The sequence below is a fragment of the Panthera pardus genome, unplaced genomic scaffold (assembly GCF_024362965.1).
Source record: "Panthera pardus isolate Hobbes unplaced genomic scaffold, ASM2436296v1 HiC_scaffold_7, whole genome shotgun sequence".
NCBI classification, from domain to species: Eukaryota; Metazoa; Chordata; class Mammalia; order Carnivora; family Felidae; genus Panthera; species Panthera pardus.
In genome coordinates this window covers 69421324-69492358 of record NW_026527002.1, presented here as the reverse complement: position 1 = coordinate 69492358, position 71035 = coordinate 69421324, and the positions used below count along the sequence as shown (strand labels likewise).

At 47.2% G+C, this 71035-nt stretch overlaps 1 protein-coding gene, 1 long non-coding RNA gene and 1 other non-coding gene across 4 annotated transcripts; 1 reads left to right on the top strand and 2 right to left on the bottom strand.

Moving 5' to 3' along the window:
- Window positions 1–34632: 34632 nt before the first annotated feature.
- MYC (MYC proto-oncogene, bHLH transcription factor) lies at window positions 34633–39658 on the bottom strand. 2 transcript variants are annotated; one of them, XM_019459856.2, is made up of 3 exons: window positions 39196–39658; window positions 36807–37575; window positions 34633–35715 (listed from the first exon to the last, which is right to left on the bottom strand). In XM_019459856.2, exons 2-3 carry the CDS (start codon window positions 37561–37563, stop codon window positions 35153–35155), a joined length of 1320 nt encoding a protein of 439 aa, XP_019315401.1. In that variant the 5' UTR covers window positions 37564–37575; window positions 39196–39658; the 3' UTR covers window positions 34633–35152. The 2 variants fall into 2 exon arrangements, with proteins under 2 accessions (XP_019315401.1, XP_019315402.1); XM_019459857.2 differs by having other exon boundaries at window positions 36807–37572.
- Window positions 39659–45051: 5393 nt separating this feature from the next.
- On the top strand, window positions 45052–60280 carry LOC109273137 (uncharacterized). Its single transcript, XR_002082838.2, has 3 exons — window positions 45052–45657; window positions 46461–46662; window positions 59993–60280. It is a non-coding gene; the product is annotated as an uncharacterized LOC109273137 (long non-coding RNA).
- On the bottom strand, window positions 57846–57952 carry LOC128775391 (U6 spliceosomal RNA). The gene has a single exon (XR_008420115.1). It is a non-coding gene; the product is annotated as a U6 spliceosomal RNA (small nuclear RNA).
- Window positions 60281–71035: the final 10755 nt, after the last annotated feature.

The window sequence follows — 71035 nt, the reverse complement described above, 5'->3', positions numbered from 1 at the left end:
CCCTAGGATGACGGTAGCCCTGCCTAAGGAGCCTGCCTGAGAAAACTCAAGGCTGCCAAGAGAACTGACTGTTTCATCCTGGAGATAGTGCCCCTGTCTCCCAGCCAGCCGCTGTGGGAGGAGAAGCGTAACTTCAGTAAGAGCCAGTTAGCAAATCCATAGGGGTTTCACATCACCAATGCCCTTCTCGCCTTTTGTCACTTTTCCTTTCGCTGACTCTGCATAAGCCCCTGCTCCCCCCCCCCCCCCACTTCCTACTCCCTGGTTCTCCCTTTACGATGCCCCTTCCCCCGTGTGCAAATTGGAATGGACTTTGACTCTCTCCCTATTGTCAGCAGTTACTGAACAAAGTCTATTTCACTGCCGTCACTCATGCCTGGCTTGTGCTCATCTTTGACAGTGATGGTCCAAGGCAGCCACTCAGGTCGTCATTCAGGACTCCAGGCTGACAGCACCTCTGCATCTTTAATATTAGCTTCTATGTCGTCCTGCGGTTCACCACTCCAATCATCCTGGAGAGGAAAAAAGCTTGGGGGAGTGAGCAAGGGCCAAACCTGGAGGTGGCTCGCTTTATACCCATCCATATTCCTTTTGCCAGAGCTCAGTGACAAACCGGGTGCCCAGAGACAAAGGAAATGGGCTTGGTGTGGAGTGGGTGGTCTCCAGCCTGCATTCCAATCAACTCTATCCTACCCTTACCTGATTCTCCTGTCTTTATAAGGAATTTTCTAACAGTTTCAGGGTCGGAGCCCCAGTGTCTTCATGGAGTTCGCTGCAAGTTCGCTGTTTGGTTTTGGTAAGCCCGAAGGAGAGAAACAAGTTATCGAGCGTGAATCGTGTGTCAGTGTACTAGTCAGCTTTTGCTGCAGCAACAAATATCCCCCATTTGTCACGGCTGACGATTGATTTTCTTGCCTAGGTTCAGTTCAGCCGTGGCTGTGCTCAACTTGGGTCAGTGAGCCCGCTCGTCCCTGGATCTGAGCTGACAGACGAGCCCAAATAAGGGTCAAGTTGTTTTCACGGCAAAGCACAAGAGTAAGGAAGACATTTCCAAACTTGGTACATATGTTTAAGATTCTGCTAGGATTTTACACACATCACACTCACTCACAGTCTGTTGGTCAAATTAACATGGCCACATCCCAAAGTCAACGGACACAAAAGTCCATCTTACATATAGAGAAAGAGAGGAAGCAGGGCAAGAATTGGGAGAAAGTGAATGATGGTCAGCAAACAATGCAATCTGTTAATCTATCACAGCCACATGCTGCACTGAAGATATAATAAATATTATTTCACAACCTTCCCAGTTTTGCATTTGAGAAAATAGACTTCAGAGAGGTTAATATTTGTCCCAGTTCTCAACAGATGATAAGTAACAGTCAGAATTCAACTTGCAGTCTGTTTCACTCTAAAACACATTCCTTTTCCTTGCCCCTCTTCTTTTTTTTTTTTATGTTTATTTACTTTTGAGAGAGAGAAAGACAGAGTGGGAGCAGAGGGAGGAGGAGACACAGAATTACAAGCAGGCTCCAGGCTCTGAGCTGTCAGCACAGAGCCTGATGTGGGGCTTGAACCCATGAACCGCCAGATCATGACCCAAGCAGAAGGTGGATACTTAACTGACAGGGCCACCCAGGCGCCCCTCCTTGTCCCTCTTCTAATTGAGTCAAATCACAAGAACACTTGCTCAGTTTCTTTGTGAGATTGTTTCTTTTCCCAGAAACCAGAGCAAAAATAGGTCTGAGGATCATTATATTCTGGTTTGTATTTCTCCTACCTTTCCCCATGTGTGTCTGAGGCTCTCCATTCCTTAACGGATGCACCAAGATGCCATCATGCACTTAAGAGAAACACCTCCTATGTGAAGCTGGGCCAGACATTCAAGGCCAGGCTTTGGTCCTCCGGGTTCTCTTGTGCCTCATACAGACCTCTAGTTCAGCAATGACCACATTATATCAGGTTTGTCTGTTGAGTTTTCTGTCGGTTTCCATTTATAACACTATAGCCCTTAGCCATATTTTGGAAATCGGTTTGGGGGGTGTTCGTGCATTCCTTTCAGCAAATAATGAAGGCTAAATATACCTGTGCCCATATGTAGTAACAGTTTCCCACGATTTCACGGGTCTGTGATTCTCAATGAACAATATGCGCCATGGGCTGTGGGCTACAGGGACCACGTCTTTGCACTTTGGTTTCCCTGACACCTCGCACAGAGCTTAGAACCCCAAATAGGTCCTCAATGCATGTTACCGTGTGGTTGAATAAATGGATGGGTGAAGTAAGGGAGGAACCATAGCAAAAGTTGCCTAGCGCTCATTATGTGCCCAACACTGTTCTAAGTGATATTTGCGGGTTACCACAATGAAGTCTCGCAACTTACAAGGTAAATACTATTATTCCCATCTTAGAGAAGAGGAAACCCAGGGACCAAAAGCATCAGTGGTTGGTTCAGATCACTCAGCTAGTTCCAGAGTCCCAAACTGTAACCACCCGGTTATAAGAAAAATGAAACAAAAACATTTTAGAACATTTTAGTTCGGTTTCTTTTCTTTCCTTTTTTTTTTTTTCTTTTTTTTAAACTTAGATTCAGCTGATATCTTTGGAGGGCCTTCTAGGTGCCAGGCCTTAGGCCAGGTGTTTCCAGCTCTAACTGGAGATTGGTGCTCACTTTCCTTTGGGGTTCTAGGCAGTCCCAGCTGGGTGGGAGATGTTGTGGGCTTTTGCCCCCCTGAGGTCCAAACAGAGCAATCCCTGGTCCAGAATCAGAAACACAGTTTTTCTTTTTTTTTTTTCCTTTAAAAAAACCAATTTTTTTTTTTTACATTTATTTATTTTTGACAGACAGAGAGACAGAGCACAGGTGGGGGAGGGGCAGAGGGAGAAGGAGACACAGAATCCGAAGGAGGCTCCAGGCTCCGAGCTGTCAGCACAGAGCCCTACGCGGGGCTCGAACCCACCAACCGTGAGATCGTGACCTGAGCCGAAGTCGGGCACTTAACCGACTGAGCTACCCAGGCGCCCCAGAAACACAGTTTCTCTTCAACAGAAACATTTCCTTATAAATGGTCAAGATTAATGGGGCTGTTTTTTTAACAAATTGATATTTACTTTAAATAGCATAGGCTGGTTGGACTGGTCCATCAAGGTATGGAGTCTTTGATATCTTGATCAGCTCAGTCAATCTAGAGCAAACAGAACCGTGTGTCCACCTGTCATCAAACACAAAGACACGATTGCTTTTTAAATTGTGATCACAGAATTTCCTGGCTACTGGGAAAATTACATATGATAAAGACAGCAGTTGTGGTTAGAAGTGCCAGGAAAGAGGGCACCTGGATCCCGCTGTTACTGTGTGATTGGAATGGATGCTTTCTTGCCTCCAGGTCTCAGTTCCTTATCAGCGAAATGGGAGAACTGCACAAGGTGATTGCTAGACATTTTTAAAGTTTTAATAGCCTGTGAGTCCGTGGAGTTTTTTTTAGCGCCAGGCCTCAGCAATGTGTCAAAAGCTGTAAAGAGAGAGGTGAGAGATCAACTTTTCTTTCTTTCTCAACACAGATGTGTATATCGAGCATAGTTCTCAGTTCTCTGGATGCGGCAGTGAAGAAAACAGATAGGCATGCCAGCCTTCGTAGAGTTTACATTCTACAGAGGGAGGCAGACACTAAAGAAGGTAAATGAGTATATCAGAACGTGATGAATACTACAGAGAAAAATAAAGCAAAATAAAGCAGAGCAGAGGATATAGGTTGGGTCGTGCCTCCCATTCACCGGTTGAAGTCCTAAGGATCCCGAGCACCTCAAAACGTGACCTTATTTAGAAATAGAATGATGGCAGATGTAATTAGTGAAGATGAATTCACACCAGAGTAGGATAAGCCCTAGCCCAACATGACCGGCATTCTTATAAAAGGGGGAGGTTTGACCACAGACACATACAGGCAGAGAAGGCCACGTGGATGCAAAGGTAGAGATCAGGGTGGTACATCTACAAGCCAAGGAACACCAAGGGTTACCGGCGACACCAGAAGCTAAGAAGAGAAAGTCCTGGAACGTGTTATCTTTCAGAGCCTTTTGGAGAGCATGGCCCTGCGGGCACCTTGAACTCAGACTTCCAGCCTCCAGAACTGTGGGACAATAAACTTCTGTTGTTTGAGCCACTCAGTTTGTAGTGCAGCCCCAGGAAACTCACACGGGGTCTGGCAGATTTAAATAGGATGATGCAGGAAGACCTCACAGAGCAGGTAACATTAATCAAAGTCAGCAAAGATGCTGGTGTGAGTGCCAGAGATGATGGAGAGAGAGCTGAGCAGGGGCTGAAATCGGGAGCTAATGGAGCATCACGTGTGCGGGGTCCGACCAATGGTAAGTGAGATACAATACAATATTCTGCAAGAAGAAAGCTGTTAAGTGGTTTTGAGGGAGGAGTACTATGCTATGATTTAGCTTTTAAAGCGTACCTCTGGCCGCTGTAGGAATGGCCGTCAGGGGCCAAAGGTGAAAACAGGTGCCAGCATCCTGGCGTGGACCAGGAAGGGTTTAGATGGAAGTGGTGAGAAGTACTCAGGGTATGGACAGAAAACACGCACACACACGCCCGCAGTGTGTCTTGGGAAACCATCCAGATAAGGACTCCTAGCTCTATGTCATTCTTCCCTCTTCCTGGTTCCTTTCCTAATTCCATTCAAATAAAGATGGTCTTGTGCTTTAGGTTCAACTACACAAAACTGATATTTAAAACAAAAAAAATTTTTAATGTTTATTTATCTTTGAGAGACAGAGAGAGACAGAGTGTGAGTGGGGGAGGGACAGAGAGAGAGAGAGAGAGAAAGACACAGAATCGGAACAGGCTCCAGGCTCTGAGCTGTCAGCATGGAGTCTGACGTGGGGCTCGAACTCACAAGCTGTGAGATGGTGACCTGAGCCGAAGTCGGACGCTTAACCTACTAAGCCACCCAGGCGCCCCTAAAACTGATATTTTTAAAGGTTAAAAATAGAAGCCATTTCAGGGGCTCCAGGGTCACTCAGTCAGGTGAGCGTCCAGCTCTTGATTTTAGCTCAGGTCGTGACCTTGCTATTCATGAGATTCATGATGGGGCAGAGTCTTCTTGTGATTCTCTCTCTGTCTCTCTCTCTCTCCCTGCTCCTCCCTTGCTCATGCTCTCTCTCTCTCTTAAATAAAATAAACATTAAAAAATATAGTGGCCATTTCCAGATGGCTCAACCCCAAACCTTCTCCAAAAGTTAGCCACAATTCCCAAGAAAAAGAGAATGTTAAATTGCCCCTGGTAGAATTCTTGACATCCCAGTGGAACGTGAGCTTGAAACGCAAGGTAAGTTTTCGAAAAATAAAGAAAGTTGTCTTCCTTGTACAGTGGATCATTACTGGACTAAAACTCACATCTGCATCATGGAGGGTCTTATCCAACATTGTTCAGCATCTACATGACTCGTGCACTTTGGCTTCCGGTCACCAACTGAAGAATTAGAGTCAATGAGTCTTGGCCACCACCGTGAAGACCAACGTCCCAGGATACAGGGCTCTTGGCAGTCATTACTGATTCAGATATTTTCACTTTTATGGGCTGTTTATTTGGGGTAGTACCTTGCTCTTTGTAACGGTTGCATGGTATTCTACATCATCTAGAACGTTACAACTTATCCATTGCTCAGGGATGAATAGGAAGGCTGTTTCCTTTTCTCCACATTATACACAATGTTGTAATGAACACCCTGGTGCACACGGGTGAGGGTTTCTTTAAGAGACATTTCAATTGGTTTCCTTTCTTTTTGCCTTTATACTTATTTTCCCCGTCATTTTAATTAAGAAAAATTTCTCAAATAAAGAAAAGTGAAAAAGAACAGTATAGCTTTATCACACAATGCCATCAATTATGAACACTTTGACACATTTGCCTACTTTTGATGGCTAATCCATTTCACAATAAGTTACAGATAGAACTCTTATTTCACCCCTAAATGTTTCTGGCTCATCTCCTCCAAACAAGGACATTTTCTTACTCACAATACCATATCCACACCTAAATAACAATTAACCAGTAATTGCGTATTCAGATTTTCCCAGTTGTCCCTAAAATATCTTTTACAGGTGTATATGTGTGTGCGTGTGTGTGTTTAACAGACCCAATCAAGGACAAGGTCATGAACCTCTTAATCTGTAACAGTCATCTTCACCTCCATTCTTTCGTGACTTCAACTTTTTGAAGAGAGCTGACCAGTTATTTCATAGAATGTCCTATATTCTAGATTTGCCTTTATTTGGGGGTGGGGTGGGTGGTGGGATGGGGATGGAGTGGGGGGCATTCTTTCTCTAGCAAAAGCTCTGCTAGTCTACGAAGACTAGTTCGAATGCCCTGAAGTTAGTCTTTGTAAATCTACTCAGCACCTATCGAAATGAAATTTAGCCGGGTAGATTCACAGTCAACTGGAACACCTGAATTCTAGGCAAGTAGATCTCTACTGGGGGCAATCGTCCCCCACCCACCCACCCACCCAGGAGACATTTGGCAATATCCAGAGGAAGAAGATGTTGCCGGCATTTGGTGAGTGGAGGCCAGGGAGGCTTCTAAATATACCACATTGAACAGGACAGCCTCTCACAATAAAAAATAGTTTGCTTCAGTGTCAACAGTGCTGAGATTAAGAAACCCTGCTCTAATCTATGACTCTAACATCAGCTCGCTCTATGGCCTCGAGCAAGTGCCGTCCTGTCTCTGGGCCCCTTTTGATGGTTCTTTCTAGCCCCAGCCAACCCAGTTAGAGGCAAGTTCCACTTTACTACTGGAATCTCTGCAGCTGAGACTGAATGGCTCAGAACATTCCAGGCGAAAGCGTCCTGTTTGACAGCAGGTCAGGTTCACATCCTCTCTTGTTGCTAACATCCTCTTTCACACACTGTAGACAAACTATTTTGGGGCAAAGCCATACAAGACAGTTTGGAAAGACCCAACCACAAGACAAAGGGGCTGTGGCTAAGCAATGCCACACAGTGTTGCTTATTTCTGTTGAGTCTTATGATTGACCAAACAAATGGGTTATGAACTTATAAAGGAGAAGAACAAGGGGGAAAGCAAAATATCGGGACAGACACACACTTCATTTATTCTTGTGAAGGGAGAAAAGGCGACCCAGATAAACTGACAATCACTCACCCTAAGGTCTGTTGAAGGTCCACCTGTAGGTCACAACTACCCTTGGCTTCATGTCAAGCAGCCACTGTGAACTGAGCGCCTATTACGAGCCAGGTACTCTACTGAGCATTGAAACGGATAGTGTTCATTTAATTTTTAAATCTTACAACTCTGTGGCAAAATTTACTTTCCAAAAATGGCTTCAGCAAGAACTGCCATCTCACCAGCTTTTCTTCCAGTGCAATTTGGCATTCAGGAGGCAATGAGAGGTTCCCTCTGCTGAACACAGCTGGGCTTTAACTGCAATGCAAGTGACCCCACTTGACTCGGGGGTGAGGTCACAAAAGTCAGTAGAGCTTCCATCTGGAGCTCTGGGGACACTCACTCTTAGAACTAAGCCACCATGGAACTGGAAGGTATTATGCTGACTGAAATAAGTCAGGCAGAGAAAGACAGATACCATATGTTTTCACCCCTATGTGGATCCTGAGAAACATAACAGAAGACCATGGGGGAGGGGAAGGGGGAAAAAAGTTACAGAGAGGGAAGGAGGCAAACCATAAGAGGCTCTTAAATACTGAGAATAAACTGAGGGTGGATAGGGGCTGGGGGAGAGGGGAAAGTGGGTGATGGGCATGGAGGAGGGCACCTGTTGGGATGAGCAATGGGTGTTGTATGGAAACCAATCTGACAATAAATTATATTTAATATTAAAAAAACAAATAAGATACTTCTTATAGTTTTATTGTAACAAATATTTACAGATCAAATGACCAAAAAAAGAACCGAGCCACCATATTTTGAAGGAAACCAAGAAATCTACGATGAAATCCATGTGGAGGAGAACCAAGAATCCCGAAGCACAGCCCCGGCTACGTTCCCAGCCAATACCAACCGGCCACCAGCCCTGTGAGTGTGCCATCTTGGAAGCAAATCCTCAAAACTACTTCTGCTAACACTGCACGGAGGAAAGATGAACTGTCCCTGCTCAGTGCTGCCCGACTGCAGATACATCAACCACATAAATGGCTGTTATGGTCTTAAGGACCTCAGCTTCGGGATGGTTTGTGGTGCAGCAACACGTGACTGATACCAACGCCAGTGGGTAGGTTTAGGTACCTTTACTTCACAATTGGGAATGCTGAATTCCGAAGAGTGGAAAAGCCAGAATTCAAACACAGGTCCGTCTGGTTCCAAAACTTGTGCCCTTAAACCACCACACACTCCTGCTCATGGAGAATGAGATGCCATCCATGCTGTCAAGGGGTATGAACCCCAGATGGGAAATGGGACCTAAACGTTGTGCATTAATACAAAATTCGAACTCAAATTGCCCGGACGGGTAATACCAATCTTGGTACGCTATCCTGCAGAAAAAACATCCAAGAGGACATGTCATGTGTGACGACAAAAATTTTGCGAGACCTTCCTTGAATGTCCCATAATTGGGAACGGTTGATAAGATATTATGCAGCCAATAAAATAGATAACCGTGAACATGAGGGGACAACTTGTAAAAACGATTGCAAACTCATATGAAATAACAAAAGCGAGCCACGAAATGAAATGTGCGCTAAGCTCGTGTCAACATAAAGAACAGAGAGGAAAATCAGATGTATTTCACTTCTCCTAAGTTCCTGGCACCATATGTATTGTTCTTTAATTTCGACTTTCTAAGAAGAGGAAGTATTATCCTTGTCTCACAGGTCAGGGAACTGAGGTTCGGAGAGACTGAGTAACTTGCACAAAATCAAATAGCTACTGCATGGCTCAGCCAGGGATCAGACCAAAGAGAGGAGGATGGGAAATTAGGAGGACATAAGCAGCAGGTGGAGGCGGGGTTGAAGGTAAAGGCAGAGAAGACGTGAGCAGGTAGAGGGCATCAGGGATGAGATTTGATGAGGTCAAACGATGATTTTCACCATTGGTTTCATTTACTTCTCTCGGCAGAAGCAGACTTACCTTTCAGATTATGGTTTCCTCATGTTCGTTAAAATCAGTAAGTAACTATTTCCCACCTGCTGGGCCAAGGCTGTGCTAAGCCCTTGGGTACAGGGATGAATATAACACTGGTGTGAACTGAAGGCACCGCTGGGTAATTGAGGCTGGTACAGGGCCCATTCTTTATTTCTGGGGACACTCCAGGACATCTACTGGCAGGGAGACTGGTGGTGAAAGACACCAGCGATTATGAGCAACGTTCTGACACCATTTGCAGAATGGATGGTTCACAGGCAAAGAAAGGGACAGTCAGTTCTTGGGGCCCTGCTCCTTGCTTTATCCTGCAGGTTACTTAGAATTCTTCAGAGAAAAGGCTCTCTGAAGAAACAGGGCTGAAAGGATGAGCGAACAAGTCAGCAAAAACATAGACATTACTGTCAGGATGCTCCCTGGGGAAGAGAAAGGGCAAAATGTAAGACTCCCTCTCATTTGGAGAGTACGCAACAGTTCTTGGAACTCTTTATGTATATAATTAGGATAGCTAGTCTCCAGAATGGCCCCCAGTGATCTTTGCCTTCTCGTATTCGTACCTTTGTGTGTCCCCCTCCCTTGCTGAATAGAGTTGGCCTCTGTAACTCAGAAGACATTCAGAAAGGATGCATGTGACTTCTGAGGCTAGGTGGGAAAAGACACTGTGACTTCTGCCTTGCTCCCTTTTGGAATATTCACTCTGGGAGAAGTCAGATGCCATGTCATGGGGAAGCTCGTGTGGAGAGGTCCATGTGACCGGGAACTAAGATCCATTCTTAATAGCCAGCAGTAGTGAAGCCGTACGATGATTGCAGCTGTGGCCTACAATGGCAACCTCTTGAAAAATCCTGAGCCCAAACCATTCAGATAAGTTCTCCCTGAAATCTTGACCCACATACGCTTTTGAGGTAATAAGTATTTATTGTTGTTTTAAGCCACTAAGCTTGTATTTGTTAGGCAGCGATAGCTGACGAATACAATAATCTTATAGCTATGTTGAGCTTTCTAAAAGCAAAGAATTCACAGCAAGTAGGTTGCTTTTTTTCTTTTCTAAAACAGGCAGTATTTTATGCTTTCATGTTGTTCTATTTCTATATAAGTTTATGCCTGAATGTTGTCAATAATTTGGAAAATTCAGAAAAGTATAGCAAAGGGAAAAACATTCCCTGTGATTAGAGACAACTAGTAACAACACACATGTTCTTACAATTTTTTATGTACACACAAACACATTTTTAAAAGTTTTTAATTTAATTAATTAAACAATTCTTAAGCAGAACACGCACAGGCAAAAATCGCAAACAATGCAAAAAAAAAAAAAATGAGAATCAACCACTAGGTTCAGGCTCTTAGTCTACCAGTCTTTGAATATATGATAGTATCAACTGTAAGATAAATTGCTAACTCAATACATAGAGATCTACTGTATCATTTTAGTTTTTAATATTTATTTATTTTGAGAGAGAAAGAGAGTGGTGGAGGGGTAGAGAGTGAGGGAGAGCGAGAGCCCCGAGCAGGCTCCACGCTGTGAGCGCAGAGCCCAACATGGGGCTTGAACCCACAGACCATGAGATCATGACCTGAGTTGAAATCAAGAGTAAGATGTCCCACTGACTGAGCCACCCAGGTGTCCCAAGACCTACTGTATCATTTTAAATGTCTATGCCCTTGGCAATCTATGGATATGTCATACTTACTTGACAAATTCCATAGGGGCACACATTAGATTCCTTCAAAATTTTCAACACATTGTAAACAACGTCTCAGGGAACATCTCTATACATATCTCATTTTGAGTATTTGTCTAGGTATTTCCTTTGGATAAGTTTCTGCAGGTGGAATTGCTGGGCTAAAGTATATGCATTTTAAAATTCCTTTCTCAACAGCACGTGAGTCATGTCGGATATTATTATCTTCATTATATAGACCAGGAAAGTGAGAATTGCAAAGGTTAAGTGACTTCTTCCAGGAAACACCACGGGTAAACTGCAGGTCAGACACTCCGACCCACAGTTCGGGGCTTGAGATCTCATCACTTCCTCTGCTCTGGGAAAGGTCTCAGGGCACGATGTAGGCTATCCGTAAGCAGAAGAGCCTCCAGAAAGAGTCAATGACTCTCCCATTCCCTCAAGCTGGACCCCTCTTGTCCTTCCTCCCCACTCTGAGATGTGGGCAGGGAGGGACCCGGTGTTTCTTCTCATCCCTTGAAATCAAGGAACAGAAGGGAGCTGAGTTATTAGAGTTTCAAGAATTGGAGGATAGTGTGGGATCAGCAGTTTCCGGGAAATAGTGGAAAGGACTAGAATTCTAATATTAGGAAGTAGTGAAAGATGTCTTCTGAAATCATACACCGTCCAAATTGTTATTCTTTTGGATTTTCCATTACTATGGATTATATCAGCCATGATGCCTACTGAGTCTCTGGGGTTAACAGGTAGAAACAAGTGGGGCACGGTCAGAGTGGCCGACATGAACAAATCAGGAGACTATAGACGCTGGCGAGGATGTGGAGAAACAGGAACCCTCTTGCACTGTTGGTGGGAATGCAAACTGGTGCAGCCGCTCTGGAAAACAGTGTGGAGGTTCCTCAAAAAAGTTAAAAATAGATTTACCCTATGACCCAGCAATAGCACTGCTAGGAATTGACCCAAGGGATACAGGAGTGCTGATGCAGAGGGGCACTTGTACCCCAATGTTTATAGCAGCACTTTCGACAATAGCCAAAGTATGGAAAGAGCGTAAATGTCCATCAACTGACAAATGGATAAAGAAGATGTCGTTTACATATACAATGGAATACTAGTTGGCAGTGAGAAAGAATGAAATCCTGCCATTTGCAGCAACGTGGATGGAACTGGAGGGTATTATGCTGAGTGAAATAAGTCAGAGAAAGACAGATAGTATATGTTTTCACTCCTATGTGGATCCTGAGAAACTTAGCAGAAGACCGTGGGGGAGGGGAAGGGGAAAAAAAAAACTTATGGAGAGGGAGGGAGGCAAACCATAAGAGGCTCTTGGATACTGAGAACAAACTGAGGGTTGATGGGGGGTCGGGGGAAGGGGAAAGTGGGTGATGGGCATGGAGGAGGGCACCTGTTGGGATGAGCACTGGGTGTTGTATGGAAATCAATTTGTCAATAAATTGTATGTTTAAAAAAAAAAGAAATAGGTGGGACGTTTAGTGCCAGTAAGGTAGGGAGTTGCATCTAAATGAACACCTCAGTGATGGGACTATATTAAAACATGCTTTTTTTTTTTTTTTAATCCTCAAGGAAAAGAAACTAACCTACTTCTCTCCCATTCCTTTTCTTTTTTTTTTTTTTTAATTTTTTTTTTCAACGTTTTTTATTTATTTTTGGACAGAGAGAGACAGAGCATGAACGGGGGAGGGGCAGAGAGAGAGGGAGACACAGAATCGGAAACAGGCTCCAGGCTCCGAGCCATCAGCCCAGAGCCTGACGCGGCGCTCGAACTCACGGACCGTGAGATCGTGACCTGGCTGAAGTCGGACGCTTAACCGACTGCGCCACCCAGGCGCCCCGTCTCCCATTCCTTTTCACCCCCTGTGAGAGACAGTGTGGTTTCATAGAAAGAACATAGGGTTTGGAGTCCCGGGTTATAATCCCGATGTGGTGTCAGAACTGGGGATGTCACTGAAACCCTGAGTTTAGTTTGCTCATCTGTAAAATGGGTGTATTAGTCGCTATCTCTCAGATTCTCGTGAGGAACTCACAACATCGTGTACATGAAGGAGCCTGACACGTGGTAGATAAGTGCCCTCGTCAAAGAGACTTTCATTTCCTCTTTCTTCCCATCCCTGAAGGAGATCTTTGTAACCAGGTGATATTCCATATTACCTGAGAAAAGGTCATTTCCAAGGGTTCTGGGATTGCCAGCCTTCTCTAGGCTTAAAAGAGACAGATAAATAATCATCCTTTTCACATTTGCATCCGGGCATATCTTGTGAGAGGGCCTGCATGTGCACACCCACCCACACACACACACACACACACACACACACACTCACCTGCACTCACACCTATTCACACCACACACACTGTGCTCACCGGCTAGAATTTCCCTCCATAACCTGCCCCGGTGCCAGTACCGATGCCCTTTAGACGGGTCCCAGCAAACAACTTAGGTAATCACGCCGTAACGTGGAGAGGCCTTCGTTAAAGTCATCCCCGAAGATAACCTGTAAATTACAAGTTTTACCAAAAACAGGATCAGAGAGCTCGTGCGGTGGGCCGATGACAAACTGCCGCGTTCGCCGGGCACAGGATCGCCGGGCACTGGACCAGACTCCGAGGGAACCTCGTTGCGAAGAAACAGTCCACCTTCCGCCCTCGGCCAGCAGGCTTCCATCCAGGCCTCCACACGCTGCCGCTTTGTTCGGGGCTGGCTGAGGGCTTTCGGGAGCTTTCTGCCGGCAACCTGCGCGGAGCTCCCCCGGCCTGCAGGATTTCTTAATATCCACACCGGCTTTGGGAGCACACGCTTAGGCTCTGTCCTGGTCTTCTGGGGAAGCCGCTTCAGCTGTAAACACGGTGCGGTGGCTGGACACCGGCTGCCTACCTTGTCACACGAGGCGGGGACTGAGAGAGAGACAAGCTCCATTTCGCAAGCACCGATGGCTCAGGATGACTGTCGTCTGTTGTGCGCTTCTTGATAAAGCGACCTGTGCATTCACACAGTGCCTTACACACAGAAGGCCCTGCATTTGGTTTAATGCTCTGCCATCGCTGTCTTGAAATTTGTGGTAATGTTTTTTTTTTTTAATGTTTATTTAGTTATGAGAGAGACAGAGAGAGAGAGCAGCGGAGGGACAGAGAGAGAGGGAGACACAGAATCTGGAGCAGGCTCCAGGCTGTCAGCACAGAGCCCCTCGCGGGCTCAAACTCGCGGACAGTGAGATCGTGACCTGAGCTGAAGTCGGACGCTTAACCGACTGAGCCACCCAGGCTCGTATCCAAAATATGGATAATATTTTTAAAACATTAATGGGTGTAACCCATCCCCTGCTCTCCAGCAGGACCACAGTAAAGAAATTTCTTCTTCCAGAAGCTTGTCTGAGGGAGCCCCACCAGTGTTCTCAGGACACACCGGGGTGCCTCCCAGGCCTGAATTTCCACCTTCTCTTTCCTGCTGTGATTCCATGAGCTCTTGAGCTAAGCCCTGGGAGCCATGATTTCCTCTTATCCAGCACTTTCTCGCCAGCTTCCTTCTGACCTAACATTCTCCTGATGCAGCTAAAATGCATTTCCTCAGCAGTAGATATTTCTGAGCTCACCAGGTCACCCAGGAACATGATTGAGCAAGTCCAAGAGCAAATAGCTGCTGAAGGAGTTTTGAGTTGAGGAAGGAAGGAACTAAAGTTTGGTAAGAGCACTTATTAAGGGCCAAGTACTTTTCCCAATATGATCCTCAACACTGAGTTTCAAGGGAGATATAATTAGGGTCCCCCACTCTCAACCTTTTAAAAAAGGATAAACTGAGGCCCAGTAAATCTTGCAAGGTCACACAGCTATTAAGTAGTCGAACTGAGATCACAACCCAGAGTTGTTTTTTTTTTTTTTCTGGATGCCAACGCATAAGATTCTTCTGTTGCTGACGTTCACAAATTACACTGCTTACATTTTCATTATTTCCCTCTTTCATGTCAATATGGATGATGGCCTTATGGCGATATATTACACCAAAGGAAAGAGTAAGTAAAGAAATCAGAGTAAGAAAAATAAGAATAAAAATAATGATAGGAAAAATAAAATGAAGCCAAGGATGGGGTTAGTACTTGAAAACAAGGGTTTTAAGTCTTACAGACTTGCTATAGATGGACGTTGATTGGGCTCTGAGCTTCCCAGCAGCCAAAGCAAGAAAAGAAATAGCACCAGTTAGGTTTTCTTAATGCCCCCAGAGCTGAAAATAAAACAAATATGTTAAAATTAAGATTATAATCTCTGTCTCCAAAAGAAGTGCTATCTTGGCACTGAGACAGGAAAGAAGTCTCCAGCATGGATTTTTTATAAAGGTAACTATGGCGAATCAATGCTCCTTATTGACATCTTTATTTTATGACATACGCTCGCCAGGCTAAATTTTGGTATATATACAAACACTGCTAATAATTCATGTGGGCAAAATGGTAGTGTGGTCTGTTGTTGAACTGAAGGTTGGGTTAAGTAACAACTGAAATCAAATTACATTTGTCAAATTGACCATGTGGATTGTATCCATCAAAGCAGACTAGGTAATGTTGTGGCACAAACAACTCTAAAATCCTAGAAGTTTACGACTTACTGATTGGGTGACTTTGGACATGCAATTCAACGTGGCCAAGCTTCCTCGTACATTAGAGGAGAAATGTAATAGAATGTACCCCACTTGGTGGTTATAATTTAATATTCCATCACAGATGTGAATATATCTGACCGGGCTGGAGCAAATGGTCTCTATGCTTCCATTTCTGGTTTTTTGTCTCTCTCTTCTCCTTCCCCCTCCCTTGACCTTGTGAAGGCCCTTTGATATATTGGGAGGGGATGACTCTCTCTCTCTCTCTCTCTCTCTCTCTCTGCCGAATAGTGTTGAAAAAGAAACCCAAAGCTGGAGGCATCACAATCCCAGACTTTAACCTGTATTACAAAGCTATAATCATCAAGACAGTATGATATTGGCACAAAAACAGACACACAGATCAATGAAATAGAATACAGAACCTAGAAATGGACTCACAGATATACGGCCAACGAATCTTCGACAAAACAGAAAAGAGTATCCAATGGAAACAAGACAGTCTCTGTAGCAAATGGTGCTGGGAGAACTGGACAGCAACATGCAGAAGAGTGAAACCAGACCACCTTCCTACACCATCCACAAAAATAAGCTCAAAATGGATGAACGACCTAAATGTGAGACAGGAAAGCATCCGAATCCTACAGGATTCTCTTCTTTTCATGCCAAGAAATTGACAAGCTATTAGATAAACCTGTTGGGTGCACTCACTATTCTATGGAGAATCTCGGGGTTGGGGAGGACTTAACACATCATCAGACCCATCTACCGATCTGATGTGTGGCCATCAGCCTTCTTTTTCATTGTGCTACTTGCCTGGTTCTCCCGCCCACCCGCCAGCAGAGTCTCCTAAATTGGGTACGGGTACTGCAAGCAAAAATAGGACCCTTGGTGCTTTTTTGAGTTCTGCTTCTTCATGCTTCGCTTCCTACTCAGGTCTTGGCAGGTTCTGCTTGTATCTTTCCCGTGTGCTTTGTTTGGGCTTGGCTGCTGCAAACCAAGGAAAGTTTAATTACCATTGACTGCCTGCCTGCCCTCCCACCTGCCTCCCTGCCATGAGCTTGTGATACTCTTGTTGTCGTCTCATCCAAAGCAGAACCCATATCCTGAATGATAAGCTTGAGCTCTGGCCACCTGGTGAGGTCACTGCTCCAACCCCAGAACTTGACAGCTGAGACTGGAATTCAGGTACCTACTAGGGTTCAGGCTGGGTCGGGACACAGAATCTCCTCCTTGGCAGTCCTCATTGTCCCCTTCCTTTTATGTAGCTAATCATTATTTTGCCAGCTTCCGTAAAATGCTTTTCTCAGACAACATGAAGTCAGTCTTGCCAACCAAATCGTTTCCCGCAAACGCATTTTATATAAAAAATATTAGAGCCACAGGGGACTGCAGAAACAGGAAAATGTGTGGGTAAGCCTGCTATACTTTTCTCATTAGAACATGTTCAAAAATTTCCCATTCATTCATTCGTTCATTCATCCCATGCCTTTTATTGGGCATCTCCCATAGCCAGGTACTCAGCAGGTTCTAAAGATAAAGTGGGGAACAACAAGAAGGACAGGATCTTTATCCGCAAGAAATTTACAGCCTGAGAAAGGCCCCCCACTCAAAGAAGTGGACTATCTCTGGGGTATGAAGAATCACCCAGAAATAGAGTTCAGGCCTCCTGACGCCAGTGGCTCTGACGCCCCTTTAAGTGGGCATTCGTTCCGGCTTCCTCGACTTCTTCATTCTTGGCCATGCATTTCATCCCATTGCCTCCTTCCAGAGCTCAAAGCATGTGCCAAGATTTAGATTTCAACAGCTCTAAAATGAGTTCCCTCTGGCAAGAATGAGGAACGCAGTAGTTGACTTTTAGCCCAGGCACAGGGGGGCAAAGATGAATAAACCCGGTCCTTGTTTTCTGCCTGCGGGAGCTCCCAACCTGGAAGAGAAAACTACAGTGAACTGTAGGCGGTGCAAGAAGAAAGCCCAGGGCTTCCCTAACTGGGGCAGAGATATGGGTCCAGAAATATGGCATGATTTTAGGTGGTGCACCTCTTTTAATAGTAACATTATTCCATGTATTTTTTGTAGGAGAAAAAATACCGGGGCACCTAAGTGGCTCAGTCAGTTAAGCGGCTGACTTCGGCTCAGGTCATGATCTTGAAGCTCGCGGGTTCGAGCCTCGCGTGGGGCTCTGTGCTGACAGCTCGGAGCCTGGAGCCTTTTTCAGATTCTGTGTCTCCCTCTCTTTCCGCTCCCCCACCTCCACTCTTGCTTTACCCCCCTCTCTCTCTCTCTCAAGAGTAAATAAACATTAAAAAAAAATCTTAAAACAATTAAAATACATATATATAAATAATACCTCAACCCCACGTTAACCGTTTCTCTTTTCCCTCAATCAACAAATGCGTGGTGACTGTTACCCTGTGCCTGGCACTCTTCTGGCGTCTGAGTGTCCGGAAATGAACAAACAGCTACAAATCCCTTCCCTCATAGATGTTACGTTGAGTTCAAATATGTGATTTAAATGTAAAAAACGAGATGATCGAAAGAAAGAAATCCACAGATAGGCCAGCGTTGCCATTTAGTGGATGAGTAACCCCAGCCCAGTTTTTTAACCTTCTTGTGCCTCAGTTGCCTTATCTGAAAAATAGGGGTAATAATTGTATCTTCCTCCCCGAAGTTCTGACCCTGGTGTGAGCTGACACGGAGACATGCACACAGTGCCTGGAACACAATAAGCACCTGTGACTGTTGATTTTTTTCGCGAGTACAGGCTAAAAATTTTGAAGATGAAGGAACGACTCGGTTCTGGAAAGCTAGGCTTAGGACATCTTCCCAAGCGCCCGGATAACTTGCTTGTTTGTTTGTTTGTTTTTAAAAATTTTTTTTTTTAATTTTAGAGAGAGAGAGAGAGGGCACGAATGGGGGAGAGGGGCAGAGGGAAAGAGAGAGAATCTTAAGCAGGCTCCACACTTACCGTGGAGCCCAGTGCGGGGCTTGATCCCACGATGCTGGGATCACGACCTGAGCTGAGATCAAGAGTCAGACGCTCAGCCTCCTGAGCCACCCAGGCGCCCCTGGAGAACTTGCTGAGATGCATACTTCTCAGGACCCACCTTAGAGACCCCCAGATCTTAGTAGCTCTGAGGCAAAGCGCAACTCCTGCTATCTCCCTCTCTCTTTCTTGCTCCCCTTGCTATCCTGAGAGTGAACGACTGGGGGCTGCTTTAGGGTTCAGATAAGGGCTCCTTCCTCTCAGGAGGGTGGGGTAGGGAAATGCCTTCCTGGGTGCTGCGGTGCCTTGAAGGGCAAATTCGCTGGCAAGTAGCTGTGTTCTGGGGGGGGCGTTGGGCCAAGGGACAGCAGGTGCACAGGGGCAGGAGAGAACAGGTTCACTTTTAAAGCTGCAAGACGTTGAGTGGGATTGGCGTGCCTGGGATGTGAGGCTGTTGGCTGGCTCTGATTTGAAGGCACACTGTGGCTTGTTGTCCCTGGCCCGCGGAGCATGCTGAATCAAGTTTAGTGGAAATCTGCCAACAAGGAGCTGTTTGAAACTGTGAGAAGTTTGCGTTTTAGGGCTTAAGATATTGCCCTCGGAAGCCCAAAGCAGCTGCTACGAGAAAAACCAGTTCCAAGGGCATCTTTGATAATGATTAGCAACGTGTCACTTTGTCTGCAGGGTTCCCTTTTAACAGCAACCCCACCCCCTAATGATTTCAGAGGATCTGGAAAATGTGAAGAACCCGCTCAACTCCTTCAAGAAAACAACGGATCACGCTCAAGTGTTCTCATACATTTCCAGGAAGCTTGGCTGGGAGGCAGCTCGAAGGAATAAAATACCTAAGGGTCCCTTTCATAACCCTCACATGACGAAGAGAAAGATGAGAAAGTGCTATGGAATCAGATGAGCAGAGGTTCAAATTCTGACTCCACCTTGAACGAGCTGTGTGACCCCGGGCCAACTACGTAGTTGCTCAAGACCTCGGGGTTCTCTTCTGTCCAGTGGGCTTCATGTCCAGAATGAGTGAAATGATGTGTGTGTGCCGTGAGTGGCCCGCTGCCTGGCACCCAGCAGAAGCTCAGTAAGTGACCACACGCTGTTAATTTTTAATCAGAAAAAGTGAACTAGCATCCAGAAACTAAAGAAAGGGGAAGACACAGGCTGCCTTTGCGATGAGGAAACGTTTCACTTGGGACTTCTGGGGAAAAAAGTCGGAAGGGTGTGTGGCCAAGACAGGCTATCCGATTAAGGGCTGAAAATGTAGTCTGGCTTTCTGGGGGCTGCTAATGGCCTTGCACCCTAAATGCCAGAGTAAAGAAATGCTTGGGCGGCATGAGGAAGCTTGGGGATCCTCACCTCTGGAGTACCTGTGAGCACACACCATATATTTACACACTCACACCTTCCCCATACCGGCTCTTCGAGGCAGGCAGGAGGAAGGAGGAAGAAAAGGAGGCTACGCTGGGATGGGGAGCCAGAAAAGACAGCCATGAAAAAGGGAAGGAAGGGGCTGGGAGTGGTTTGCCGCTTAGAGGGCTGGAGTCGAGAGAGAGAAAACCACCATGTTTGAGCTGAGTTCACCACTGCCCTGCGTCCACCCGGGATTCCGAGGGCCTACTGTGCGCACTCCCCAGTTTAGGCACTGAGAGCGGTGTGGCTCTGTGCCCTAACCCCACTCCAGAGGTGCCTACCCCCCTGCACCGGGCTGAAGAATATCCTCCTGGAGCTCATGTCCACCAGGAACCTCAGGACGTGACCTTGTTTGGAAATCATGTCTTTGCAGATTACTTAGTTGAGATGAGGTCATACGGGTTTAGGGTGGGCCCTGAGTCTAATGACTGGCGTCTTTACGATAAGAGGAGAGGAACCTCAGAAATATATACAAGTACAGGGAAGAAGGCCGTGTGAAGGCAGAGACAGAGACCAGAGTAATGAATCTACAAGCCAAAGAATGCCGAGGTTTGGCAACGTCCACCAGAGAAAGAGGCAGGTGAAGAGGAGTGCTTGCCAGGGGCACCTGGGGGGCTCAGTCGGTCGAGCGTTCGACGTCAGCTTGGGTCATGATCTCGCGGTTCATGGGTTCGAGCCCCGCCTCGGGCTCTGTGCTGACAGCTCGGAGCCTGGAGCCGGCTTCGGATTCTGTGTCTCCCTCTCTCACTGCCTCTCCCCCATTCATGCTCTGTCTCTATCTCTCAAAAAATGGATAAACATTAAAAAAAATTTTTTTTTAATTTTTTTTTTTAACGTTTATTTATTTTTGAGACAGAGAGAGACAGAGCATGAACGGGGGAGGGTCAGAGAGAGGGAGACACAGAATCTGAAAAGGCTCCAGGCTCTGAGCCGTCAGCCAGGAGCCCGACGCGGGGCTCGACGTGGGGCTCGAACTCGCGGACCGCGAGATTGTGACCTGAGCTGAAGTCGGATGCTTAACCGACTGAGCCACCCAGGTGCCCCTAAAAAAAAATTTTTTTTTTTAATCCCTGTTGTCGTAAACCACCGTGGTGGGGTTATGGCAGCCCGAGGAAACGATACACTCTCGGAAGAGAAAATCAGAACGCAGGTACTCCCCATTTTGCAAGGCACTGTATTAACAGAAACTGCACATCAGGGTTGTGCCCTCACTTTGCATGTTCAGTGGTAACTGATGTCTAGTTTCAGTTCAGTGGTGACTGACCTCCAGTTTCAATTGACATGGAAACTCACAACACACACGCGCACACACACACACACACACCCCCCTGAAAAAGCACATGTCATTCATAATTGAGAGAAAATGAATAAGGCACATCACCAGGTGAGTAACAGAAGACTTAGAAGCTGCAGAAACAACTGTGGCCTAATCAGGAAGGGCTTCCTGGCACGGGCAAGTGTTGACTGCAGTTTTGGAAGATTGATTAGGGGAATGCGGGGCCCCCGGAGCGTCGCATGGGGGGTGATGGGTGCCTCCATTCCTTCTTCCGGGGTCCAATTCCGACTGGACCACTTCTTCACATTTTTTTTAAATGTTTATTTATTTTTGAAAGGGGGGCGGGGAGAGGCAGAGAGAGAGAGGTGGACACAGAATCCGAAGCATGCTCCAGGCTCCGAGCTGTCAGCACAGGGCCTGACGGGGGGGGGGGGGGGGGGGCTCGAACTCACGGACTGCAAGGCCATGATCTTAGCTGGAGCTGAACAATTAAGCAACTGAGCCACCTAGGTAGCCCCTTTTTACGTTTTTAATTTTTTAAATGTTTTTTTTTAAATTTATGATTTTTTTTTTTCAACTTTTTTATTTTTTTATTTTTTTTATTTTTGGGACAGAGAGAGACAGAGCATGAACGGGGGAGGGGCAGAGAGAGAGGGAGACACAGAATCGGAAACAGGCTCCAGGCTCCGAGCCATCAGCCCAGAGCCTGACGCGGGGCTCGAACTCACGGACCGTGAGATCGTGACCTGGCTGAAGTCGGACGCTTAACCGACTGCGCCACCCAGGCGCCCCTAAATTTATGATTTTTTGGGGCGCCTGGGTGGCTCAGTCGGTTGGGCGTCCGACTTCGGCTCAGGTCATGATCTCGCAGTTCGTGGGTTCGAGCCCCGCGTCGGGCTCTGTGCTGACAGCTCAGAGCCTGGAGCCTGTTTCAGATTCTGTGTCTCCCTCTCTCTGACCCTCCCCTGTTCATGCTCTGTCTCTCTCTGTCTCAAAAATAAATAAATGTTAAAAAAAATTTTTTTAAAAATAAATAAAATTTAAGATTTTTTTAACTGACTGACCACTTTTTTGCTCTGAGGTCTTAGTGTACCTGAGGCTGTGGTTTCTCAACTTGAAATGGTGATCCTGCTTCCCAGTATGCCTGGGAATGCCAGACTGGATCATTCACACAGCAGCCCCTTCTGCTCTCAAAGGTGTCCTGGTTTGTATTTAAAAAAAAAGAAAGAAAGAAAAAAGAAAAAAAAAAGCACTGGGATGGGTTTATTTTCTATTTTCCAAATACGAAATTATATCATTAAACATGCTTTTCAAGCAACAATTTTCCTTGGAGTTTCTGATATTCAGCTGTGCCACCTCAGAGGGGTTCCCTGATTGAAAATCACTTGAATGGCGTATCTCTGAGTTTTTCCAGACAATTCAGCTTCGGGTTTCGGAGCAAGACGTCTGAAGCTGGGCCGAAATGGGTGTCTATCTAAGGCCCATGACCCGCCAGCTATGTGACCTTGGCAGTCTGTGCCACACCGTCACACCCCCATCTCTCGAGGGCCACTTTTTCCCTTAATGCAATGGGGCTAGTTATAGCGCAGTAGTCAAAATATTAATAACATTTTGCCCTAATTAATGATTGCGCATATTAATAATAATACGCACCCATAATAGTACAATAAATCTCAGTACTCCATAGAACGGCTGGTATGATTACACGGCACATGTAAAAACCCTTAGCACGATACCCGTCATAAAACAACGATTTCTTTAATAGGAGCGTTCTTTTTTTTCTTTTTCAATGAGAGCTTAAAAAAAAAAATCTAAGGATTGTGCTCAAGTGGTGCAGAGTTTATTTGGGTTTGATGGGAGGAAGCACTTCTAGACAGTCAGAGAGGAGACACCACAACATCCAGACAGCCAGCTATCAGCTGTGTTGGTAGACCTGAAGCCCAGAACAAATTATCCCTAATTGTAGATAATCGGAAAACAAAATATGCAGCCGTTGAGACAATGTGACGCGACACAGAAGATGTTAGTGCCGGGGATCTGGTTGTATTTTTACCTTGTTATGGCTTTCACTTTCCTGTCTCTGTGCCATTTTCTTCTTTTTTCTTTTTCTTTCTTTCTTTTTCTGGGGGGGTGGGGGGGTGGTGGTGGTTGTCTTGCTCCAGAACAAGGCAGCTTGATACTGTGGGGAAAATTTGAGGAATGTGCCATCGCTCAGAGCTTTTTAGTTACCAGAAACAAAAAAGTTCTAATGACTAACTTAATCTTTCACAGAATTTTCTAGAAGGACATTGGAGAGTTCCCAGGAATGATGGGGACCCAGAATGACAGGGCTGAGACAGTCTTGGAATGGGGAATGCCAAGCGTCTAGAGAGCCAGACAATTTGTTCTCTCCAGGGACAGCGACAAAAAGAATGTGCTCCCACCTCTATGTTCTGTCCTTGGGTCACTCCAGTTAAGACTCAAAGTCTTGCAGGGTCCTGGGAGAACCAGTCTGGCTGGTGTCCCTTGAGCATCTCCCTGGCTGGAACAGGCCTGGCCTTTGGGATTCCCAAGACCACCCACGTGGGGTAAGAGGAGATTCCAGAAGCAAATGGGGGATGTGTTACTCAAAGAAGAGGAAAAGATATGTGCAGCCCCGATGCCCCAGGAGCTTTTGAAAGTGGGCTGGGGCCTGGGGGCACATGGGTGGCTCAGTGGGTTGAGCGTCCAAAGTCATCTCACGTCATGATCTCACGTTTCATGAGTTCAAGCCCTGCATTGGGTGCCCTGCTGTCAGTGCAGAGCCTGCTTCAGATCCTCTGCCCCCCCCCCGCCCCTCCCTCACTTGCGCGCGCTCTCTCTCTCTCTCTCAAAAGTAAATAAAAACATTAAAAAAAAAAAAAAGTGGGCCTGAGAAACTCGGGTTACTATCCCCACCTGGTCCTGAATGGCTGTGTGTGCTCTGCCCACAGCCCTTCTTCTGGCTGGACCTCAACCATCCCATCTGCAAAATGAGATAGATGGTCAGCTCATGGGACAGTTGGGGGCTTTTCCATTCCGAACGCTCTCTGACCCCCACCAGCTGCCACTGATCTGGTTGGTCACGCCTCTCCTCACGTTTAAGCCTCCCACCCTTTTGGTCACGCGTGACAGACTTCTTCAAGTCACAGACCACTTTCTGAAGAGTTGATTGCAGGGAGGAGGGCGGCGGGCTAACCTCGAAGTGGGGAACGCAGGCCACAACAGTTTTTCAAATTTACTTCCGAAGAGGTAGCAGTCTCGGTGCCTGGGGAGGGAGACTTGTGAGGTGAGAAAAATGACAGCCTTGTTTGTTAAGAAGAGAGAGGCGGGTGTGCCGGGTTCCTGGACGGATGACCTCAGGAGGCCTCTCTGGCCTGTGTGAATCCGGTGATGGTCACGGGTTGAGGGGCAAAGATGTGGCTCATGTCCAGCTGTGGTGCCATACCCTTTGGAGATGCTCCCACACCTCACGGAATGCCTCTGTAGTGCTCACCTGGGAGCCTTCCAGCATCACATCAGGGACTTTGTTAAAAGTTTAAAGGGGCGCCTGGGTGGCTCAGTTGGCTAAGCGTCCGACTTCGGCTCAGGTCATGATCTCGCAGTCTGGGAGTGCGAGCCCTGCATCAGGCTCTGTGCCGGCAGCCCGGAGCCTGGAGTCTGCTTCAGGTTCTGTGTCTCCCTCTCTCTCTGCCCCTCCCCTGCTTGTGGTCTCCCTCTCTCTCTCAGAAATAAACATTAAAGCTTTTTTGAAAAGTTCAAACTATCTGAAACTGCTTAAAAATAGACTAGCACAGGCCATCATGGGTTTTGAGCCTTCAGGACTTTGCAAAGTATTGTAGCAGTAGGATGTGACAGGTGAGGAATCAGGCAGGGGAGTGGAGCAGGCCTGGGTTTGAATGCCCTTTCTTCCACCTTTTCACTTGGGGCCCCTGAATGACTTACTTAATTTTCCTCTGAGTTTTGTTTTTTTTTCCCTTATCTATAAAGTGAGAATAATCATAGTTTCCCATTCATGTGGCGCTCATGAAGATTTAAGGAGAAAAATCCCAAGAAGTGTTTTGCAAAGTACTGGGCCCATAGAAAATACTTGATAAACGTTAGTGTTACTATGATTATTATTGTTATGAACTTAATAGTAATGGTCACTTGGCCTAGGCTTACTGATCTATGTTACAGACAACGGTACAAAAGACGATGCGCACAGACAACGGCAGGGCATAAAAGCAGCACAATGACTTTCGACTTGACTGCAACCCAAGGCTATGGGGATATGGTGCCCCCATGACCAGAGGATCCAACAAATATGGTGGGAATGATGTGAACTCCTTCTCAGACTGTAGTCCAGACTCCTTCATGAGGCTTCTGGGTGATCTGGCTTGGAGCCCACCCCTTGGGCTTCAGCCGGGGATGTTTTACTTGTACACCATCCACTCCTTCCATTCTAGTTTGCTCTGGGTTCTCTGAGTAGTGGTAGGGTCCCAGAATATTTGGCCTGACTAACCCAGACCCATTCTCCAGGTCTTGGCTGAACAGGGTCCCTGGGCTCCGAGGCCGTCAGACACCCCCCATAATGCTCTGTTCTTCCCACTGCTTTGGGTCCTTGAATTTCTTTAGTTAATTACTCATGTAAATACTTGTTCAATGTCATGCTTCTTGACTACATTGTTAAATTGATTTCTTCCACAGTGGCTGGCATCTGCTCTGTATGTAGGAGGTATTCAATGAATATTTGTTGACTGGGAAAGTCTGAGAGTGGGATTAGGACTTGGCACAGGCTTGGGGACTGGGCTGGTGGTAAGTTGCCCCTACTTTAGGAGGTTACACCGGTTTCAAGTAAGGCAAGGAAACAAATCCTTTAGCTCAGAAGACCTGACATCTTGAACCAAATCAGCCTAGTCGAAGGCCCTTGGGAAGACTATATCTTCTCTAGGGGCTTCATCTAGAAAGCAAAGGATAAGATTGCCTCTAGCTTTCTACTACGTGTCCCATATCCTAACCCCGAAACAGCGTGGCGGGAACAAACTCCTTTGGGCATAAATTTGTCACCCATCTCTTTCTGGCCACAGATCTCAGCACATGAGTGCACTGACTGCATTTATTTAGCCACATGAATTGGGTCCCTTTGTGCTTAGTCAGCGCTAAGCATTGGAAATATCGAAACAGTAGCTCCAGTTCCAATGGGGAAGCAAGAGGAACACATAGGCAATCTCACTGTAGTGTGAGAGACCAGAAGTAGCAGGAAGTGGAGAAACCAGGTGACATGGAACCACATCACCTAGCATCGACATGCTGATCCGGCATTGCTTTGCTGTACGACCTTGAGAAAGTTACCTGATGGTTCTCAGTCTCAGTATGCTAATGTGCACCATGAGGAAGTGAGTGTTTTCATCTCACGGGGATGTGGTGAGATAACAGAAAACAGGCAAACAACGTGGTGAATGAGGAGGGAGGCACAGTGCTTAACTGCCCTTAGCCACTCTGACCGAGACAAGCATGGAAAAGGGAACGAAGGGAACAGAGATCAGGGAGGGCTTTCCTGAAGAGGTGACATTCCAAATGAGACACGGTGGAGATAAACATCATTCAGACGGAGGGAAAAGCAGGAGGAGAGATTCGGAGGAGAGAATGTGCTTGGCATTTCAGAAGAAATGCAATTGCCTTGATAAAGTTGGAGCCTATATCAGAGGGAGCGATTTGGCCTGAGGCTGGAGGAGTAAGCTGGGGGCAGATCACGAACGGATACAAAGATACTTGTACTTTACAGTCAGGAAGAAGAGCCAGGAAACTCTTATTACAGTTTGGAGAATGAGCTGATCATCCATCTTTTGAAGGCTGTTCCCGTGCCTTGGAGGAGACCAGACTAGAGGCAGTGAGAAGCTACTGTAGGGACCCAGACAAAAGGTGATGGTAGGTGAAAAGAAGGTGGGAGTCGGCGTAAGGAGGCACGTGCACAGAACCGAAAGGTGCCTCAGAGGTAGAATCTACAGGACTTGGTGATGCATTAAAATGGAGAGTGAGAAGGGGGAGGAGGGAGAGGAAATTCTCATTTACTGAACCTGTGCTAGACCATCTCTCATCTCATACCTCACTGAATTCTCTCAAAAGCCCTGGCAGCGAAGTATGATTCCCATATACCCCCCACCCCCCGGCCACCCCTTTATTTTCTGTTCCCCCCGCCAGTTGGGAAAGTCAGGCTCCGAGCAGCAGAGCCATTTGGCCTGGGTCACACAGCCAGCTGGTGCCACAGCCAGATTGCAGCTCAGGTCTGTGAGACTTCCGAAGCCAGGTGCCTTCAGCTCTTACGTTAGTTCCCAGATTGACTTGTTCCTTCCTGGCACTTTGGAACTTTGAAAAAAGTATGGGATCCTAGGCCCCGCCCTCTGGACATTCTGGTTCAGTAGCTCTGAGGTGGACCCTGGGAATCTCCAGCTTAGCACCAAAATGATCCGGTGGGTCAATGTGGGGAAGACCTTTTCTTTTCGTGGGCCCATCTTCTCCTTCCAGGGATTGTCTTTCCCCCTGAGGGAGGGGGCTGGCAGACGATGCTCTACCACCGGAAGGGGGCTAGGAACCAGGTTGATCAACCAGCCTCAGGTCTGAATCTGCACTAGACCAGCCTCCCGGGCATGTGATCCTAGGAGACCAATCAGAAGCCTTCTGAGGAGCGGATGTGGGCCTTAGGCGGAAGGCAGCTATCTTTGCCCCCAGGTAGGGTGGGGAGGTCCCAGCTGAGATGAGGGCATGGAAAGAATCTTGCAGCTACCGTTTGAGCCCCTAGATCCAGTCACCTCTGGGCCCTTTCAGGGACATAAGCTAACGTCTACTTTTTCTTCTTTCTTTTCTTCCCTCTTTCTCTCTCTCTCTCTTTCTCTCTTTTTCATTTGCCAATTAAAGCTGGGTTTCTGCTGCTGGTAATCTAGAGATCCTGACTGATAGACTCAGAGAAGCTATTGCGGAGGCTTCTGCTGTCCAGGACGAGTTATGGAGACAGCAGGGGCGGGGGGAAGATTTGGTAGGAGCTCAGCACAAAGCATAGGGTTGAACAGATTAAAAAAAGATTGATGGCCCCAGGAAGTAGAGACTTAACATGTATGGCAAATACATTCGTTCATCCATCCATTTGTTGATATACTCGCTCATCCATTCAACACAATTTTGGATATCAGACATATGCTTGCTTGCCCTACAGGGTGCAAGAGGGAGAGAGAAAGTCATAGACTTTGCTCTTCAGGTATTCAGAGACTAGCAAGAAAAAAAGAGAATTAAACATAATTTCTAACACAGGCAAACATGGTGTGTGACAGAGAGATTGCAGAGGGCCCTGGGAGCCCAGAGGATGGAGGAGACTTGGGCTGACCACTGCCATCACCACCTAGAAGAATCATTCTCTGCAGGAGTGGCCGTGAGGGCCTTTGGAATTCCAAGCAAGGTGATAGGTACCAGAGAGATAAAAATGGAAGCTGTCCTTGAGGTGGCTACACCTGGCTTCATCTCCCTTTTCTCTGGTATCTTTGGTTCTCTCCCCATCAGCTCTGCCCCATCAGCATACAAATGAATGATCTCTCCCATCTTCAATAAGATAAAACCAAAATCCACTCAAGCAAATGAAACCAGACAAAATCCTGTCTTCACTGGATGTATTTATCTCTTTCCTTATCCTCACAGCTACCCTTCTTGAAAAGGTTAGTGAGACACGTTTTCACTTTGCTTGACAATGGCTCTTCCTTCATTCAGCCCATTCATGAAGGAACTGTTGAGTCGCTGTCTGATACCAGGCATTTATGCTGGTGCCGAGCAAGGGTTTGTTGAACAGGACCTATGTGGTTCCATTTCTCAAAGCCACAGGTGATCTAAGAACAAGAAATGTTTGGACAGGTAGTCCTAGTCTCCTGAGGAACCTCATCTCCGTGGTCAGAGAGTACTAGAAGGTGAGCCATGAAAGATAAGTAAGAAGCTTGTCAGGCCTGTAGGCTCAGTATTGGTGGATGAGTGGGTGGTGGGTCAACCGTGTTTTGGGCAGAGGGAGCAAAATGTCTGAAAAATCTTGCAGGACGTAGGGAAACCAGAGAGATGAGACCTGTGAGTGGGCGGAAGGCAGTTGTGGAGGACTTTGGAGGTGTAGAACAGCTTTGGACTTCATCGGAATGGTAGCAGGAAACTTCTGAAGGGTTTTAGGCATGGGAAGAGCATATTTGTGATTTAGAAAGATAACTAGGGAGGCAGTGATGGAAAAGGCAGCGGCTCTTCAACTTTTCCAAGCCCCAGAAGGCTTGTTAGAGCACAGTTTCCTGGTTCCCATCTCTGGGGATGCTGATTCAGGGGAGTATGTGGACTATGTTTGCATTTGGGACCAATTCACAGGTGACGTTGATGCCGATGGTGTAGGCATCGCACTTCAGGAGCTCCTGGAGAAGGTGTTGTGGGAGGGCAGGATGTGGGGGGAAATGAGTGGGCAGCTGTTTGAAGTGAGGAACTGATTCAAGAAGAGGGAGGATCCTGGGGAGGAGGCGTGGCCAAGAAGATGCCTCCATGTTGCTAAGTTTAAGGGACCATTTTCTGTGCATCTTGCTGCACCTCTGTCTGCTTTCGTAGAAGGGCTTCCTGCTGGCTTCAGTGACACCATTTTCCTCTACCTTCCCTCCGTCCCTCTGATGACCCTTGTCCTTTGTTCCCCTTCCAGCACTTTTTTTTTTTTTTAATTTATATTCAGGTTAGTGTAGTCTTGGCTTCAGGAATAGAACCCAGTGATTCATCTCTTACATATGACACCCGGTGCTCATCCCAAAAAGTGCCCTTCTTAATGTCCATCACCCATTTAACCCCCCCACCCCACCCCCAACAACCCTCAGTTTGTTCTCTGTATTTTAGGGTCTCTTAACTTCCAGCATTTCTTGAGGTCTATCCTTGATTCTATTTTCCCTGAGGGAAAGGGGTGGGGTCTTCAGAAGAGACTTTCAACTCCATCCTGCTTCATAGTAAACACTCTGTAAGTGTTTCATTTTTTTTTTTTAAAGATTTTATTTATATTTTAATTTTTTTAATGTTTATTCATTTTTGAAAGACAGAGACAGAGGACAAGCAGGGGTGGGGCGGAGAGAGAAGGGGACACAGAATCGGAAGCAGGCTCCAGGCTCTGAGCTGTCAGCACACAGCACGTCGCGGGGCTCGAACTCACAGACTGCAAGACCATGACCTGAGCCGAAGTCCGACGCTCAACCGACTGAGCCACCCAGGCGCCCTTAAAGATTTTATTTATTCATTTATTTATGTTTAAGTTTTTTAATGTTTATTTATTTTTGAGAGAGAGAGACAGACAGACAGACAGACAGTGTGAGCTGGGGAAGGGGCAGAGAAGGAGACACAGAATCCAAAGCAGGCTCCAGGCTCTGAGCTGTCAGCACAGAGCAGGTTGTGGGGCTCGTGCTCACCAGCTGCGAGATCATGACCTGAGCCGAAGCTGAATGTCCAACCAACTGAGCCACCCAGGCGCCCCTAAAGATTTTATTTTTAAAGAAATGTTTATTTATTTATTTTGAGAGAGAGAGAAAAAGAGAGAGAGAGAGAGAGGAAGCAGGGGAGGGGCCGAGAGAGAGAAGGAGCAACGGAATCCCAAGCAGGCTCTGCGCTGTCAGCATGGAGCCAGATGCAGGGCTCAAACTCATAAACCATGAGATCATGACCTGAGCCAAAGTCAAGAGTCGGATGCTCAACTGACTGAGCCGCCCAGGCACCCCTAAAAGTGTTTTTGAAATAACGTAGAGGCTGATTACCAGTTCTTGGTTCTCGACCAGGCCATAAGTGACTCAGGGCCAGGACCTTTCTAAGCATCTCTTCCCACACCCAGTACAGTGTAGGCACACAGTAGGTGCTTAGTAAATATTTATGAACCAATGAATAATTCCCGCTGTCACCATTTTGCCAGTTCTGTGAATGTCGTCAAGCTACTTAATCTCTCCATATTTCAATCTCTTTATGTATAAAATGGGGATTGGAAATAGAATTTATCTCCTAAGAGTTGCCTTGAGGATGAAGTAAGATAATGTACGCGAAGTGTTTGGCACGTAGTGAGAGCTATTGAACTTGTGGCACCTTCAGCATTGTCATAGGCAACAATCCCTCTCCAGCTGGGCTGTTGTGAGGGACCAGGAGATAGAGGGTTTGGCAGATAGTAGGTGTGTGACGAAGGTTAATTCTCTCTCTCCAAGCTCTCCCTTTCCCCACCCCTGGAGACCCCTGACTGCACTGGCTTGTTTTATCCCTGGATCAGCTGATGGGGTAACAATGGGAAGAGAGTGTTCCGGTTTGTGGCTGAGCTCTCAAGGCATTGTTTAAAAACAAAGAACATTCCTTTCAACCTTAGAAGATCTACATCCCACTGGCTCTGGCACCCCGCAACGGTGTCTTCTCGGTATGGACTAATATTGAGAGAAATGGCATTAAAAACAAAACGCAAAAGCATCTCAAGGATGATCACCTCCCACCAATTAGGCAAGACAAACATTCTTGGGAATGAGTCTGAAGTCTCTCCGGAAGGATCTAGAATAGAGAAAGATTATTGCCACAGTCTCAGTGGTGGGTGTAGAGTCTTTTTAGTTTTATTTTTTTAAATGCGTCTCTGTTCTCATCCTATTAGCTTGTTTTCACCCTCCTTCTCCTTTGAAATAGGCCTGTAATGGTCTATAACCTTAAACGAGGAGGCTTTCGTAAAGCTACCAGTGCATTTATAGATAGTGTTGTGGGATACCCTTCAACATTTTCGAGCCGAAGGATTATTTATTGTTGGGAAGAAATGCTTCAGGGCCCCTAGCGTGTATGCTAAGAAATTATTACTGACTGAGCCAATCATAAGCTGTTACAAACCAACCACAGAAAACCCCCTAACACTTGCCTTCTTTCCCAAGCTTTGTGCCAGAGTTTGTCTTATCCTAGCTGTGACTCTTAGGCCAGGGTGGTGAAAACTTTGTTCATTTAAAAATTTGATTGTTTTTATAACGTGGATCTCCTTTGTTGCTTCCAAATGGCAGCATGAAATAACACTTCCTTCCTCTTTATACATTCCGTCCCTACACAGAATCACCCCCAGAATCCCCTGGGGTAGTCATTAATTCCTGGACATTGTCCTGGGTAAGAGGCATCGTCCGTAGTAGCTCATTCCTTCCCGTTGATTCTCCACAAAACCGCAAGCTCCTCCCCTCCACCTCCGATTCCTGATTATCCTTATCTACAAGATAGATCAAACAATGGCGCAGACCCTGGGGACCCTCTGGGTTGGCTCTGGGAACCAATCTGTGTTGGGGTCAAGATCAGCCTGACTTTCTGGAAAAAAAGTTGGCATTTGCTCTGTTTTGAGACCTTTCTCTAGCTTCATATACCTGAGAGGGAGGCCTAAACTCCGCAGCTGGGATGATTCCCTTCCCTCCCGACAGCCAAGCTCTGCATCGTTAAATTGTTTCCTGATAATTTGGAACAGGGAGTTGTTTTCCCAGTGAGGAACACTCTCTCCTATTCCGCCTGCTCGCCTGGACTGAGTGATTCAAATTAACACCTTCCTTGTTCTCAAGTGAGTTGCTCCAGAACTGCACTCCAGCCACAAAGGGACAAAGAATGAATCTTTTAAGATCGCCCCCGCTTTTGTAACACTTTGAACTATTCGACTTCTGTGGATTGTATCTCCCTTTGAATTTAGGGTATAGGGTGTGACTACATGAAACTATTAGGGTGGGACTTAGGATCCAAAACAAAGGATCCAGAAAAAGACATTAAGGGCTTGAATAAATTATCCTAGAGTTCCGAACCACAGACAGTAATTATTTATTGATGTTTGGGTGGTGGTTGATGCTGGTGGTGGTGGATTAAAGTTCTAAAGAGAGTCCAGGATCTGAATCTACTCTGAGGCTGGAACGGCAAGATGATTAGAACAGCGATAGTAACTTCCATTCGCTTAAGTAGTCAATGTGCCAGTTCCTGGGTTTGCGAAGCCTTATAATTAATATCTCCATTTAAAAATGCCTTTTCATGTTCTAAGGATAACCAGGTGTCATGAGTGTCCCTGTATCAGAGGTTGAAGGGGAGTTTGTAGTTTCCAAAATGGCTCACGTGACGAAGAGTAAATGTGTTTTATTTTATGATCTGAACAGTAGTTCTCCAAACTGGCTGCTTCCCAGGAGCAATGGGTGAATCTCATTTAACAAATGGCTAAGGTAGGAGCGAATGACTTGTGGGTTTCTCATAAACAAAACATGAGGGGCGTCTGGGTGGCTCAGTCGGTTAAGTGTCTGACTTTGGCTCAGGTTATGATCTTGCAGTCCATGAGTTCGAGCCCCTAGTAGGGCTCTGTGCTGACAGCCCAGAGCCTGGAGCCTGTTTCGGATTCTGTGTCTTCCTCTGTCTGCCCCTCCCCCACTTGCACTCTGTTTCTCTCTCAAAAATAAATAAACACTAAAAAAATTTTTAAGAAACAATGAACAAAATAACGAAATGAAACACAACAAACAAGAAAGGGGGAACTGATGTCCCACAGGGCCCGAATGTTGAAATTCACAGCACATAATTCGCTAGACTGGTGACTCCTGCGTGAGCAGCCAGTCTATTCCCACCGGCTTGTTTGACAGAGGAGGTCTAGCCTCATAACATAACCTGTGTTATGAGTGGACTCCTTGGGTTTGAATCTTGGCTCTACTGTTCATCATCAGTGCTCTTTGGGCACATGGAGGAGTCTTTCTGTGCCTCAGTTCCCCCTTCTACCATAAGGAAGTCAACATTGGGCTGATTCCCGTCATGGGCTGCTGTGCAATTATTGTAAGGAAAATGCTTATAAGAATGCCTGGCACATTAAGTAGGTTAGTATGGTGATTACTCTAGTCAGTCCATCAGGCCCCAAGCCAAAAGCATTCTTGACCCCGGCACTTTAGACACAGGATGAGCTAAGGCATGATAGTGAAGTGTTGTTTTTCAAAAAATGGGCGGGGGTGGGGGTGGCGGTGACCTGGATTCAGTGTTTTACAGCGTGGCCCGTGGCTGCAGAGAAATTACAAAACCCCTCTACGCCCCTACATTTCATTGTTTGTAAAATAGGGTTAATAACTTGCCTCCCTCACCTAGCATAGTAGGCAAGCAGGGGGCTGGTTCCTACCGTCTGGGTTTGAATGTAGCCTGGGAGTGGCATGGGTTAACCAAATGAAGTTTCTTCATCTTCCTCCCACCCCCCCTCCCCCCAAACCTTACCCCCTTTGTATACTTAACTTATCTTTAACCTCTGGCATCCCTTTGCCTTCTCACCAGCTTACTGCCTGTTCATTCTTCCAAGTAGCAACTCTGGCCCCTATCACAGATCTCCAGGAAGCATCTCATAACCCTCAGAATTTAAAAGACCTTAAGGACCCAGACCCATTTGAACAAAGCAAAGCCCTTGCCCTTTCAATAACTTCTTTCTCCATCTTTGTAAACTCATTCCCTTGAGGGCCAAATTCTGTTAATTGGAATTGATGAAAAGAGAATGAAAAAAAAAAAAAAGGCAAGAAAAACAAAACACTCACAACTTAAGATTTGGCTCAATTATATATTTGCCACGTATTTTATTTTTTCTAAAAACAATAGAAAAAATCAACTTTAAAAAGGAAAATGTACTTAAATAAAAAAAATTATGGTTTATAATACATGGTTTGAATTCTTGTATAACTGCTATAAACGTTTTATTAAAGTTATTTACATTTAATGGCCATATTTACACAGGAAAACGGGGTAAACTTGACACATTTTTTAAAAACAATTCTTAAATACAAATCTGTTAAAGGAAAACAAACAAACAAAAAGATGGCAAGCATAAAAAAATGTTCTTTTATGCCCAAAATTCCATTTGAGGCAGTTTACATTATGGCTAAACCTTTCAATCCTAAGACCCAGCCAAGGTTGTGAGGTTGCACTTGACCATGCATTTGAAACAAGTTCAGATATGAGGAGTTGCTACAGTTCTGTGAGAAGGAAGCTTTTTCCTTACTTTCCCTTAGTAACAAGTGAGAATTCACGAGCAACTCCAGTTCCTCCCTCTAATAGGTGGACTTATGCACAAGAGTTCCTTAGCTGTTCAAGTTTGTGTTTCAACTGTTCTCGTCGCTTCCTCAACAGGTCCTTTTCCGAAATGAGCTTTTGCTCCCCTGCTTGGACGGACAGGATGTACGCGGTGGCTTTTTTAAGGATAACCACCTTGGGGGCCTTTTCGTTGTTTTCCAACTCTGGGATCTGGTCGCGCAGGGCAAAAAAGCTCCGTTTCAGCTCGTTTCTCCTCTGGCGTTCCAAGACGTTGTGCGTCCGCCTCTTGTCGTTCTCCTCCGTGTCCGAAGACCTGGGGCTGATACATTTGCGGTTGTTGCTGATCTGTTTCAGGACTCTGCCACTGTCCAACTTAGCCCTCTTGGCGGCTGGGTAGTCCTTCCTAGTGGAGGGGGGCGCTGCGTAATTGTGCTGATGGGTGGGCACGTGGCATCTCTTAAGGACCAGCGGGCTGTGAGGAGGTTTGCTGTGGCCTCCGGCAGAGGGTGACCCCGATTCCGACCTTTTGGCAGGGGGCTGCCTTTTCTCCACAGAAACGACATCAATTTCTTCTTCTTCCTCTTGTTCTTCCTCTTTAAGAAAGGAAAAAGAAAACGCGCGGGTTAGCGACGTGTCCTCACAGCAATCAAGGACCAGATTAAGTTAATGCTATGCAAATATAAGGCGTTATCTTGTGAGAAAGGGCCCTGGCACAAAGTCATCCCGGGAGAACAAATTAGCCAATCAACCCAGCTCTTCTCGCAATGAAGGCAGAGTCAGAAAGGGAGAATGACAGCTGGGTTTACGGCACAGATGAGAAAATTACAATTTACCAGGATAAGACATCGATGCCAATTCTTACCTAAGACTTAATGAGGCTTTGGACACACCCAAAGCAAAGCACATTCCCAAGCACCTCCTCTTTTTAAGGGACTTTACCAAGAACCCTTCAGGTGTTGCAAATGATAGAGTCTCTTGGTATGACTTTAGCAACTCCCTATTTTACTGGAAGGGCAAAAAGGAAAAAAGATTCTTGTGGCTTTGCCAAAAGTTCTAGGGGTGGGGGGGGGGGGGAGGAAAAAAGCCCAATTTTGGCAAGGATTTGCTTTTAAGTGTTCCAAACAGGCTGACCAGATCCCAGGCTCTTCAGCCCACCTAAAGCCACTGTCACTAGGTCACAGCGCCTGGGAGGCAGGCCGCTCTGCCTCTGTCCACTGCCCATCTTCATTTTTTTGTGGATCCTAGTCCAGGAAAACCCAAGAACTACTCAGAAGGGACGAGGGAAGCCATCCCTCCGCTCTCAGAGATCAATCCCCTCCTCTCCCGCTTCTGGCACACCCCCACCGCGGGGGCAATTAAAATGCTGAAGAAAACTAAGAGGGAGTGGATTGAGTTGCAAGATAAGCCAGAAGATTGAAAAACCCCAAAGAAATTCCTAAGGGGAGGGAGGGAGAGGAGGGGGCCGGCCACTGGGGCGGTCTTAGGAGAGGGGATGGGAGGAAACCCTAAAGCCCAGGGTTCCGGGATGAGCTCCCAGACCCTTCCAGATCTACCATTTCCCTTCCCGAATAGAAGAAAAGAGAAAAGCCGGGGTCGGCAGAAGCGGCCAGTGGAATGAGCTGCCGAGGAGAACAGGAAGGGTACCCAGCCGCCCCTCGGACGGGCCGGGAGGGGCCCAGCTTACCAGAGTCGCTGCTGGTGGTGGGCGGTGTCTCCTCGTGGAGCGCCAGGGGCTCGGGGCTGGCCCGCGGGGAGGACTCCGCCGAGGAGAGCAGAGAGTCCGAGGACGGAGAGAAGGCGGCGGAGTCGGGGGAGGCGCAGGGCTTGGGCGAGCTGCTGTCGTTGAGCGGGTAGGGGAAGACCACGGAGGGGTCGATGCACTCGGAGGCGGCGGCGCTCAGGTCCTGCAGGTACAAGCTGGAGGTGGGGCAGCCGCCGGGCCCGCGGGCGGGGCTCGGGCTGCCGCTGTCTTTGCGCGCAGCCTGGTAGGAGGCCAGCTTCTCCGAGACGAGCTTGGCGGCGGCCGAGAAGCCGCTCCACATGCAGTCCTGGATGATGATGTTTTTGATGAAGGTCTCGTCGTCCGGGTCGCAGATGAAGCTCTGATTCACCATGTCTCCTCCCAGCAGCTCGGTCACCATCTCCAACTGGTCGGCCGTGGAAAAGCTGCCGCCGCCGCCGTCGTCGTCCCCCCGGGGGGAGAAGGACGCGAAGGCGACGTAGGAGGGCGAGCAGAGCCCCGAGCGGCGGCTCGGGGACAGCGGCGGGGTGGGCAGCAGCTCGAATTTCTTCCAGATATCCTCGCTGGGCGCCGGCGGCTGCAGCTCGCTCTGCTGCTGCTGCTGGTAGAAGTTCTCCTCCTCGTCGCAGTAGAAATAGGGCTGCACCGAGTCGTAGTCGAGGTCATAGTTCCTGTTGGCGAAGCTGACGTTGAGGGGCATCGCGGCAGCCTGCTGAAGGGGGCACACAAAGGGGGGGGAGGTCTTGAGCGAAGGGGGGTCTGGGGTGGGTGCCGCAGCCCCCGCGCAGCGCGCGCCCGGATGCCGAGCCGCTCCCCTTCCAGCGCGAGCCCCAGCCGGGGCCAGCGGCGGCGAAGGGCACCCCTCCCACCCCGTCCAGGTGGCCCCCTGCTATCTGGGACGCACACTCGGTGAGCCAGCCGCGGGGCGCCGGCGGAGCTCGCGTCCGCGGGGAGCCCGCGCCGCCGCCGCCGCCGCCGAGCAATCGGAATCGGCTCTGGCCTCCTTAAGCGGCCAGAGGAGGCGGCGGCCGGGAACACAATCCGCCAAACCCGAAGGCGCAAAGTTTTGCGCCACCTGAAGGAGGAGGCGGGAGGCGCCGCGGCGGGAGCGGCTGCGCGTGCCCCCTCCCGCGCCGGGCCCCTCCGCGCCGCGCCCGTTCCCACTCGCGCCCTCGCAGCGCTCCTTCCCCAGCCGGCGCCGCCGCCCCTCCCAGCACCCCCGCCCCGCCGTCCCTCCGTCCCCACTCCCAGCGCGTCCCCCTTCCTTCCTCGGCCGGCTTCTCTCCGCGTCTCTCGCCGGCTGGTGGGGCGAGCCTAGCCGCCGGCCGTAACAGTCCCCCCCCCATAAATAAAAGGGGGTGTTAGATAATAACCGGGGCACCTCCCTTCAACACCCAGCACGGCGACGCAACTGCGCCAGAGCCCCTGCTGCGGTTCCGCGCCCGGAGCCGGGCGTCTTCCCCTCACCCGCCGAGGGTAGCAGCTGTTCTGGGAAAGCCCCGAGCCCCGCTCCCTGCCTTCCCTCCGCCACCTCAGGGGCGCGGGGACACCAGAGGGGGCGAGGGAGGTGGGTGCGGAGATCTGCCCTCGTTTCCCCCGAGTCCACGATTCCGGGAGAATCGGACCCATCCCTGCCCAGCGTCCCTTTTCCCTGCTCCCCGAGCCTCCCCAACACCAAGTCCGAACCAGCACCCCGGTAGACCAAGATCCCTAATTTTATTATTCTTTTAAAAAGCCAAATGCCAACTTCTTAAAAGGAGCAGGGGGCGAATGGTGAACGCCGCGGAGATCCGCGGGCGGGACGCGCCGCAGTGTCTGTCTCCGGCTGTCAGAAATGCGGTAAGCCGAAATTTAAATGCCTTTTCCGAGACGCGTAAAAGTCAGCGGCGGCGGAGCTCTCCGGCTCCCACACGCAATTTGTAATTCTTACTCCCAGGAGCTCGGGATGTACAGGGAGGGCTCTCTGCCCACCGCGAAGCGCGGCACTCCCTCCCCCCCCCCCCCCGCTCCAAAAAATCAAAAGCAATTAATGCAATAAAGCAGGAATGTCCAACCGGTCGAGAGCAGCGTCAGTATACATGAGCAAAAATCTCTAAAGACGAGTTTCAAAAACGCACCGGTTTTCCCTCCCATCCTGACAAGCCACTCTACCCCATCCAGTTCTGGGTCGTCCTCACCCCACCCCGGAGCTACCACAACTACTCTGAGAAAAAGTGTCAATAGCGCAGGAATGGCAGAAAAGACCCCCGATTGGGGCATTCGACTTCGACTCGTCGCGGCATTAAAGCGGTGGGGCAAATAAATGAGAAGACAAATAGATCCGGGTGCTTACCGGGTTTTCCACTATCCGAAGGAAATCCAGCGTCCGAAAAGCGGCGAGGAGCGCCCTTTAAGAGGAGCGGGTCCCGGGCAGCGTAGGGGAGCAGTGTTTCCCCAAATAGGCGGACCGGAGAGTCGCGTTCAGGCTCGGGTGTTGTAAGTTCCAGGGAACAGTGTCCGCCCGCCGCAACCGGCAAAGTTTCGCGGGTGCGGCGGGGGGTTGCGCACCGCTGGCAGGGGGCGGCGGGCAGGGTGGGGTGGGCCGGAGGCGAAGCACCCTTTCACTCCGGATCTCCCTTCCCCGGGCGCCCGGAGCGCGACTCGGCTCGCTCGCCTCGCTCTGCTCTTCTACCCAGGCGGGCGCGCCCGCTCGCTCCCTCTGCCTCTTGCTAGGATTACTACAGAGAGTCAGATAAAGCCCCAACAACCGGCTTTTATACAGAGCTAGGCACGATCCCTCCCCTCTGTTCTCTTTTTCCCGCCAAGCCCCTGAATAGCCCTGCCCTTCCCGAGGCCGGCAGGGAGCCAGGCGGCAGCCGGGGCGCGACGCCGGCGGCGGCAGCTGCGGCGGGGAGAGCGCAGCTCGGGGGTCCTCGACCGCGCAGACCCTCGCATATAAAGGGCCGGTGGGCGGGGATTCGCGAGAGAGGATCTTTTTTCTCTCTCCCCCGCCCTCCGCTTTGGGAGCCGGGGAGGGGCGCTTCTGCGGAGGACTGGCTGGGCTGGGGTTGGGGGGGGAGGTTGGGGAGGAGACTCGGCCCTTTCTGCCTGGCACTCCAGTGCGCCGAGCGATCGGATGTAAACAGTCAGAGCGCCGCATGAATTAACTGCGCGCGCCTACCATTTTCTTTTGCTCCCGCTCAAACCCGCTGCCTTTCTCCGCTGCTCCTCCGGCGCAGCGCGCGGCTGGACAAACCGCATACTTGTCTCGCGTGCTTAAATCATCGCAGGCGGAACAGCTGAGCCTTCAACACGGAACACACCGTGTACCCACCGCCACGCCATGCACGTCCCGGGTGGACGGGCGCCTCCCGAAGGCTGGGGAAAGGGCAGCGTTTGGAAAATAAATCCCGCGAAGACGAGGGAAGAAGGGGTATTTATGGGCGCGCGCTCCGAGGGTGTGGGGTGTTAGTGTCGACGGGCACAAATAATAAGAGGTGTAAGGAGGAAAAGGATGCCTGGAATCTGAAAATAACTCAGCAGCCCACTGCCACGTCTACTTGGGAGATTGCGTTATGAATAAACACCCATTGCATTTGTCGGGGGTGTTGTGCCTTATATGTGTACAGTTATCGATCGCGATTGGATACCTCCCACTCCGAATGAATCCCCCAATTTGCTGTCAAAGCAGCAGGCACACACCCCCCCCCCCAGCCCCCGCCCCGCCCACGCAGACCTACAGTGGGCTCGGCAGGAGCCGGCTTTTCCCCTAGGACGCGCTAATCCCTGAGATCTTTTCTGCGTGTTCCGGAACTGGGGTCTGGGCGGAGCGAGGTTGCGGGTGCGCGCGACTCGGGACCCTCCCTAGTCCTCTCCCCGCGGGTCTGCACCCGCAACACGCCCACCCCCCAACCCCCACGCCTCTCTCTCCGAGTTCCCAATTCCGCAGCCAGCTTTCAGAAAAGAGGCAAATCCTCTTTGCGCCCCGTGGCGCCGGTTTGCACCAGTCTGGGGTTCCCATGTTTGGGGGAAATCAAAGGCGCCAGACGGGAGAATTTTGGGGAGGGGGGCGCAAGCCTCGGGAATAGAGTTCCCAGAAAGGGGAGAGGAGGCGAGCTTGAGTACCCTGCCCTGAGAGTTTGCAGAGACCCTGGTGAAGAAGACCGTTAACTCTTTCCTCCTCGGGCAAATCGGACACTTAACTTCCTTCATGGGTTTTCTTTCTCCTTGATTATTGGAATCGAGATCCTGCACACACACACACACACACACACACACACAAAGCATCGATTCTGATCAAAGTAGAGGAGTCAAATATTACTTCCGTGCTTTTTTAGTGGGTCTTAGGCCAATTAAAAATTGGCAAATTTCAAGCATTAATTTCCTAGTTCACTGACTCTAAATTTTTTTTTAGCACCACAGTGAAAGTGCTTATGTATAATCCGCGTACATCTATGAACATTTCTTGTACACATCAACCCAGAATGTTGCTGAATAGGACATGACTTATTCGCTTCCTAAATTAATCTATATTCAATATCTACCGCCAATTCCTTCGGGATTTGCTACTTTGCATTACACTAGGGCATTAAAAACAAAGGCAACTTCCCAACCGTGGTCCCTCATCCAAAAGCATTTTAAGTAAACTTTTCCTCCCCTCCTCCCCCCCCCCCCCATTCCAAACAGAAGAAAAATCGGGGAGAGGGGAGGAGGAGATCTTGCATAGCGTGTTTGTGTTTGAGGTAAATTATTACCCGTTGAGTTTGCAGCGCAGCTTTCAATTGTTAAATGAGTAGGAACTTCCTCCAAACGGAGCGCACAGCGCAGTACGGCTTTAAGGGTTGCAAATTACTCCGGCCTCCCGGCCTTTGCCGCAAACTCGGAGACCGACCAATCCCTGGTCAAGGTTTTGCTGCAAAGCGTCTTTCCCCCGCCCCCTCCCCAAACTGCACCCGCGCTCGGGTTTGCGAAAGTAAAGTAAGTGTGCCCTCTACTGGCAGCCGAGATCGCCGTGTCCGAATGCCAACCGAGGCAAGGAAGTGGGTGGGGGCAGGGGCGTCCGGAGCGCGGGGTTTCCTTCGGGGCAAAGGACGGGGCGGCTCCTGAAAAAGAATTTTCAGCCCCGTCCTTACCGACTCCCGGCGGATTGCATAGGAGAGGAAGGGAGGGGAATTGCTGGAAGGAAAAGTGGTTCAGAGGCAGCTCTTCAACCGCATAAGCAGTGGTGAAAACAAATCCATCACTACTTAGTGACAATGAGTAGCACCCTATGGAGAACCGAAGCTATTTGTTGAAAACGCGTACAGACACGAAAAAAATGTCCAACGAAACTCTGAAGTAGCGAAACCAGCTTCAGCCCGCACATCTTAGAAACCCATCATCTCCTAACCACCAAGTTTTCAACCAAGACATTGGATTTATGGGGGAAGGCGAGGCGCAGTGGAAGGGGAGGGGTATTTGGGTTTTTATTATATATATATTAAAAAACCCTTTTCTTTTTCTTCAAAAATAGGGCTGGTGAACACTAGCCAGATTTTTGATAGTGATGGGGGAGGGGCATTTGGGATTCCTCTGGAGAAAAGTATAAAAGAACATTTTGATAAAAAGTTTTCATCCGCAAACAACCGGGCAGCAAAGGCTGTAGCGAATGTGAAGGAAATTTACACTGTATGCTTCGTGTGGGTGAACATTTCAAGTAGTTTTTTTCTGACAGTGTCTGACCATCTAGGTATATCCTCAGGAAATTTGGCAACAGGAGATCCTTCCTGGAAGAGGCCTCTTAGGGTGGTTTCCCAGGAATCTGGCACTTTGGGCTTTGCTCTGCGGGAGGCTAACTGACTACACCCCACAGGACACACACAAACAAAAGCAACAAAACACAAAACCAACCATCCAACCCATCAGAGAACAACAGCAAAAGTAGGTTTAGCTGGAACTCAAGAGGGTAGTTTTCGAGAGCTGTTAAAGGTGGCAAATGTCCCTATCTTTTCTTTAATCAAAATATATTTATTATTGTTTTTCAGGAATGGAGTTTAGTAATTCATCACTTACATGTAACACCCAGTGTTCATCCCAAGGAGGGTCTTCCTTAGTGCCCCTCACCCCTTTAGCCCTTCTCCCCACGCGACACCCCACCAGCAACCCTCTGTTTGTTCTCTGCACTTAGGAATCTCTTATGGTTTGTCTCCCTCTCTCTTTTTATATTACTTCTGCTTCCCTTCCCTTATGTTCATCTGTTCTGTGTCTTAAATTCCACAGATGAGTGAAATCAGAATATGCCCTGTCTTCATGTATGACTACTGAACTCTGCCAGCCTCATGTGGGACGGTCGAGGATGTGTGCACCCCAGGCAGATACGTGGCTTGTGGGTTCGGGACTCAACCTCACTCTCCCCCAGACTGGTGATACCACCTGGGGTGTTACTTTCAAGTAACAGCTTGGAGTTGTTTTGTGCCTCCAAACAAAGTAGGGGCCATCCCATTTTACAGCCAAGGAAATGGAAAAATCAGGTCTCAGCCAGGTTCAGGGACTTTACCGTGTTTCAGTAATTAAGAACCACTTGATCTAGAGTAGACATTTGCTGGATTGAAAAGGGCTGGGGAGATTAAAGCAAATGGTATCTTTGGAGATGACCAAAGTGATTCATGCTCATTGTGAAAGAAAAATTGTAAAATAGAAAAATAAAGGAATAAGAGAACCAAAAGTTTGTAATCCTCATCACCCAGAGATAGCTGTTGGGGTTTATCTTTTTTTTTTTTTTTTTTAACATGTATGGATTATTTTTGAGAGATAAAGCACGAGCAGGGGAGAGTCAGAGAGATGCTCTGAGCTGTCAGCACAGAGTCCTATGTGGGGCTCAAACTCATGAACAGCGAGATCATGACCTGAGCTGAAGTCGGACCGTTAATTGACTGAGCCACCCAGCCACCCCTGTTGGGGTTTATCTTTTCAGGACACTTTTTAAGGGACAACTTTGGTCTTTCTCCTTCCTTTCGTAAGTTAGGAGAAGGTGTCTATTGACCAGGCGTTCCTGGTTTGCTGGTCTAGGGACACTCTGAGGCTGTGTCTCTCCTTTTTTCGGGTGTTGCTAGGTTTCTAAGAAGAAGTAGGTCTCCAGATGGGCAGCTTTGTTATCACCCACAGGGTTGGGACTGCGGGGAAACAGTTCGGTAAGAGTGCCTCCTGGAAGAGAACACCGTGTCACTGCAGAGAACGTTCTTTCCTCCAGGATGGCACAAATAAGAACCATTTATTCTCACAATTGCATATTCTCACAATGACTTTGTGAGTGCCACTTTCATGGTTAGGAAAAAAGAAAGAGGGGCAGAAAGAATGAGCCGTTTGACCCAACTTTCTCCATCCTTTCCAGAGACATGAAAGGAGAGATTCAGAATGTGTGACTTGTAGAATATCACACCAGTCCCCACCTCCCTTCTTCTTTGAATATCTCTTCCCCCACCCCTCAAAAATTTTCCTACCGAGGGAGTTGATCTTTGACAGTTAAGAGAAGTGACTAATACAGACAGAAACGGGACCCCGCTGATCCAACCAGTTCCAATTTAGGAGTGAGACATAAAGCCCCTCAGGATGGCTGGGTTGTAATTTCCAAACCCCTTGAAGTCATGTGGGGCCTGTTGAGGAGGGAGGAGAGAGGGGAAAATGACCAATATGTATCTCCAGCAGAAAGATCGTTTTGCAAGAAGGGCCATGAGGTTCAAACCCAAGCCGGCCAGGGACCGTTAAAGGAAGGGGGGAGTCTTACTGGCATTTTCCTGACAACCATGTAAGAGGAACTCAGGGAGGCTCTTCAGCAGACGAGTCAATGAAATCCAGCCAATCATTAATTCACAGGTATGGTAACGAAAAAGGCACTGAAGAAAGTCTCTGTGCTTTTTAAAAAAATGCATGTTTTTTTAAAATGTTGTCTCCCTCTCCCCACCTTTATATAAAGCAACTGAGAAAGAAAAACAAAATAGACGTTTTTAACTTCAAACCCTAGAGCCTACATTTCCTGTGTCGTGTTGAGTACATTTGGTTGCTCTCTTACGCACTGACTTCAGATCCTGGCGGAGGGTCCTGGGTTGGACCCAGTAAACCCTAGTCTCGTCTCCAGCTTGGCATTCTTTTACCCCTCAGTCCTCCGTGAGCCTGCCTCCTTTGTAGCTGCTGGAGGAGACAAATGGTTCCTTTGTTTCGTCTCTTCAAAGGCTCCGTTTATTGTTCTGTAAGTGCTAACTCCCAGCCAATCTCAGAAGTTTCCACACTTTGGCGCTCACTTGGCCTGTCTTTGCTATGGTCCTTTTGGGCGACATCTGTCCCCAGGATGGACCCTAGCGGGGTTGGAGGTGGAGGTGACTGCAAAGGAGACTCTCCCGGGGGAGATTTTTGCTGTTTAATCTCTGACCTTCCTCTGGAAGCCAGTGGGAATGGGAGCCTGCTCCTCTGGTGGGCTTGCAGAAGTCCCAGACCCAGGCTTCTGACTTTCTGTAGGTAGCTCACCTTTGTTCTTCGTTTTAGATTGTCTGTTCTTTCTGTAACTCCTTTCAAGTGGACTTGGTTACAGAAGAAGCTTTCTTTTTTCTTTCTTTTCATTTTTTCAACAATTTGATTTATTTTGAGAGAGAGAGATAGTGAGTGGGGGAAGGGCAGAGAAAGGGAGACAGAATCCCACGCAGGCTCCATGAGATGTCAACGCAGAGCCTGATGTGGGGCTCGAACTCACAAACCCGGAGATCATGACCTGAGCCGAAATCAAGAGTTGGAGGCTTAACCGACCGAGCCACCGGGGCACCCCACCGAAGGAGCTTTCTTGAAGGTACCTAGTGACCTCTGATCACCAAAGCCAATGACCTCTTTCCCATTTCCCTTCTTGACTTTGCTACTCTCTCTACAGGGGAACTGATGGCTTTTGGAAATGATTGCTCTTTTGAGTCTCATAAAATGATGGCTCTTAACTGGAGGTGATTTTGCCCCCCCCCCCCAAGGGGATCTTTGGCAAAGTCTGGTGACAGTCTGAGTTGTTACAAAGGGGTGGGGCTATGGCAGAATGTCCTGGGGTGCCCAGCACAGCCCCATAACGGAAAGGTGTTGGGCCGGTGGGTCAGGTTGGGAATACCTGGTGTAGCTCCACATTCTGCTGAGGTCATTCTCACCTCACCAGTTTGGTCCCCCCTCTCCCTCACTCTTCCTCCTACACGTAGCTACGTGTAACTGCTGGAATCATCTCGCAGTGGACTCCTAATTGTTCCTACTCTCACACCCCATTTATCTTTGCACACTGATTCATTCTCTTCTTCATTTGAAAGTCTTCCGTGGCTTCCAATGGTCGAGAATGAGTCTCCATTTCTTGGACTCGGCATTCTAGGCCCACCTGCAGCTGCTCTCCACCTTCTCTTACTCTTCTTTCCACCAAGCCTGCATGTCAGAGAGACAGGTGATTTATAGTCACTCTGAGTGACAAGCCAGCCTTCCCCTCAGCACTTTTGTTCAGATAGTTCCTCTAGTCTTACTGCCTCTTCTGGATTTATCTAAGAATTACCTTCCTTTCGGGACCCAGCGAAAGCCCTATTTTCTCTGTGGAGTCTCCCCTTGCTACCCAAGCCCATGACCATCTTACAGGATCATCAAAGTTTGGAGCTGGAAGCAGTGTTGGAGAACATCTAGTTAAGTGCTTTGGAAACACACATGTTTGCTCTCAGAGTGGGTTCAAGGGGATGCCTGGCTAATACGGACTCGCTGTGGCCTTTTCTAGCCATCAGAGAAGGGCATCCTCTTCTCCTCTACAAGACTGCAAATGTCACAAGTCGGCAGTCAAGTCTGGGTGAGTGATTAGTTAATCCTGTTACAGAGAACGGATGCATGTTCACACGCCCCTGGGTGAGAAATCTAACGGGTGGACTTTTCCAATTACTTTTTGGCTACGTAAGAATCTAGTATATGAGGAGATGCTGTGGAATCAGCTTGCCCCGGGGGCCCATTCTGTCATGACCACTTGCTAAATCTGGCGCATCACATGACCTCCCTGAACCCTATTTTCCTCATCTGTAAAATCGGACTGCCGTCACTGTCGCACCTATCTTATTGAAGATGTTGTAAGAAGGAGATAATGAGATAGTGCATTTCATACAGAGCCTTGTGCCTGGCCCTCACTTCGTGAGTGTTAGCCGTTGTTGGTATGGATCCTTGACTTAGCAGAAAATTATTTATTGAGCTATTTTAAGTTTAATCTATCACTATTTCACGGTGCTCTACAGAGGATTGCGTAACATCTATATCCTCTGTCACTTCATCCAGCATGAAGAATGGTGGACTGATACAAGCTTGTCGTTGGACAGATGAAAAAGTGAGGTCTGGCATCACAAAGAGATGACCTAATGTTTGCTGACTAATTCCTAACCCACCCCTCTCCTGACTCCGACTGCTATGGGACTTACTATTCCAGGCATATGCCATTTTATAGACCTGTTCATCCAGAGAGAGAAAATGCTGGAAGCAGAATTATGTGTTGTTCCTAGTTAAGACAAACCAAGGCATTGTGTTAGAATTGCCGTCCTTTGACTGAATCCATGTGCCGTCCAGGGGCTGACCACCAGGGAGTGGTCCTGGAAGGTCCAGAGCACAAGGGACTACCTTGGTCCCTGGCTACACGAGGCTTGTGCTGAAATCGGCATCTGCCTTCATGCCCTGGTGAGCTGGCCTGGACACTGGAAAAACTTTTTCTTCAAAGCACAGATGAACGTCCAGATTTGGAAACTCTGACTTCTAGCCCACGTTTCTCCCTATCAGATTTTAGTTCATGGGTTGCTAACTCAGATGCTTACAGGGGCTGGCAGGGAATGTAAAAGGGGAATGCTATAGGGAGTGGTGGGGGGTCTGTACCAAACTGGAGAACGTTTGCCCATGCGGGCCCGGCAGCTGCTTCCAATTTCTCAGGTAGAGGTAGAAATTCGGGTTTTAAAATGGTGGCAACTAATTTTAAAAATTATATGTAGAGGGGCGCTTGGGTGGCTCAGTTGGTTAAGTGTCCGACTTCGGCTCAGGTCATGATCTCGCGGTATGTGAGTTCGAGCCCCGCATCGGGCTCTGTGCTGACTGCTCAGAGCCTGGAGCCCGTTTCAGATTCTGTGTCTCCCTCTCTCTCTGACCCTCCCCCGTTCATGCTCTGTCTCTCTCTGTCTCAAAAATAAATAAATGTTAAAAAAAAAATTAAAAAAAAAAAATTATATGTAGAAACAAAACATGTCGGTGAGAGAGATTCAGCTCTCGGGCTGCCAGTCTGAGGTCTCTGCTTTTAGGGAATCCAGCTGATGGGTACTCTTGCAGGAGATTTTCCTGATGATTTCCCCCTTCCCTTGAGAGTCTTGACTGGTCCCTCATTCTTTTGTGATAGGAAATCTAACAGTGTACTGCTTTGGTGGGTTTTCACATCTGACTCCTTGAGCAGAAGCTTCTGGGGTCGGGACAGATTGTGCCTTATTCACGTGTGCATCTGCCGAGGAAGTCAACACGTTGCACAACTCTGGGGCCGCCATTCACAGAGCATGTGGTCCTCAGGGTCTGCCTAGCACAGTGCCTGGTGCACGGTGGGCCCTGGGGCAAACAGAAAGAGCTTCCAAAGGAGGCATACCCAGCCCAGCCCAGTTTGTTTTGGAAGTGTGGATGACCGCTTGTCTTTCTTTTTTTAAAAAATTGATTTATTATTTATTTTGAGAGAGAGAGAGAGAGAACTGGCACGAGTGGAGGAGGGGGCAGAGAGCGAGGGAGAGGGAGAATTCCAAGCGGGCTCTGCACCGTCAGGGCAAAGCCCAACTAGGGGCTCAGTCTCGCGAATCATGAGATCAGGACCTGAGTCGAAATGAAAAGCTGGACACGCTTAACCCACTGTGCCCCCCAGGTGCTCCCAGACCGGTTCTAATCAAAAGAGAGAGAGGAGCTTTGAGAATTCTTCCTTGCTTCGGCTCCCCTGATCTGTGGGTCTCGTTCACGTGTCCTTGACGACAGGGGAGATCCGAGATGCTTGGGGCGAGGGGGATGGAGATAGGAGCCGGTCCAGAGCCAGGCCCAGTAGATTGGACTCCCTGACCAAAAACCAGAAGCAATAAAATAAAAACCAAACAAGGGTTCATAACAGCTTTAAACATCACCGCTTGCGGGGCCCTTTCCTCATAAGTTTACAAACCCACCGAGGGGAAAATCCTCCCAGAATTGACGAGAGGAGGGAGGTGCCGGTGTGGGAATATGGCGCGATCGGTGCCAGGTCAGGAGAAGCTCACGACGTCAGAGTTTTCCCGTGGAAAGTGATGACCCTTTACAGGGTCATAAAATCAGTGTAATTCGTGGTGGTCGACATTTTTCACAGAAATGCATTAGCAGAGAACGTATCAAAGCCATCGAAGACTATTGCTAAGTACGGTTTTATCTTCTTCTCTGTGTTTCTGGGTCTCTCTGTCTCTGTCTCTCTCTCTCTGTGTCGACTTGGCCGTGGTGCAAACTGCATCATCTCTAGCTGCGAGTGAACAGTGTCAGACAGCCACTGTAAGACGTCCTTAAATCTCCACAGTAGCCCTACGAAGTGTGTGGAGGAGTATTCCATTTTGCAGATGGGAAGTGGGAGGTGTTTCAAAGACTTGCTCGGATCCACACAGCGAGTGGCAGAGACGGGATCCAGCGTCAAGTCCTTCTGATGCCACAGCCTCCCCCGTATCTGCTCTGCTATCACGTGCCGGCGGCCCTGGGACCGGGGGCTTGCTATTTCTCGGCGGCTGCTGCTGCTGCTGAGGGCAGGTTTCCTTTGGAAAATGCTGGAGGACTCGAGGAGAGCACTTACCTCTCAGTGCCGCCCCTTCCCTGGTGCCTAGGGCCAGAGACATATGGGCGTCAAGGAGAACATTAGTGTTAGGACGATGAATACATATAAATGGACGAGTCCTTGCCCTCCAAAGAGCTTGGTAAAGAACACACTCTCTCTCTCTCTCTCTCTCTCTCTGCCTGGAAAGTTTTGTAAGGCAGCTTAGCAACATTTTCACTTGTGCAGTAGACTTGTGTTGGTGAGGCGACGAGGGCAGAGGAAGAGGCAGGGGTGGTGGACGGAGGAGAGAACCCAGCCTGGCGATCCTAGAACCCTGGCGGTCCTGCGGGTCAGGTGAAAATTCTGGCCCTGGGTTGGGATGCGGCGCCTTGGAAAAATTCCTTCGCCGGGATGAGCCTCCGTGTCTCTGGTCTCTGTAGAAAGTGGTGACAACGGTAACTGCCCCGTGGGGTTAAATGGGAGCACACGCCCTCAGAAACCATGGCTGCTTTGTGGTTAACTTAGCGGTATCCTCGTCTGGGAGCTTCCAGCGTCTTCATTTTCTCCGACTGGAATGCGGTCCCCTACCTCAGGGGCTGATTCGAGGGTTCGGGGCGAGAATGCACGGTAGGTTCCAAGCCGTGTGCCTTAGCTGGCACGTTGGGGGACGTCCACCTGCCGTGGGTCTTATTACTGGGAGCGAAGCACGGGCCGGTGACTCTGCCCGTCACTTTCTGCTCGCACAGCCGGGTGGTCACTGCACCCAGCCTCCGGGCCGCGAGGTAAGGCGGACTCCTGTCTGTGCCCCTCAGTTCAAACGCACGGTCCAAACCCCATCAGTGCCTTTGGAAACCCTTGCTGCTGTCTGTGGGCCATCTTGGCATTATCACGGTCATTTTCGTCTCCGGGGGGAGGAGTGGGGGCAGGGCGTAGATGTTGGGAACTGGCCAGGGAACTTCACAGGCCCCACAAAGAATTTTTTTTTTTTTTAAGTGTTGATTTGGTAAGAGGCAGAGGGGAATTCCGTGGATAAATAATAATTTATGCAAGGGAGGCCATCTGCTTCCCTGTTGAAGCATGAGTGCATAATTGCAGGCTCATTTCCCTTCCCATTGCTTGCCCTTTACCTTTCAACCCCTTAAATAATTATATTGACACCTCCCCAGCTGACTGGGTTGGGGGGGGGGGAGAGGCGTGGGGTGCCCAGCTTGGATGCTGGCTATAGACGGTTTGCCATAAAACTGAAATAATTAATTTTAATGCATTAGAGGATTAAACACTAAATAAGAACATATTGAAGTTCTGGAGGGTATATCTGAATGTTGTGCTGGAAATTAATAAAAACTGGCTTCACTGGAGACATTCAATTGTAAATTAAATTTCGTCTTTGAACAAAGACTCTGTTATAGGGCTCTCTAATTAGATTAGGAATCAAAACCGGTGTTCCCCAAGCCCTCTCCACGCCACCCTGCGCTTACCCTGGCTTCTACGAGAATGTTTTGGGACTCTGGATTTATGTACGAATTCTTCTGTCTCTCCTTGCAGCTTGGGTGAATTCTGGCAGAGGCGGGGAGGGGTTAACCTGGTTTTGCGGGGGTGGGGGGGTGGTGGTGAGGTGCAGGCTCAGGGGTCATTTTGGGAGTCGTGCTGAAGCGCTTCCAGCCGAGAGAGCAAAACGGCTTGAGGACCGACGCTTGCCTGCTGATATAGAGGCGCCCGGGGGGCTCAGTTGGTTGGGCATCCGACTCTTGATTTTGGCGCAGGTCGTGATCTCTTTACAGTCGTGGAATCGGGCTCCGTGCTGAGCGTGGAACCTGCTTGGGATTCTGTCCCTTCCTCTCCCTCTGCCCCTCCTCTCCTCCTCCTCAAAAAAAAGTCCACATTTTATCATTGTTTTGCTATGGTAAAGAACACTGATAGGAACATCTTGGGGCATACAGCTTTTATCTACAGGATCATTTCCTTAGGGTAGAGTCTTAGAAGTAGAAATATCGAGTTGGATGTGTTTCTAAAGGCCCTTGATATATATTGCTAAAGCACTTGCAGAAAGGTATCGAGGTGATTGAGACTGCCTTAAATATGTATGACAGTGTTAGCACTGGGTTTATTATCTTTCTAAAAAGTCCTTTGCTTTAATCTGCATTTTGTTGATTAACAGTGAGAACAAATCTAATAATTATATAAACAACGGAAGCACATCTTAATTGATATGCCAATTAAAAAAATAGATACGACATTATTGGTGTGTTTTCCTGAAGGAGCCCCCCCCCCCCCCAAAAGACTGAATGAGAGCATTTGTTGGTGAGGATAAGAGGACGAAGTGGCCCGAACAGCCTCAATAAAACTGCTGATAGTGGGATTTGCAGATAAGGCAGAAGGACATATGGCTGGACCATTTCTCTGTAGCTTATTCTTTGTGCCTTATCAGCGTAGAGGCCTGCTCCCCTGCAAATGAGCTACACCTGGCAGTGCAATAAAAAGATGTGTGCGGAGCAGGTGGACAGAGGGAGCTGCGGGAGACAGCTCCCAGCGCGTAGGGCAGGATTGAAGGTACAGAACGTTGTGACTGGAGAAGGCTTAGCCAACACCGGGAATTGACGTGTCTTTAAACATTTTAGTCTAGTTTCACTGCCCAGTGGAGTATTTTATTTTATTATTTTATTTTACTGTTTAAACTGTTAAAACACGTTTATTTATTTTTGGGAGAGAGAGCGCGGGCGCGCACGCGCGCACGCAGGTGGGGGAGGGGCAGAGCGAGAGGGAGAGAGAGAATCCCAAGCAGGCTCTGCACTGTTGGTGCAGAGCCTGATGTGGGGCTTGAACTCACGAACCCGTGAACCTGAGCAGACATCAAGGGTGGGGCGCTTAACCCGCTGAGCCACCCAGGGGAACCTGCAATATTTTATTTCCGAGCGAAGTCGGACCTTGTCTCCAGATGAGGTACGAGTGTGATCCCAGGGACACGCTCCAGGATGGAGAGATTTTCGTCCTGCGACTTTCCTCCGAGCACTCAGGTGTATCGATCCGAGTCCAGAGTGCCAACTGTCGCACGATGGAACCCACTCGCTCAGGTGTATTTATCATTCCGTCCTCACAGCAACCCAATCAGAAGGCTATACCGTTCTTATTTACATCCTGCACAGGAGGTAACCGCAGCACGAGGAGGTTAAATAATGTGTCTGCAATCAGTGAGTAAACAGGAGAGCGGAGATTCAAACCGAGGCAGTCTGAAGAGGGCAGGAGAGAGACTTTGAAACTGGAGAGCACAGACTATGATTAGGCGGATAGTCACTGGGAAAATGCAGTCCATTAGGGTAGATGTCCTGACTTAAAAAAAAAAAAAAATCTGAATTTTCAGCGAAAATGATATCAGCCAACCTTGGCTTCCTGAAAGATATCAATGAAATCACGTGGGTGAAGTGAGCACGAGACAGAGATGTCAGGGAGGGTCAGTAGAGCCTCTTGTAGCCATCTGAGGGTCGGAACCGGAAGAAATAAGTGGAACATTCCTATTCACAGTCCATTCACTTCCTACTCACGAAGCAGGAAGTGGACAGAGAACAGATGCCCTGAAGTTCAAGTCCTGCTGTCCATGCTCTGCAATCCAAATGGCTCAAACACTCTGAGCCTCAGTCCTCTCATCTTTAAAATGGGCGTAATAATGGCACCAACCTCACCAGGTTCTTGGGAATAAATGAGACCATGCGCCTAATTTGCTGCTTTTGTCTGGCATGTCACATGTGCTCAGCAAATACTCGCGGTTAATGGGCAGTTATTCTTGCTTTCAGGAAGGGTCTGGTTAGCCTCACCTGTGTACTCCCCTGGGTTAGTGGAAATGTCTTGGGTGACCCAGGAAAGGAATGAGACAGAGTCCTGAGGCCAAAGATTTTAGCTACAAATTCCCTCGCCTTGATAAGTGTTGATGGGTAAGAATTGTTGAGAGGCAGGACTTCATAACTTATCTAAATGTAAAGGTGGATCAGGACGAAGGGAGTGGACACAAGGTCCACTCAGAAAATAGACTCAGAAGCACCTAGAAGTAAGGCCTTTTTTGACATGGGTTGTGAGTTGTGTTCCTTTTATTTATTTATTTATTTTACACTTATTTATTTTTGGGAGACGGAGAACAAGCAGGGGAGGAACAGAGAGATGGAGGAGACACAGAATCCGAAGCAGGCTCCAGGCTCTGAGCTGTCAGCACAGAGCCGGATGCGGGGCTTGAACTCACGGACGGTGAGATCATGACCTGAGCCGAAGTCGGACGCTTAACCGACTGAGCCACCCAGGCGCCCCGAGTTGTGTTCCTTTTAGCTGACCAGGATGAGCCAAAGAAAACAAAAGGGGAAAATGTAGCACTTCTCCGTTACTTAGGATCAAAATAGGGGTCTCTGGAATGCTGGGCTGGCTCAGTTGGTAGAGTGTGTGACTCTTGGCCCTGGGGTTGTAAGTTTGAGCTCCGCTTTGTGGGTAGATAGTCCTTAAAAAAAAAAAATGAAACCTTTAAAACAAAAACAAAACACAGATCTCTGATATGGAAAGCAACATTCAGCCCTTGCCTCTGGAAAATCAACTAAATCTAAGTTGAATGAGTTAGAAAGAATTCTGGCCATAAAACAAGGTGCTTGAATCCACAGATCACCTTTTGTGAATAAATCATCTAAATATTACATCAGAGCTCGAACAAAAGTTCTGTGTCTCTAAAGTGACACTTTTTTTTTTTTTTTAAGAGAGAGAGAGAAAGAGAGAAAGAGAACCTGAGCAGGAGAGGGGCAAAGGTGGGGGGAAGAGAGAGAATCTTAAGCAGGGTCCATGATGTGGGGCTCGATCCCACGACCCTGGGATCATGACCTAAACTGAAATCAAGAGTCAGACACTGAACCGATTTAGCCACCCAGTCGTCCTCACTCTATTATTAAAAAAAAAAAAAAAGGAACAGTGAAAGGAGACCACGGAGACAATCAGAATCCTTTTAAATTCCAAATAAGGCACTTAACTAAGTAACATTTTAAAAAAACCAAACACTGGGCTTTGGAACTAGACTCATCATATAAACAGCTATCATTCATGCAGCATGTGCCATGTTCTAAATTCTACATCTAAAGCTTGATGCACCATGATTTCATTTTATTAACATTTTTTTAAAAATTAAAAAATATTTTTTAATGTTTATTTATTTTTGAGAGAGAGAGAGAGAGACAGAGCGCAAGAGGGGGAGGGGCAGAGAGAGAAGGAGACACAGAATCCAAAGCAGGCTCCAGGCTCTGAGCTGTCAGCACAGAGCCTGATGTGGGTCTCGAACTGAAATGATGACCTGAGCTGAAGTCGGATGCTTCACCGATTGAGCTACCCAGACACCCCTTATTAACATTTTTTTTTATTAAAAAAATATTTTTAAAGAATTTATTTTTTTAGAGCAATTTAATGTTCACAGCATAATTGAGGAGATGGTATTTCCCATAGATTCCCTGCCCCACACATGCACAGCCTCCCCCTATTATCTACAACACTCACTGGATGGTCCACTTTCCACCGAAGATGAACCCACATTGACACATTATGATCCACTGAAGTTCAGTTTACCTGAGAGTTCACTCTTGGCATTATAGTTTCTAGGGTTTGGACAAATTTATAGTGACATGTATTCATCATTATGGTATCATCCATTTTTTTTTTTAACGCCCTAAACATTCTGTTCAATCTATTCATCCTTCTCTCACCTCCTACCCCTGTCCAGAACCACTGATATTTTTACTGTCTGCACAGTTTTGCTTTTCCCAGAATGGCAAAGAGTTGAAATCACACAGCATGTAGCCTTTTCAAATTGGTTTCTTTCACTTAGTAACATGCACGGAAGGTTTCTCAATGTCTTTTCATGCCTTGATAGCTCATTTCGTTTCAGCCCTGAGTAATATTCCATTGTGTGGATGTCCCATGCTATCTACCCACTTACTTACAGGACATCTTGGTTGCTTCCAAGTTTTGGCAACTATGAATAGAGCTGCTATAAAAATCTCTGTGTAGGTTTTTGTGTGGACACAAAAATTTTCAGTTGTTTTGGATAAATATCAAGGAGCCTGATTACTATTGTTTCATTTCAAGTTTTCCAGCAGCCCTTGTGGTATGATCATCCTCATCCACATTTTACAGATGAGAAAACTAGGCTCAGAGAGTCATGATTTACCTAAAGACACACGGTCAGACTAGATCAGACGGGGTCCTTGTTGCTGATGTGATGCACTAGGAGTCAGAAGGCGGTCTTGCTCCCAGTTTTGCCCAGACACCTGGATACCCTCAATCTGCTAACTCAGCCTCTCCTCTGTAAAACAATGATTTGTGTTCCATGGCTTCACAGTGTCCTCGTCAAATGCAATCCTGGGCAGAAAACCACTTTGGATTTCTCGTGTTTCCAGTTAGCGCTGGGGACAAGTCACCGTGTCTCTGGGCTTCACGGTCACATCTGCTCAGTGAAAGCTTTGGACTCCTCTCCGGTTCTGGAAGTGTAGGATTTTGCATCTTCACACCTCTCTTGGTGCCTCAGTGGTGATTTGGAGACCCTGGCTCTCAGGTGGAGGGATGGGAAGCTGGGAATGCTTCTAGTTGAGCCTTGGGGTTGAATAACGGTAATTTTGAAGTCTCATTATCTTACTCCCTGATGTTTCGCTTCTAAACAACTGTAGTTCTTGAGGGCGGGTGTTGGGTTAGCAGTGTTGGAAGTAGTTCCACTGGGGAAGGTGAAGGGTATGCGGGGTCTTTAATTCAGAATCGTGGTGACCAGATGCTGCTCAGAGTTGGTCTCCAGGGTGCCCCAGCCTCAAGCAAGGACCATACGGTGTTTGGAATTGAGCGTGATATTAAGTGGGGGCTGGGTGTTGGAGGAGAACATAGCAAGGGGTAGGGATAATACCCTGCAGTTGCCAGCTTGGTTGTAATCTCCGTGCTCTCACCCCACAGCTCTGTGACCCCAAGCTCTCCACGCCTGGCTTTCCATAAAGCAAGGATGGTAACACCCTCCTAACTGGTGTCTTAAGAAAGAAAAGACGTGGGAAGCCCCGTCTGGTGCCTAGTGTGCCGCTGTCCAGCTCACACTCTACAGAGGATGGTCTGGTCCTTGAAGGGGCGGGAAGCTGCCCTGGTTGTGCTTTCTAACAGAGCTGTGACGCGTCACAGAGGATGGCATGAGGATGACACCTTCGTGTTTTTGTTCTCCTGCAGTGAGGTGTGGGCTGGGCAGTGGGAAGGGGGTAGCCAGGCACTGCCTTACATAAGTCCTACCCTTATAAAAATGCTCTAATGTGGTTACTCTTCTTCCCACTGATACAAGAAGACATTGAGGGGCTGGCCTTATGACCAGCTTTGGCCATCACAGCGAGATAGAGTTGTTGGCCTGCCGTTTCCAAGTCCAGGTCTCGAGGAGCTTTGTGTACTTTTCCTGCTCTTTCTTAGAAACCTGCCAGTTGCCACGAAGACAAACAAGCTGGAATGCTGGAGGGTGGGATACGAGATGGGGTAGATTCAAGGTGGCCCTGCCCCAAGCCAGCCATGTCCTAGAGGCAGAACTGTCTCATTGAGCTACAGCTGAATGCGGATGCACAAGTGAGCCCAGCCCAGACTAGAACCACCCAGCAGAGCCCCACCCAAACCTCCTACCCCACACAGTTGTGGGCTAAATGAATGGCACTCCTTTTTTTTTGGGGGGGGGGGGGTGATAGTTTCAAGTTTATGGAAGGGTTGGAAAGATAATATGTCCACCACCCAGTTTCAATTCCCCCCAGTGTTATCATCTTACACTACTGTGGTACAAGTCTCTTTGTCAAAAGTAACAAACCAGCAATGGTAATGCTACTATGAACTAACCTGAAGGCAGTATTTGGAATAACGCCATTTTTCTATTCCAGGATCCAATCCAAGACGCCAAATGCAAAGACTAAGTCTTTCCTTAGTCTCCTCTGACCTGTGAGAGCTTCTCAGTCTTCCTTGTTTTCCTGACTTTGACAGCTGTAGGTTTGCTGGTTAGGAATTCTGTAGAATGTCCTTCCACTTGGGTTTGCCTGATTTTTTTTTTTTTTTTTTTCTTTTCATGAGTAGACTGGAGTTCTCAGGTTTGGGAAAAAATACCACAGATGTGAAGTAAAATGTCCTTCTCATCACATTATACCAGGGGGAACGTGGGATCCACTTGACATCATTCGGTGATGTTAACTTTGACACTTTTTAAAAAAAGTATGGGACACTTCATGAATTGGCCTGCCATCCTTGCACAGGGGCCATGCTAGTCTTCCCTGTATCGTTCCAGTTTTAGTATATGTGCTGCTGAAGTGAGCACTGCTTTGACACTTAATTAGAACAGTGTTTTCCAGGTTTCTCCCCTGTAAAGTTACTCTTTTTCTAAAGCATCTGCATTTTGGAGTGGTTTGTTTTGCAGCAGTTGATAGCTGTTACATACTGCTTCCTCACTGCATTCATGCCTCTCTGAATTTGGTTTTTCCAAGTTATTTCCCGGACTGTTTTCTGACTTTAGTCTTTTGGTCGACAATCCGTTGTCACGTGGCCTTGGACGTTGATCGTGCCGAAGCAAAGTTGTAATTTCGCTTTCGAAATTCTAAGAATCGTTCTGGGTTCTGGTCAAATGCTGCTGCCTTTGTAAACCTTCCGTGGCTCACTCTGTAAACCCTTCTAGTATTAATTCACTCATTCGTTTATTTTGTGGAGCACTGTCTACATGCCAGTGTCTCTTCTAGGCTTTGGGCCCCAGCCATGCACCAGACAATTCTCAGGAAACTCGCCAGGAGGGAGCTACACAATTAACCCAGAAGTCAAATACTTTAAAGAGAAGTGTGTAACTTTGGTTTTCTCTGATATGCATGTTCTCATGTTGGAGGCATTGAATTGTAATCTTCCTGTGCATCTCAGCTAATCAATCAGTTGATAACCAGTTCAGTAAATATTTAGTGTGCATGTACCATGAACCAGGAATTGTGATAGGTGTCTACAATGGAATATGTCATGTTGCTCTTAGAGTCACAGAACGCAGGCATTGTCTTATCCAATTCTACTGTTTTTATTTTATTTTGTTTTGTTTTGTTTAATTTAAAATTTAAAATTTTATTTTAAGTAAACTCTACACCACATGTGGGGCTCAAACTCATGACCCCAAGATCAAGGGTTGCATGCTTTATTGACTGAGCAGGCTAGGAGTCCCCAGTTCATTCTGTTGTTAAACTATGAAACAAGAACAACAGAGGGATGGCTTCCTGGGAAGATTGGGGGCTCCAATCCAGGACCAAGAAGTTCTAGCATGGAGTTGTGTCTGACTGCTCTCTTGGCTAACATAAAAGAAATGGCTGGCAGATCTCAAAGGTGAGAGCAAATTCACTATCGCAGAGTTGGGGACAGGAGGTTGGGATGTCATTTACCCAGAAACTGATCTTCCTCCAGGGTCAGAATATGAGACCAATTCATCTCCCCAGAATTGAGACTGCCCTGGAGTGAAAGCAGTACTCATCGAACTTGCCCCTTTGACTGAAGATCAGTCATCTTATCCATGTGTTTGTTGTCTGTTTTCCCTACTGGGATATAAACTTCACAGAGACTTGTCTGTCCTTTTTACTTCTATATTAATCACATAAATCAGAGCCTGATATTTAGTAGGCATAAATACCCATGGCACAATTGAGTGAATAATGATTAAAAAAAATTTTTTTTTTGAGAGAGGGCACAAGTGAGCGAGGAGCAAAGAGAAAGAGAGGGAGAAAGAGAGAGAGAAGTGGGGCCCCAGCTCACCTGATGAGGTACTCGAACTCAGGAACTGTGAGATCATGACCTGAGCCAAAGTCAGATGCTTCACTGACTGAGCCACACAGACAGCTGAGTGAATATTGATTCATGAAGGGCCATGGGGCCATGGTCAGTGACTTATATCATAGGAAAACTTGACTGTGTCCTCTTGTCCAAAATCTTATCCTTCCATGGCTCCCCATAGCTGGTAAAATAAGCCCAATACTTCAACATTTATTGGCAAGAGCTCTTTGAATTGTAAACAATAGAAACTAATATCAAATGAGCCCAATCAAACAATATACCACATATTTTATTTTATTTTTTATTTTAGAGAGAGTGAGAGAGTGCTTGTGAGCATGGGAGAGGGGGCAGAGGGAGAGAGAAAGAGAATCCTAAGCAGGCTTCACGCTCAGCTTGGAACCTGATGCAGGGCTTGATCCCATGACTCTGGGATCATGACCTGAGCCAAAATCAAGAGTTGGACACAACCAACTGAACCCCCCAGGTGCCCTTACAGCACATTTTAAGAAGCAACAACATTTATTGCTTACCCAACTGTATTTTTTGTTTTTTGTTTTTTATTTAGGTACAATTGGATCAAGGAGTTCGGTTGACACATCAAAATTGACATCTCTTCCTCTTAGATCAATTGTTTTCCCTGTTGGCTTCACTCTCAGGCAGACTCTCCCCATGTAGCAGTTCTTGGTTACATGAACGAAAACATCCCCTTCTTTTCCTTAAGCCAGTTTGAGTTGGGTTTCTGTCACTTTAAATAAAGAAAACGTCTTGACTAATACTCTCTCAACTCTTCAGAGCATGGCATGGTGTTGATAAATGGAATGAATAAAGAAATGGGACCTGAGGATGGAGACACTGAGTCTCATGATACTTCAAGCCTCTCTTGCTGATTGTCCCCCAGGAAGCTTGAGTTCAGTGACTTTTTTTTTTTTTTTTACATGTATTTATTTTGAGAGAGAGAGCACGAGAAAGAGAGCAAGCCAGGGAGGGCAGAGAGCGTGAGGGAAAGAAATCCCATCCAAGGTCTGCGCTATCAGCGGAGACCTGGACATGGGGCTCTGTTTCATGAACTGTGAGATCATGGCCTGAGCCGAGATCAAGAGTTGGATGCTTGACCGACTGAGCCACCCAGGAGCCCCGAGTTCACTGACTTTTTAACAAAAGTTCGCCTTCCTTAGGCAAATGTCGCTGAACAGTGTAGGTTCATCTGAGGGTTCTTCCTGGGGGAATCAAGATCCTGTGAGAATCCAATGTGTCTTATGTTAAACCACTGAAATTTCAAGGTTTCTTTATTACCGCGTGTTATTGGTTACTTACATGTTAAACATTCAGTTTGTTTTACAGTTGCTGAATTTAGAACATCCCTTTCATCTGAAGATAACTAGTCATGATGGGTTGAAAAGGTAGGTGTTTCCAGCTCCTCTCAAAGTGGAGGTGGCAGGGCTCACTCCATATCCTTAACTCTGTACAATGACGGCTGTGACAGTGACCTCCAGATTTCTCAGGATATCCAGAGCTTCCAGAGATCGCCATCATCACTCAGCTTTTAGATGCTGCTACTTGGCTGCGCAAAGCATCCTGCCATTGACCTGTTGCTGCTTCCGTTAGACCTGTCAGGGAATTCCGTTGTGTTCTTTTTTTGTTTTTACAGAGCTACTCAAAATTCAAGTATGATGCAAAAGAAAGGTGAGACATGTCGCAGAGGTCATTAGTGCACACGATGTCCAGGGGTTTCCGTTGTGTCCCAGCTCCCCTTGCAGGAAGGTTGGGACCCGTGATTGATTCTGGCCAATGGACTGTGAGAAGCAGGGGTCTGTGTGACTTCCACGTCCAGGCAATTAAAAGCATTGTGCCTCCCTTTTTTTCTTTCTTGTGGGGGGTGATCATGGAATCTTTATCAACATAGGGAAACCGCAGTAGGGAAGAAGCTTGGGTCTTGGAGTGACCAAAGAGAGCTTCAAAGAATTGCTTGACACGTGGTGGCCGTTGAGTAAGAATCAAACGTTTCCTGTGTGAAGTCACTGGGATTTCAGGGTTCATTTATTACTGCAGCAAATTTAGCCTATCCTGACTAATAAAACATGCATTCCTCCTCCAGTAGACTTGTAGGGTGGTTGCTGACCGAGGTGTATTTAAATAAGATTGCCTTGTCATATATATTTATCCACCTTCCAATTTTTGGTGTTTAGGCTTTGCCTTGAAATTCCTTTGAAGCAACAGACTTGGCTCGAATCCCAGCTCTGCTACTGATTTGCCGGTGACCCTGGGCAAGTTGTTTTACATCTCTGAACCTCAGTTGCTTCATCAATAAAACATTGAAAATGGTTGGACTTTTGGGAGGTCCATCACTTACTGCCTGTATAACTTTTAGCAAGCTACTTCTCTTTCCCAGTTTCAGTGGCCCCATCGGTAGGAAAGAGGTAATAATGTTCCGCGTCCATCACAGTTGTCCTAAGGAGTGAAGCGGAGAATGTAAGGGCCCAGTGCAAGTATTTAGTGAACTTTAATCTCTCCCTGTCTTTTTTATCCATTGAGATCCTTTGGTTTTTCCTATCACTCTGCTTTATCCATTTCTTTCTTTTCTCACCCCTTTCCTAATCCTTACTCGGATATAGAATTGCTTCCTTTATGGACAAAACGTGGACTCTTTCGTGGTTGCTCTGGTGTCGCTGAGAAAGAGTAAACTTTCTAAAATAGCATGGAGCAGATTTATGTGTGTATCTGTATGTTCCAACTATTTACACCCTAGTGTGGAAAGGAGTTGGCAGCTGGAGGTAGAGGGCAAAGTTGAGTCCACACCTGAAGAACATACTTAAACACACTGATAAAGACCGGTGCACCTAATCATTTGTCTTGAAGGAAACCGAAACAGTCACACTGATAAACAGACTAACTGAGAACCATTAAAATCTCAGTCACTTATCAGAATCCAAACAAGGACAACTTCAGTGGGTTTGAAGGTGAGAAGTCACTTAAGCAGAAACTCAAGACGGCAGGATTCCTTGAGAACAGGACATTTATAACAAGGTTGCACCCTGTGCTACTCTGACGTGCTACTCTGATGGGAATGTATAAAGCAAAGAGTTTGGGGCAAGGGTCGTCTGTGTGCAGGTGGGGGTGGGGCAAGAATGACACAAAACAGGAGAGCCTGAGTGGCTTAGTTGGTTATGAGTCCCACTTCAGCTCAGGTCATAGGTCATGATCTTGTAGTTTGTGAGTTCGAGCCCCGTGTCAGTCTCCACACTGGCAGTGTGGAGCCCGCTTGAGGTTCTCTCTCTCTCAAAATAAATAAATAAACTTAAAAAAGAATGACATGAAACAACCCCAGATAGGGATAAATTGAGTTTATGTGCAGACTCTTTCTTTTCTTTCCTTTTTCATTACTTCTGTTTGAACTTTGTGGTTTTCCTTGGAGAGATTGGCGCCCAGAAGGAAGGGTAGAAAGAACCAATTGACTGTTCTCAAAACAAAACAAAACCCAACAAAGGCTCTTTCTTTCTCAAGGACTGTTCCCATGGAAAGTAAAAAGTGAGCCCACTTGGAATTACCTGACTGCAAAACAATGCCACTTTTATTGAAGGGAGTTAGTTTTTCACTCACCCAATTTAAATATGGCTCCATAGAACTGCCCAAATCTTCAGAAAGGATATGGTCCTCAGACTAGAGACCACGGCTGAGAAATCTAAGGCTGAAAGAAACCTTTTTTTTTTTGAGTGAACCAAAAATAGGGGTTTAGAAAGGGGTCGCTCTTCTCAAATTATGTTCATAGCAAGATATGTTGTCAGATACCACTGGTGAGAAATGAGACCTTGTCCAACAGCCTTTTCTCCTGTCTTCTGGAACGGGGTATTTGCTTTGGTTCTCAGAATATTTTGAACCAGTCCAGCAATTGTTCTTAAAAGCACATTTAGGTTTGTTTTGTGCAGCGTGTATTTAATAAAACACATTTGTGTTGAAACGAACACGTTTGCCAGCTTTCCCTCTGAAAAATGTGCACATCACCTTTGGAGTCGTAACACTGTGGCCCCATGGAAAAGAATTCTGTCCCATCTGAGTAAGGAGAGCAAGGGATTTTTTTTTCTCTCTAATTCAAGGTGAGTATGAGGAGTCTGTTAAACTTGTTCTGAGTTCTGTATCTCAAGAGTCCCCAGAACATGATCACTCAAGAGGGGCACTCCAGGAGTATCCCGTAGAGCTTCTGGAAAATACAAAGGTTTGTGCAGGGAGCCTTGAAGCTAGGGTTAACAAAGCTGCAGGCGGGCTTGTCCCCTCCCTGAGAAGTCATACCATCTCTGGTTTTCACTCAGGTCTCTTTGGTGACAGTAGTGTGATAAGTCTTAGTGTGGATTTTGACTATGGTGCATAGTAAGTAGTATTTTTTGTTAAGACAAAAGAAATAACTAGTATTTGAAGAAACCCAGCTCATTGCTAAGAAGATTCAAATAGACAATAGGTTCTTTGGGGACAAAAAGTATGTCTTGTTCACCATTCTATCTTCTGTACCAAGCCCCGCAGTGTTCAGTTAATGACGGTTGAAGAAATGGGGGTCAGATACCATCTATCCTAAACGCTGTGTTAGACAGATCCACTCAGCATGAAGAGGGATGCAGACTGCGGGGTAGTTTTTCCTTCTCTGTTGCCTCAAGATGAACACAAAGGATATTTTTATTTTGAAAGAATTTTATCAATCATCCCTGTGGGGAAATGGGCAGGAGAAATACCCAGCATGGGTGTTGACACAATTTTGAGACATTTTGCAGCCATGATCTCTGCACATGGGTTTGGATTCCTTCATGCAGAGAATTCAGTCCCACTTGGCTTCTCTCACCTCCGAGGCCAGCCAAGCTGGTTGCTGTATGGTTTGCGTTTCTCAAGAGCTCCAGGCTGACATCCATTCATTTGTCTCCTGCCCTGTATGTCGCCTCACATAGCACAATGGTATTCATCTGTAAGTCTCCCATTTATGCAGAAAATATGGGCTCCTGGTGTATACACCAAGGAAAATGTGCATCAGTGGTGGCACATAGAGCGGGACATAGTTTTCAGCCCTCGAGACACTCAGAAACTAAACGGGAAAAAGACACATGTAGAAACTACTATAATACAAAATGGCAAGTGCCAGGAAGGGGGTTAGAACCAGCGTGCTGGCTGGCCCGAGGGTGTTGGCGATTCTTTCCTGGTTGTGGTGCTTTTGTGACGGGTGGAGGGACATCGCAAAAAAGTGCCAATGAAAAGATGTGGAGAACGGTATTCAGTGCGTGGACCCTGTGTGTCCGAGATCTCCGGAGAGCCCTAAGAGTGAGTGTTCATCTGGCTTCAGAACCAGGAATAACTCTGCTCTTTCCTGAGAAGTGGCTCATTTTTGCCTTGACTGGGACAGGAACAGGGGCCCTTTTCCGTCTCAGCTGCTGTTGAGTTTGGGCCCCACGTTGTGGCTCACGGTAGCAACTGTCAGTAATTCAAGGTGTGCAGAGCGCTACAGACAGATTCTAGGGGATGTTGTAATTTCCTATCCCTTAAAAAATGTCTATCTTTCCTCCTGATTGCCACTTAAGTTGTGTCACTTTTGCTCTAATTTTTAAATTTCCATGAATACTTCTGGTATAAGGCAGGAAAAAAAAAAAAAGATTGACATGATGGTAATAGCAAACTGCCCCCAATCTCAGGAGGAGACAGAAGAAGGTGAGTCTGATGGTGGAGGAGGGGGTTTTAGGCAAAATGAACTGTAGATAAGAGAGCAGAAAGTTATGAAATGGACGTGGGTTCTGGCTCCATTTCAGTGCATAAAGGGGATTTATATAACAACACATTTCTTCCTCCTTCACATGGTCTTCTTCTACCCAAGCGCATTCTGGATATTTCTTTTCTTCTTCTTTTTAAAAAATTTTTATGTTTATTTTTGAAAGAGAGAGAGAGAGACAGAGTGTGAGCAGGGGAAGGGCACACAGAGAGGGAGACACAGAATCCGAAGCAGTCGCCAGCTCTGAGCTGTCAGCACAGAGCCCGACGCGGGGCTCGACCCCACGAACTGTGTGATCGTGACCTGAGCCAAAGTTGGATGCTCAGCTGACTGAGCTACCCAGACACCCTTGGATATTTCTAATGTATTCTGTTGGGTTGAGCAAACGAGACCTGTGGGAGGTAATCATAAAGGAGCTGTATTTGGTCGGCCACCCCTTCCCATTTAAGTCCACTCCGGGTGCCAGTCAATTCTCCTGGCCCTGGAAGAAAACATAGGTCATAGGACTGTTCTGGTCCCTCTTCATTTTATCAGCAAACAGCATCTCAATGGAGGAATGAAGACGTCTCGCCCAATACCATTCTAAATGGACTAAGTCTGAGGTTTTTGTCTTTCTTTGGCTTAGGAGTGAGGTCTGCAGGTAGGGACAGGGTAGGGTTGGCTCCTTCTGTCCTTTGTTGGTTCTTCCCTTCCCACCTTGCCCCGCATCTCGGGCTTCTGCGCCTCCAGAGCAGAGTTCAGGGAAGAAGGGAGAGGAGCGATACTGGCCTGGACACTGCACGGCCATGTGAGCCCTCTCCTGTGCTCTCAGCCCAACCTTTCACTTCATCTCTTGCTTTGGCAACCAATTCAACTCCTTAGTCTTTGCTTTCTGCCCCAGGGCTTCCTTGCTGTCACTGTACAGGATGAGAGGGAGACCCTTCTGCTTCTCTGATGTATGGGCAGGGGATGATGACCTCCTTGGGCAACAGTTGATCATTGGAGGTGGCAATTGGATTCCCATATCTCAGAAGGTTGATCCTGAGGAGCATCCTCCAAAGCCCCTAGAAGGTCCCCAGTGAGACAGAGCTTTAGTCATCGACAGAAAAATGAGTTCAATATCATGCATTGTGAGACAGCTTTTCTCCCTGCTCTGCTGGACAGTTCCTGGACTCCCCTTCCTGTGTCTGGTGGCCATTTTCCAAAACAGACTATGTTCATGGAAGTCTTTGTCTTAAGCTATGTCCTTTGCAGGAAGAGAAATCTAATAATTAGATACCTTTTCACGTTTCTCAAAGGTTTAGAGCTAACTCTTTGGTATGTGCTTTCCTGGGGTTCTTCAGGAATCCTGTTACTGGGAATGTCTCACCTGCACTTCCTGGACAGGGCAATTGCATCTTTATTTCTATGGATGGTTGACTGTCTTCTTCCTTTGCCTCTACCCAGGACTGGCTACATAATTAATGGGCCCCATTGCAAAATAAAAATGTTGGGCTCCTTGTGCAAAAAATAGTAAGAATTTCAAGATGACTGTAGCAGAGCCTTAAACCCAAGTGCAGGGCACTTTGGGGGGCAAGGCACGGCCTGACTGAATGAAGGCGGACCTGCTTCTGGCCTGTTATATTCACCATGCTTCCAACCTGAGATGATGCCACAGCAGGGCTCTTTCACAGAGAGGCGACATCTGGTCCATGGGAAACCCACATCCTCTGCCCCACACTTGCTGACTTCACTGCTTTGGTGAACCTTTTCCCCCTTAGATTTCTCAGTGTAAGTCACATGCAGTGTGCTGAATAAGTTAATCTAACCAGTCTTCAAGATGGCTCTCGATGATCCTAGCACCTTGAGGTTGGTGCCCTCCCATACAGAATTAGGGCTGACCTGTGTGACCAATAGAATATTGTAGAAGTGACAGTTTGTGACTTCTGACTGTAGGTTGTAAAGGACACAAAAGCTTTGGCTTTGATCTCTTGATTTTCTCTTTCGGGGGAAAGCCAGCTGCCATGCCCGTGGGACTCAAGAAGCCCTTTGGAGATGACATCATAGAAAAGAACTGTCCACAAGCCAGCACCAACTTGCCAGCCACGTGAGGGAACCACCTTGCAGGGGACCCTCCAGCCCCAGTCCCAGCCTTGGATGATGCAAATGACATTTGACTGCCGCGACTGAGAGTCTAAGCCAGAGTTGGCCGGCCAGACTGCTCCTGAATTCTTCACGCACAGAACCACGAGAAGTCGCCAATCATTCATGCTGTTTGGAACCACTGAACTTTGGGCTGACAGGACACGCAGTGAAGAATAACTCATACAGTAAAGCAAACCTCCCTTTAGGTGAGGGAATAGCTCCCTTCGTTATCTCTGGCGGCACTGATCCTTTTTATACCCTCAGGTTTGTATGAGAGCTGTAGACATTTATATACAGAAGACCTCATTCTGGATTATGCCTCAACTTCCATTTTTTTTTTTTTTTTTTTAATCCCCAGTTATATGGTCTCTACCCAACTTGGTTGGGCCTTGATTAGGACATTTTCCTCCTTTATCATCTCTGTGAATTGGTTTTGGGAAAAATTCTGCATTACAGAACTTAACTGATTTACTGTAACGGTATCCTCACCACAGTCAGATTGGGTAGCCACGGCCTTGGAGAACCGAGAAGTCCCAAACAGTGGGAATATTCATTATAAAACAGAAGCCTGGAAACCTGACCGTGATCTGGGAAAAATCTTTTAGCCAAAGAACTCAAACTACTGTTCAGATTTTCAGGAGCAAAATACCAAAAAAAGTCTCTTTTCAGAGAGAGAGAGAGAAAGAAAGAGAGAGAGAGAGAGAGCCACTCCTGAAATTCTGATATTTTAATTCTGCTAATAAGGAATTTATTACTAAGGACCAGATAATTTATTTAGCATCTAATCACGGACTTATTTCCACACAATGAGGACTTGGGATGGGACATCAGGGATCTGAAATACCAGATATCACGCTCCCTCTAACAATCTGTGTGACCCGGTATAACATGCACGCCCTCTCGGTGCCTCAGACTCTTTCTCTGTGTGAGTCTGAGAATATCTGTTGACCAGAGATAAAATATCACAGGGCTTTGAAGTGCTGTAAATGCTTTACCTATTTGAGGTTTCATTATTATTTTGTCTTTTATAGTTAGAACCGTTTTCTGGAAGACGGGGAGAAAAATGGCTTATATGACATTATAAAAGCATTAAAAGTCAAATAAAAAACAAGCCAATGCATGATGACTGTTGAGCTGGTTTCTGTTAATTGAATCATATTTCCCCATCGATTTGCATAAAGAATGATGATTGGTTTCCACGGGGGCAGGGGGCTTGCAACGAAGCAAAATCACACTCAGAAGTGTTGAAAACTTCACGCAGTTATTCAAAATGCCAAATAGAGGTCGGAAGGATGAATGTATCATGATAGTAAACATACCGGATTCTTGGAAGAAAGGTCCATGCAAGGGGAGCCACACATTTAAGTGGGGGTGCCCTCAGCTAATCAGAAGATTCTCCCAACTCTGAAGGAAGTGAAATCCTGCTGTTTAGTATGGGAATACAACTTTTTTCTGGGGAAGGGAGGTGACTAGATGTGTGTAAGTGAGGGTTTAGTTGGCAGGACACAAGCTGCTTTGTCGATTCCAGGGATAGAGTTTCGCTAAAAGGAATGAGGGGCATATAGGATTGTTGGAACAGCTGGGGAAAAGGACATCAGGGACACTACCGTGGCCAGTCTCAGCCTGAAGCACCCACATGGGTTCTCCTGAATTTCGCTTCTCAGGAATGTCTGGGAAGCTCCCACCCAAGTCCTTGAATTGTGGCGGGGAAGCGGTGGTGCTCAGGAACCCTCTGGAAGGCTGTTGTGAATCTTTCAGGCTTGGCTGCTACTGCCTCCTAAGCAAAGGGACCCTCCTCTCCTGTGCCCTTCAGATCTAGCCCAGCCTTCTCATTGGCCGGCTTTCCCTGGAAACACTTGGGGAGGGGTACTGGGTGAAAGGTGTCCTGCTTCTTTTATGCAATGTGGAGGAGAACGTAGAAGGAAGGGGAATGATGCGGGTTCCACAAGAGACCATCTGATACAAGGGAGAAGCCAACTAACCACAGGATACTCCCCAGGGTGTTCTCTTCCCCATGCCAGCACTATGCACACCATGTCAATGAACCCAGCAGCAACCTCAGGAAGGAGCTGGCACTCATCCTGTCCCTGTGCTTTAAAAAAAATCACCTTCTGGCATGCACATACAGATACACATACAGATAAAGTTTAAGTTCAGAGGCCTAGGATCAAACAACTGGTATTTAACCATCAGGATTCAAAGGTGGGTCTATACAAGGGAAAATCCCAAGTTCTTTTGGCATTTCCTACATTTAAACTAGTGGTTCAGACTTTAGCTGTATCAGAAACACCTAGAGGAATCACCCCACCCCCAGAGTTTCTGAGTCAGCAGGTCTGGGGTGGGACCTGAGATTTGTATTTCTAGCAAGTTCCCAGGTGATGCTGATGCTGCTGGTTTAAGGACCATACTTTGGGAACTCTAGAGGAGTAAAGTGAGCTTTTTCTTATCTCAGTTTACTGGTGCTTAGAGTCAGGCAGATCCTCCAAAATACTAACTTTGCTTTAATTATTTTTACTGCCCTTGCATATGGTTCCTATCATGTAGCATAGATATCTACCTTTGGCTATGTGTGTGTGAGTTTGTGTGCGTGTGCATTTCAACCCTATAGCCTTAGCAGGTAATCACACAGCTGAATGAAAATGGATGGGCTCATATTTCCAAGTGCTGCCTTATTTGGAAACCAAGAAGGGTACCTGGTACTATGTATATATTCCTGATTGAGCCAGAATAGCAAATTAAACTTTGGAGTTGATGATTTATTTATTATTTCACTGTGAGTTTTTTAAAAATCAGCATTTGATAAGTAAATGGCTCAGATTGTACTTTGGCATTCATGGAAGTAACGTTAGTCTTGATGAATTATTTGCTTATTCAGTGAATATGTAATTTAATTCTATAGAAATTGCATGGCAATTTAGCACACATTAATGAGTGGATACTGTCTCATAGCTTAATGAACCTGTGATCCTTTTAAAGTAGGGGAAATATTTAAGGAATTAACAGTCAACTAGGAAGAAGTCTGTTCAAAAATTTAATGGGCTGGACCAAACTTTTATGAACCCTCACAGACACAGATAGACAAGATTTCAAACACCCAGGTCAATACCTGGGGGTAGCTGCTATCTCCCTTTGAAAAGAGTCAGAAAGACCCACGTGTGGACCCAAGCAATGCCTCCAAGTAGGTAGAGGGTGCAGTTATCACTTGACCTCTGGTGGTCCACATCTGTCAAATGGGGGAAGGGGGTTCTAATTCTTATCTTACAGGATCACAGTGAAGATTAAATGAGATAATGAATGCTTGTAGAGTTTTTGAAATGTAGCTGAGTCTCAATAAATTATTACGATTTTACAATACTATAATACTACTATTTACCTTAGCAACAATTTCCCCTCCTTTCTACCCTCCTCTCTTTTCCTGTGACCCTTCCCTCCTTCCTTCCTTCCTCCATTAATTTATTAAATGAACATTTCTTTCTTTCTCTCCCTCCTTCTTTTTGCCTTTACTGATTTATTATAAAGGCTACAATTTGGGAACAGCCAAATCGAAGGAATGCACAGGGTAAGGAATGGACTGGTGGTGTGGAACTTGCACAGCCTCTCCAGACATGGCACCCTTCCGGCCAACTCCACGTGTTCACCAACTTGGAAGCTCTTCAATGAACATTTCTTTCAGGAATCTTCTGAAGAATCCATCTTGCGTCGCAGAAGATCCCGCCATTCTGAATCACTGTGCCCCTCCCATCCACGTTGCCCTTCTCCCATCTCTGT

Coding starts and splice junctions, on each gene's coding strand:
- MYC (XM_019459856.2), bottom strand. CDS start 37,563: ATGCCCCTCAACGTCAGCTTCGCCAACAGGAACTATGACCTCGACTAC. Junction 35,716..36,806: donor CACCACCAGCAGCGACTCTG/GTAAGCTGGGCC, acceptor CCTTTCTTAAAG/AGGAAGAACAAGAGGAAGAA.